This window comes from Adiantum capillus-veneris, chromosome 13 (assembly GCF_014529385.1).
Source record: "Adiantum capillus-veneris isolate H3 chromosome 13, ASM1452938v2, whole genome shotgun sequence".
Lineage (NCBI taxonomy): Eukaryota > Viridiplantae > Streptophyta > Polypodiopsida > Polypodiales > Pteridaceae > Adiantum > Adiantum capillus-veneris.
Genome location: NC_140943.1, coordinates 46,043,540 through 46,115,628, shown reverse-complemented (window position 1 = coordinate 46,115,628; position 72,089 = coordinate 46,043,540). Strand labels below are relative to the sequence as shown.

Here is a 72,089-nt window from a genome sequence, read left to right as displayed (position 1 = left end):
TTGGTCCGATCTTGAGTCCTTCAAACCAATTTGTTGGAAATAATGACTCATGTAGCCCTGCATTGGCTCTAATGTCACTTGATCTTTTTTGTGATGAGGTAGGTTCGGGTTTTTTAACATTGTTCCCAAAAGATTTCTTGTGGAGTTCCTCTCTTGGAATAGGATCAGGTCCTTGTCCCAATATTCAATCTCTTATAGAGTATCCTTGGTATCTGGTATGTTCTACCTCCTCAGGACTCATCATAACAAAGTTATTGTTATAACAATCCCTAAATAGGTAATATGGTAGATCTGTTGGACCCTTGTCCTTGATCTTGAAGATATAGATGATCTTCATATGTGTTAATTGCCCTGGTTTGGCATGAGAGGTCCATAAAAGATCCTTGGCATTCATATCCTCCCAACAATAGACTCCAATCCTAGGATTATCAGTGCTAAAATGTTTCAAAGGTTTCAGATCAACTTGATCGTATCCCTCAAATTCTAAAGTCGGTGGACCTTCCTTTGTTTCCATATCCGGAATTATTGTATTCACTTTTAACCCCATTCATCTATCACATCGGGATTTTCAACTTTTACATAGTGAGTCCCGTTTTTATCCATATACATTTTTCCTTGTTTGTTTTCCCTTATTTCCTCTTCAAACTCTATGTCATGCGAATGACATACTCTTCATTAGGATCCAGGTAAACCTAAGCTCCATGGACATTAGTCTTATAAAAGGTGAGTATGTGCTTATATTGCACTGTAGTTTTGGTTCTTGGCTGAGTCGAATAGGAAGACATTACAATTGTTGAGTCAGAATAAGTGTCCGGGACTTCTTCAAAGATAGTGCCCAATTCATCACCTTGATTCACACTCTCTTCAGTGGATACCCGACTAGCGGTCTCTTGAAGTATGTCTTGATTTGCTAGTGTACGACCAAATCTAAGGTTTATATAGACTTGTTAAGCCTTGTATAGAGTACCTATTGGTGGATTGGATTGTTACCCGTTTTTTCCACCGTTTTTTCCACTTGACTTGAACTCAGCTTCTGTCAAGCTCCCAATTCTTTGCCTATACCCTGGTTCCTGTGAGACAGTTTTAACCAAGTCAGCTGTTTTTTCTCAAAGACTGTACAATTTTTGCAAAATATTGTGATTAGTCTATGTATATCACTTCAATTTGAGCTAAGTGAGTCAGCAAATGAAATTTCCAGATTATATCCTTGTCGGGCTAAAGGACTAATCTGCAACCTAGAAACTGAGTTATCATTAATTTTGATTCGATGGAACCCAAACCTGACTCGTGACTTTTTAGACTTTTTTTGCCATATAGACATCTTGTTGTAGTCTTTGGACAAGTTTCAATGAGTTTGAACAAGATTTGTCTAAGTTACCAAATGTTTAGTGTTCATAGACTCGGTTTTCAAGAATCTGACTTAGGTCTCACCTTTGTGATCCAAATTTCACCAAATTTGATGTGAGTGTCTACTTGATGTGCTTAACCCTTTGGTATACTCAATTGTGCAAAAAATCTCAAATCTAGGGTAGATGTAAATAATCGCGATTATTTACTTTTGGGACTTTTTAGCATTTTTTTGCCAAGTTGATGATACAAACAGGTAAAGCAACTCAACTTAATCTCCCTAGCAAAGTTTCACAAAGTCTGGATAAACCCTGCTCAATTTGTCAACAATTTTGTGTCCGTAGACTGTCTTTACAAAACTGACCAATTTTCACTTTCAAGATCCAACTTTTACCAAATTTGATGTGAGTGTTTAATACAACATGCTTAAGCATGTGGTACTACTATTTGACCAAAAAAACTTTGATTTGGGGAAAATGTAAATAATCGCTAGTATTTACATCTGACCAACTTTGACATCTTTTTGGACATTTAATGCTACACACTGATAAAACACTTCAAGATAAGACTTTGAGCCAACTTTCACACAAATTGAAGAAAATTATCGAAGTCAGACACAATTTCTTGACAAACAATACAAACTTTAGTTTTTTCCAAGTTTTTGGTCTGTTTTGTGATCCAAACCCTATAAGCCTTCACAAAAGATGTTTGTAATCATGCATAGAGTCTCTGGTATCAATCTTGATCAATTTGAGCCAAATGTAAATAATCACGATTATTTACTTTTGGCCTAAAATGAACAATTTTTGCAAATTTTCAATAGTCAGTCTTTTTTTTGACATGTTTTAAGCCTCTGAGTCTAGTCAAAACTTAATTTGGCCTTAATTCTCAAGAAAACGTAAATAATTTGAGTTTTTGCCAACTCTTGAAAACTTACCTCAAATGCATCCTTATGCTTACCCACTGGTTCATACAACTTTTATGAGCATAATCTCCAGCCGGTTTCAATGCTTGACAATTGATGTTGTTTCAAGCCGTAGACCTGAAATTGTGTAACTTCACATAAACAACTCACAGATGATTCTTTTGGAGTGAGAAATGATTTGAGATCCCACCTTGGATTCTACTTACCCTACTCTTAGGTTTTGTTGCAATTGGGTTGTGGAAGGTGTCCACAACCACTTGTTTTTATGGTTTCCTAAGCATTGATCTTAAGAATTGTCTTGTCTATCACTCGTTCTCAAAATCCCAACCGAATCCTACAATCCTACAATCCTACAAGGTACTTAGCAAGTACAATCTACATCCAAGCTACCTCTACACAGCAAAAGACGACACTCTTAAGCTATGTGGTTTTAAAGAGAACGTTTAACTCTAAGTACTCCTAGAGGAAGTTAAAGGACACTTACACTAGACACTCTTGTTTTTCCTAGTTTAGGTCTACTCGTTTCCCCGGCAACGATGCCAAATTTGGGTGGGCTTCCTAGCCTCACTCTTATCTTATTGCACACATAGAGAGAACCACGAACATTATTGTCAATCCATGGGATGAAGCTGACTCAACTAGTGTATGGAGGCTACAAGAGGGTGTCAATCTCTTAGAAAACAATAGAAAACTCGCATCTAACTCAAGCTACACTCAAATGACCTAGGTCATCAAAAGCTAGTCGCTAATCGCTAAGCAAACCATGATCGTTACAGCATCAAATGACATCCGAATGCTATAGAACTTCTAGCAAAAGTATATAAGACCTAAGCACACATGCTTATGGTCTCAAATCTCACCTTCAATAAGTGGCAAAAAATGTGATTATTAACAGCAATGAGATTTTGACCTAGTCATTTTTGACCCCGAATGCATCAAAATGCTTTAGGAATGATGCCCCGATAACCTGTCTATACTTACTTTGAGATTTCCTAGCTTAAATTCCTACTTATGATGAAATCTAGGCTGCAAATCGGCGATATCAAATACCACAATTTATCATGATATGATTACGTCAATGTGTAGAGCTCTTACCTGTGGTTGCAATGCAACAGACGGCTATGCTATGTGACAACCGACAACGAAGATAGAAGCTAGAGAAGGAGAGAGGAGAGCGCTATAAGCTCACGCTGTGTATTTCATTATCTAAAACTTAGTAAAAACTTTACAAAGTTGGCTTTTATACCTTAGCCAAGGTTTCTTAGGTAAAAAACTAACCATCTGCAAGCTTAGCTGATACAATCTGGAAGCTTATAGCTTCGGCTCATAGATTACAATATCCACTTGTCAAATAGGAGTTACAATATTCCCGATTTATCATAAGAATAAGTGTTTTTACAATGAAGTTCCCGAAAAATGTTACATGGGTTAGCCTTTCTTGACGAGAGTCTGTGTGATGACACTGCCTTCACATCTGACTTGGATTCAGACTCTCCCATGTATGACGATAAGGTGTTCAAAGATTGAGGTTGACTCTCTAAAGATCGTACTGATCCATTATCCCCTCAATATGAGCAAATATCCATATCTGCTTGAGATCCTGCCTCAAACTCCTCAATAGGTGGAAAAACATCCCTCCCCTTACTGGTTTGGTTGACTCTTTGACTTAACTCTTTAGCACCATTTGCTTCTTGTATTTGTCTCCAAAGCTCATTTAAGCCATCATTCTCTTTGTAGGCCTCTGGTATCATAGGATGGAGACTATCAGATGCCTGATCTGTGGTATGCATCACTACCCATTGCTTTTCTATTTGAGTTGTGACATTCTCAATGGTCCCTTTAGTTTCATGCCTCAATGGGGTTGTCGGTGTTAGAGCTGGAACTTCTACCCAACTCTTTGGCTTGCTTGCCAGTGGCTCTAGCAAAACTTGGGCAGTTTGGATCATTTTCTAACACATCTCCAACCTTTGCTTTTTTGACTTTGTGTAAGGATGCATCATCCATTTTTGTTCCTAGTTTTGGTTAGTTTGAATCCGTGCTTCTTCGTAGGCTTTAATAAGTGCATCTAGAGGTTCATTCACCTTTTCAACTAGTACAAATCCTTCATGCACTCTTTGGTCTCTTTTTCTCATTAGGTTCTCTGGTCTCAGGGACTTCCAACTCAAGGTTAGTTTGATTCTTTGATCTATCCTTGGTTTGTTTTAACTCCTTCGCTAGGGTTGTCTATTCACACTCCTTCCTAGATTCATGCATGCCTTCCTAGCTTTCCTAGTGTTTTGTTGACTTTTTTGTTCATAACTAGGCGTATCTATTTGAGGTTCCTCAATTATCAATCCTTCCCTTGCTTTTTGAGCTTGCACTCTTGTGACGGTCTGTATAGGTATCATTGTCTCATTTTTTGAACCGCTACTTGATGGGATCGCCCTAGTATGTTTAATGTAGTTTTCACTTTTTTATTTGGGTTTTTTTGGACAATCACTAATCAAATGAGTAATGCCTCAATTTGGCAAATACACATTCACTCTAATGATATCTGTACGAGGACAATCTTTCATAAGGTGGTCACCACCACACTTGTAGCACGATTCTAAAGGTTGGCGGGGCGGGTGGAGCCGCTCTCTGTTGATAGGCATTCCTTTGTCCTGCTAGCCCACCATTGGCTATGAACAACAATGTGCATTAATCCAAACTGTATCTACCTTCTCCTGCAGCATGCACTGCTATCGGTGGTCCACCATTCCCAATCATGCTCCAAGGTTCCGTTGCTTTTGGCTCTTCGGGTGGATAGTATGTTGAACTAGCCCCGTATTCACTTGGCTCTTCGTAATACACATGCACAGGCACTAAGGCTTGTTCCTGTAATTCCTCTATAGTGGGTGTATACCTAATGCCCACTAGTCACGTTCCTGACAGAGGTGGTTGTTGCCCCAAAATTGACTGTGGTCGTTCAACCCCTCCTGGTCCTCGCAAACTTTCTACTCTATACCTAGGCATTGATTGTACTTGAGGAGGTGCTACTTGGGCTGGTGGGGCATATTGTTGCTCTCTCATATATTTTTTGTTGTAGTAACACTCTTTTGTAGTGTGATTTATCCATTTTTGCTCAATGCCACACCACTTAGGTTTCTTAGCTTGTGGCTTAGCAAACGGGCTTATCCTTTTGAGCACTTCCTCAACACGTTTCCCTTTATTTATCATTATCGCACTCTTTTGTGCTGACTTTGTAAACTTAGCTTTGCTTTGCTATGATGATGAGTTAGCATCCAAGTCTTTGTAGTCGCCTTCCTTGTAGATAGCACAATTGTCTACTAGGTATAGAGCCTCCTTGGTCAACTCGTTTAGAGTTGAGCTCTTCTTTATATGCAAATCCTTCTAAAGATTTGTATTTCTTCGTCCTTGGATAAATATCAACATGAGTCGAGACTGAGTTGATGATTCTTCCACAGGGAAGAATTTCACGTAGCGTTTCAACCTTAAGGCTGCCTTTCTAACACATTCTCTCTCTTTCTACTTGAACTTATGGATTTGCAAGAGTGTATTATGAGCTATCCATCTTTGAGATAATCTCAATAAACTCGTCAAATACCTCCTCCATTGATTCAAAATCTCTACGTTCAATAGAGTTGATCTAGGTGGTGGCAGCATCCTCCTCTAGAGTTGACCCAAATCCTACAAATTGTGTGGGAAAGTCTAGTACTTCCTCAGCCTTGATGACACATGCACACACACTGCCATGTGGTCCCTTGGAACCTTATTTACATAATATTTCTTGTTAGCCCATTTTTGGACTTGAGAAGGTATGATCCTCCACAGATCTACCATTCTAAACATAAGATCCTCTGTTCCTTATTTATGAGCCTTTCTAGCTTAGGATATGGTACATGTTCCTCCCCTATGGGGTGCTTCTAATCCATAGTTCCTGATTGTTCTAGCAAGTGTTCATTCTTCTGCTCAGCTTCATTCTTCTTGTTCTCATTGTGGTGCTTCAGTCCTGATCGGATTTAGCGTTCTTGCTCTACTCTCATCCTAGTATTGCCAATGGAGTGGTGGTTTTGGTGGTGTTTCTAGCCCTGACATGGCCCAATATCCACCACCTTTCCTGTTCATGTCTGGTGTTGCAAACTGTTTGAGCCACGCTTGAAATGATAGTGGTGATGTTTGTAAGTTCTGAGGGTTAGTAAATGGTTGTTTATTTGATTGTGATGTGGTGTCATAATCATTTGAGAAGGGATTTGTAGATTTTCTTGGGTTTCTATGGGATTTTGCTTTCCTACCAAAGCTTGTGCCATCATTTCTTGTGTTATTACTCTCCCTGCATTGTTGTATTCTCACCCGTACTTATCGACAAAAATAATATGGTTTCCCATTATTGACTCATATGAAAACAAGTACAAGACTTTGTCCATGCTTAACTCGTTCACATGGTGCTCCATGTATCAGTAGTAAGAGGTGACCCTTCCTCGTGCTTGTAAATCCCAACATTTTCATGAATCGTTGCCATTCTCTTCACTCTCTTGTCATGAATGTAGTAGCTCCAAAAAGAGAGAGTTTAGGAGGTATTTCTTGAGTCTCCATGACCATCTTCCCTTTTGCTACGTTGTCTCCATATTGATTGTAATTTTTTGGATCTTTGACAATGAGATAGTGGTTTCCCTCCTCATCGCAAATCCTATCACCATCGTCGGTTACCATGATTATTGATAATCCTCCCGCTGGTCGTTCTTCAACATACATCAGGGCCCCATGGTCATTGGTTCCCTTAAGAAAAATTGCAGTGTATTTTGACATATTTAAGGGTTTTTGAGAGGTGCTACCCCCCATGGTCCCTTGCTATTGGAAACCTCCAAGTTGTTGATTAGCCATCCACTGGTATAATCCTTTGGAAGAGGTATCAATATCACTGCCCTCTTCTATGATTGGTGCTAGGGGATCTATCCTTGCCTGATTTACACTTTCTTTTGTTGAGACTAAGCTAAATTGATCTCTTGCCACTCTCTGTTCTCTTTGAATACACCTTCCGGATCTCAAATTCATCAAATTCTTTACGCATACACTATCAACCCAAATCTCTTACCTTAGAAGTCTGCTTGAGGTTGTTCCTTTGTCCTAGTTTTCTTCCAAGCCGCCTTGGAGCCTGATTTACCTCTTTTCATTTTTTGTATTAAAAATGCACATTTGTAAGGCCCCCATTATGAGGAGAAGCCACCAAAATATTCCTTTTTGCGGGAATATTATGGCCGGACGACGGCCGGAAAGTGGTCGGAAAACGGCCGATCGTTTGGCCAGTAGTCAATGGCCGATGGTCGGTGGTCGAAAGTCAGTGACCGGTGGTGGCTGGCTACCGAATTCAATGGACGGTGGTCGACTTTAAAGGAGGATTTGTATTCTGAAGGGCGGTCACACATGGGCGGATTGGAGGGTCCGATTCGGACTTATCTACACAAGGGTGGCTACACATGGGTGCCTCTCATGAGAGAGGGCAGCCCTTGTGGCCTATAAAAGGATGCATATTTACACACATTTCACAGTTTGAAGTTGATGCAACAAAGTGGGTGTGAGGTGGTGAGAGTGAAACAAGGTGGGAGCTCTATTAAGGGTATAATCCCTTTGTAAACTACTTCTTGTTTGAAGTACTAAAGCCATTAAGTGGCTGCTTTCCCGTGGATGTAGCCCACATTGGGTGAACGTGTGTACTCTCTCTCTCTCTCTCTCTCTCTCTCTCTCTCTCTCTCTCTCTCTCTCTCTACTCTATTATCTCTTGTGTGTGAAAATTATCTCTCTCCATTAAGTAATCTACTCAATTATCTACTTAGCTACGCCATATTTCCTAACACTTTTCAAATTGGTAGAGTACTTTGCAATTTCAAATGATTATCAACTTGCAAGGTCCTTGGTTTCAGGGGGTTCACCATCCAGTACCCCCCTATATAACGTGCGTTCAGGGGGTATTTAAAAATCCCCTCTTTTGACATGTCTAAATGAATAAAATGACCCCTTATGTTAAGATGTTTTTCTAAAATTGAATATAAAAACACCTTATTTTAATGTATCTCTATTAAATTGCCTAACATTCTTGCATTTTAAAACCCCTCCTATTGAACTCACGTTATACATTAACATGATTACATAGTCCACCCCCCGAGCCTTGGTTCTGCTATCTGTACAAAACTTTGACTCTGTAATTATTTGTCAAATGAGTAATCCTCACTTATTACTGTATATAAAGACAAGACCCTTATATGAGTCCCAAGCCAAATGGAATGCTAGGATAATAGAAAAGGCTTTTCGAGCAGCCTTCTCAATTTGAGCACTAAAACTGGTCTATAGACATCATACGCGTATGATGTCTTATTTCTCAGAACTGACTCAAACTTGAGCCATGCACTCGCCTTGATGTTTTTAGTTTAAATCTAAGCTCACTTTGAAGTTCTAACTTTGTAGGTAGGTTGATCTCTCCTATGTAGGCCTTGGTCACTCCCAGCTTCTCCAAGAGGTTACCTAGGTAAAAAATGATCCAAATTGGATGAAACTTGGTCCTTAGGCTTGCTTTGAGGTGTTTAACACCCTACTAAGCTTTGTTGTTAGATATGGTCACTAAATATGTCCATGAGACATCATACGGGTATGATGTCTATTTGGCCAAAATGGAGTGAATTTCATCTAGAGGTTCTCCACCACACAAGAAACTCACTGCCACTTGTAGAATGTGATTTCAACACCTATTGTGCTAGGCATGGTCAAATCAAGACTTCACCTTGCTCAAATCTGCCTCTTGGTCTCTACAACCTTCTATTGCTTCAAATTCAATGGGACCTGGACTATTTACTCCTTAGATGCTCTTAAACACAATGATTCACAAAAATGTGCCTTTTAGCCCAAATTCTGGCCTCTCAAACATCATACGTGTATGATCTCGAAACTTGATCGAGTCTCAAAAAATAATTACAATGGAGTTAGTCAAATTAAATTATACAAAAATGGGCTTTCCAGTGTTTAGCCATCAATGTTTACTAATCTTGAGAAGATACAAGTGCTTGTCTCTCTTCCAAGACCAACCAAGGTTAGAGAGGTACAAGCTTGTATGGGCCATTATGGTGATTATCAAAGATTTATATACATGTACACGGTTGTTGCAAAACCTCTCTACGCACTTATCACTAAGTTTGAATGGAATGATGAATGGGAGAAGGCGTTTCAACAATTGAAGCATATACTTATTTCTGCTCCACTTTTGAAAGCTCTTGACTGGAACAAGATCTTCCATGTCCATGTAGATGTGTTGGCTTACGCTATTGGATGTATCTTAGCTCAACATGGAGAAAAAAAAATGGATTTTCCAATCTATTACTCTGGTAGACAGCTCAATAGTGGCAAACAAAATTACACAACCACAGAAAGAGAGGGCTTGAGAATGATCTATTTGGTGAAAAAGTTTAGACATTACCTTGCAAACAAGTTCATATTCTTTGTGGACCACCAGACACTATTGTACTTAGTGAACAAACCATGAAATACTGGCCGCATAGTTTGATGGTTCATAATAATGCTAGAACTTGATTTCACTGTAGTGGTCAAGAAAGGAGCTACACATCAGAGGGTAGACCATTTATTGTGATTGATACACGGGAAAGCACTTTTAGGGGTTGAGGATGATTTGCCCGACTCTTATCTCTTCAATATCCATATGGTACCAAGGTGGCGTGAACATGTTATACCATTGCTCACCATTGGTTCCCTATAAATTGAAAGACAACCATTGATTATTGAGCAATATTGCTTCTTAGTGTTGATAGCTTGATGGCTATATAAGCAAGGAAACGACGGCATACTTAGGTTATCCATCGAGACATTTGAGAAAGAATTGTATCTTAAGCAAGCTCGTGTATAAACTATGGGAATTCACAATGCCAAAACACAAACATACTAGAGACTGATGCGACTTGGGATATATTGGCCCCACATGCAAAAAAGCATCCATGACTATATTAGTTTGTGTGATTCTTGTGCAATCCAAAAGACAATTAAGCATGCTACATTGTTCAGGATAGCAGAAGTACACTTTTGACTCACAAAACCGCAAAAGCGCTATTCCTTGCAAAATTCTAGTGGCCTACTCTATTAATGGATGCTGAGCATTGTGTGAAACAATGTGATGCTTGCCAACAATGAACAAAAGTACAAATTTGACGTGATGAAATTCCACTAAGACTAATGATGGGAGCAAATGTTTTTTGCAAAATGGAGAATAGACTTTGTTGGGCCTATCTTGCCACATGCATATCAAACGCATGCTCAATACATTACAACCGCCAACAGATTATTTAACCAAATGGGCAAAGGCCACGGCAACACAAAATTGTGTTGCCGTGGCCTTTGCCCATTTGGTTAAATAAGAACATTTTATGAGAACATTTTCACAAGATATGACCTTTCGATTGAAATTGTGAGCGATCGAGGAACTCATTTCTTCAATGACATGATTAATTATATGTTGCATGAGTTTATGGTGCTTCATTCTATGCCGAGAGCACAAACAAAATTTTATGCACAGTGCTCACAAAAATTGTCAATGAATCCAGAACGGATTGGGATCAAAAACTGCATTTAGCTTTATGGGCGTATCGGGTAGCATACAAAACTCCACAAAACACAATACATTTCAATTTGGTGTCCAAAAGGGTGACTATGTTTTAGTCTACACCTTGAAGAAACATTCCAAGAAACTAAAAAAGAGGGGTAACGGCCTATTTGTGATGCAGATTGAAGAAGTATTATCAACCTCTGACTTCTGAAGTGTTAGAGAAGATACATTTAGCTAAGGAACGATAGTAGGAGGCTTAAGTAATTAAAGGTCAAGCACAAGAGGAAGCTCGATTGAGGATCTTAAAGCACATGAAACAACATCAACCATCACCTCCTATTACAGCAATTCAGGTAGAGCAAAGTTGTCTAGGCAGAATGGATGCTCAAATCAATGCCCAACTAGCTGACAACACAAAAAAAAGAGCACTTGTGAATATTGGAGTACATATCAATGCTATGCAGTATTCAACCTACCTGAAACTATCCGAGTCTATGATTGAAAAAACTCAGATTGAACTAAAAGCAACTAGCAGAGGAACCATGGTTAGTTTGGGACAAGCCAATGTCTCAATTAACATAGATGGTAGCCATTTCCCACATTGGCTCCACATCATGGAAGATATGGATCTCAATGAGAAAATCATTTTGTGAGTTTCATGGCTGCGTACTCACAAGGCAGTTCCAGATTGGCAAGACGACACGTTGAATTACTATCTTTGAGAAACACCTTATGTTGCACCCTTTGCACAATGTTGCAATCTCCTAAAACAATCTTGAAATGGATCCCTAAAGTCGAGACAAACTGACTATTGGACACACAAATGATAGTCACCAAACCAAGCATTCAGGAGAGGGCAATTCATCTTCAACAACTTCTACTCGAAAAACGCAACTTAAATGAAACCTCGAAAATAGAAACCACTGAACAATGGGTTCAATACCCACAACTTGCATAACAATGTGTTACCCAATGCATCTCTTCTCTAAGCATGATAGACCATATTTCACGGCCTTGCATAGACACATTGTTTTTGCCCATGCACATCACACAAATCTTTGTATGGGACGACTCGGAATGGGAAGGGGGGAGTAACAATAGCTACAATAGCAGAAGCATCATATTGCAAGATATTAGGTGGCAAGATGTTGAGAGATTATGTGTACGATGCATAAAGAGTGTTTTGTTGCTTACATTTTTGCTTTTTTGTAGACTTTTAGTAGAATTTTGATTCGATCAGGCATAGAATTGAGCCATATTAGCAAATTTTGACGAGTGAGATGACTAGAGTGAGAGTATGTACATACAAGTGTGAGTCGACCAATTTTCAATAATTTTCTTTCCTTTTTAGTCTAATAATGATAAAAAATTAATAAATAGAGCCAGGAAACACGAAATCAAGTTTTGAAAGTAAATGTTGAATCTTCAAAGCAAGAGCTTTGAGCATGTCAAATATGGAAGGATTTGGCACAAATCGAACTTTTAGCCAACTTACAACGGACCAGAATTGCAAAATCAAGGGCAATTAATGACCCAAGGAACCACATGTGGTATGACATGAGAAATGTGGGCCAGTAAGGTAAGTATGTATTTTGTACTCAAGATAGGTCGAGCACATGTAGGGAAAAATGGGCAAATTAAATCTCATTGCAGTCAGACACTTTGTGTGTGTGTGTGTGTGTGTGTGTGTATGTAGCTGTTTTATCATAATTAATAAGACATAATTGAACTTTTACATTCAAAAGACAGTTGGCTTCAGAATAAAGGAAATGATAAGTACAAAAACACCTCAGTCTTATAATTAAATTTGTACAATGTTTGTAAGAATGAAGCCTCATTCCAGTATATAGATAACCGAAGTACTTTCCTTTTAGTAGGTGTATGTGTAATCTTGTAATGCTAAAAGCCAAAAAAACTTCCCAAGATAAGATAGAGTTCTTACCTACATCCATCCAAACAAGACAACAGATATGTTAGCTTTGGATGTGTTTTACAGGTATCAATGGACTATACCAGTTGTTATCCATGTCCATCTTACAAACTTTGTTTAACTTACAAGCTTAGTCCATAGTATTTATGTAAAAAATGTTTCTTTTTTATAATTAAAAAACCCCAAAGTTTCTTTAAAAATATTTAATTTGATTAGAATGCCATCACCCCTTCTAATCCAAGTGTCTAAATCCCCCATCAACATTTTTATCAGTTTATAAGTTATCTTTCTAGATTAATGAAACTCCACCACATGAAGCTATAAAAGAAGCTTTTAGAAAGTTCCATTTATAGTTCTAAAAAGTATCAAGCTTGTTTATGTTTGTTTTAGGTCAGATACAATTTATTCCCATCATGGTACATGGAATCCAAATCATCCCCCAGTTTGTATATTACTTACCTTATACATCACTTTAGCAAATTAAGTGGCAAGAAGCCCTTGCGGTGTCAAGCCAGACCTCAAGTCAAACCATGAAGTTAAAGGAATAGATGCCATTATGTTTTTTTTGTTTCCAATTTAACTTGTCATTGTGAATGCAAAAAAGTACTATAATACCTTAACAAGACAACCAGTAACAAAATCTCCTAGTATCTGTAAGCATTCGGGCCAGAAGACCCCGAAATAAAAAACCATCCAATATCCGTATGCAGCCGAGCTAAGCCCCATTTTACCATAAGCCAAAACAGTCACACACACTGTAACCAGTACCAAGTTTAAGACCAAAAAGTCCCCTAGTGTATACCCACCCTCAATAATAGAGGCTCCTTTGAATGATTATGGTGTTTAAGCAACAAGGGCATCCACAAAAAACCCCAACTATTGTTAAAAAACTACACCCACCATGTGAATGCAACAAATGTATTGTTGTATCTCATCCAACTACCAAGTTAATGAACCAGTACAACATTTGTCTACAATTGGGGCAAACACCCCCACAATCCCTAGCAAAAACATATATCCAACAACAGTGCGCAGTAGGTCAAAAGAACTCTTTATATTCACTTAGCCAACCCATACGATAGGCCTTACCAGGCATTTATGTGAAAGTGATCCATATGCCATGCTTAAGCGATAGTACCAAGTCAATCCCAAAGCTTTAGACTCAAAAAAACAAGAAACTACACCCGCCCATGTGAATGCAAATATTGCATTATCTCTTCCAAAAAACCAAGTGATGAACCAGTACAGCATCGGTAAGCACCTGGGGCAAACATCCCTACAGACCCTATAAAAAAAACCTCCAACATCAATGTGTAGTAGGTTTTTTAAAAAAACCCTTTTTTTTATATAATCACATAGCCAACCAAAACGGTGGGCCTTACCAGGCATATGTGACAATGGTCAATGTATCATGCTTAGGCGGAAGTACCAAGTCAATCCCAAAGTTATTTTATGAATAGTAAGCACCATCAGTCTATCAGGTCTTTAATGACAGATTACTGCCTTGCCAAGCCAAGCAGCAACAACCCCAAATTTTCCCAAAAACCAATGAATAATTAACGTAGAGCAACAAAGACTCTAAGTTTAAGCGGTAATAACTAAGATGCCATACCCCAAATTGCTAGATAACACCTATAATCAAAACCATACGAGTGTGTTATGCCGAGCTTAATGAAAAATTGGAACCCAGTGGTGGGGTCAAAGCATTGCCAAAAAAAACCATCAACCATAAGCTATGTACTTATCGACCAACCAACTTTGAACAAGTATTGTTATGCTGAGTAAAAAAACCTCACAGTGTGCCATATCATCAAACTGATAGAGCAACACCATACTAGTTCTACTGCCATAAACAATAGGTTTGCAACAAAAAAATATGATAATCAGGCAGAGTAGCCAACCTGTGTAGTTTGTGTTGCAAGCTCCATAATTTGGTATAGAAAAACACAGTCCCTTATGATTTATGCAAGCAAAAACACATACAAAGCTAAGTGAGGGGCAGAGATGCACCCTCACCTCTTAAATAGAAGGAGGATGAAGGCCGCCATCCCTGTGTAGCGTTCAGAGTAATGAGTGGAGCGATCCCGTCTTGGGGATCTGAGACAACGAGGCCGCCTGTGATGCGAAATGCCAAGGTAAAAAAAACCACAACACCTTCACGGCCGGTTTACAAAAGGCAGTAAACCACTTTATTAGGCTTTTTAGTACCACTTATGATGTATAAGGGCCATAACCCATGGTGGATATATAGTAAAATTAGGAAGCGTGTTTAGTAGAATCCAAGAACTCAATGATGCTAGAAAGTCTTATATGCAAGTAATACAGTGTGTGTGTGTGTGTGTGTGTGTGTGTGTGTGTGTGTGTGTGTGTGAGAGAGAGAGAGAGAGAGAGAGAGAGAGAGAGAGAGAGCTTTTTGACCTAGAGCTCCCTGTGAGACTTTTGCTTGCTACTACAGCTACTCAGGACACTTATACAACACCAAATTTCACAGGTATGCTCCTTATAAGTGCATAAATAGTCATGTATGAACAAAAAAATAACAGAAATTGAATCGAGAACTCCCTAAACTGTCAATACACTTTTGGGAGGGCAATGAAGTCTAATTTCAATAATTTTTTCACCAAAAGACTCTATTTACTGGGTAGAATCATGCTAAGCAATCACAACTACCAAATTGGGTGGAACATGGATCACAATCCATGACCCCCCACCTCAGTTTGCAAAGATAATTTGTGCCAGAGACTGCTATTGAAAGCACCTATACATTGCAGTGATCGCATATCAAAAATGTTGTTAGACATGGCTCATGATCCATGTTCCCCAACATGTGATAACAAGGAAGTTTCAATACAGTCAATTTAATCTTGCCTTGGGAAATGTGCCCTACAAATTTGAGGTAAAATGGAAATTGGGATTTCAGTCTCCAAATGGTCATCTTCACCCATAGTTGGAAAAATTTGACCCAAATTCAGTAAAAAAGTGGATCAATAGCTTAGGAAACATGCCTACAAGCTATCCCATAAGTTTTGTGCAAAATGGTGTCAGAACATGGATCGCAATCCATGAACTCTTGAAGCAGATTGGTCAAGAAATAGATGCAGATTATGTGCAGTGGACATTCATTGGAAAACGTGTCAAATGTTTAGTGTATAATCATTTCAAGTGCTTCAATTGTCGAGTTTAGCAAAGTCAGAGTGTCAAATGTAGAACTTGTGATCTTGGGATGTTAAAGAAGACCTAATCTTAAAATTCCAAATTGTTTGAAATTCAAAAGCCTTGTCAAAATGCCCAAAAAATTAAGTCTGAGAAAATTTCCAAAAAAATGGCATGAATTTCAAACCAATAATCCAAATTCCAAAAGAAATGAACCATAGCTTCCCCAAAGCATACTTTACGAGATCATTGACATGCAACTACATGACCTAGTGCATGTACTTGTCGTAGATGCACTGGTGAAGTTTGGTCAAGTTTGGACTTGTTTGATCAAGTTATGATCATTTTTCAATTTATGGTCAAGTTTGCATTTCATCGACTTATCTTGACAACTTTTTGGCCAGCTTTTGGATCTAACTGCCTCACAAGCGACCAAGGAAGCAATGGGAAGTCCCCCCCCTCCCCCACCACCACCACCACCAAGTAGTGGATATCTCACCAAATGAGAAAGCCCACATATCTCAGAAGGAGCTAACTAGGATACATGCCAAATATCTTTATTGGGAGATTTGAAGTCATGGATGGAACAAAAGTAAAGACTACTATATTTCTAGGGAGCTTTGGACGTTGCATCAGCAGTAAGAAGTCATTGAAAGATCCATGTGTCTATAGATGAATACTTTCTTCTAACTACAACCATGGGGGGGGGTGAATTTTAGAGAGCACATGAGCTCATTTCCTCAATTCAATACAATGGAGAGGCTACTTTGACAGACAAAGATGGAAAAACAATGAAGGTTTGGATCACCTCCGACATGATCAACCAAGCACTGCATTTACCACATGGAAATCATAACTTGATGCTCAAGATTAAAGCCATGGATAATGACAAAGTGTTCGTCAAGTAGCAAGGGCTTGCACAAGTTCACTTACAAGGACTTTGTATACTCAGAGACAGAGTTGCGACTGAAATTCATATCCCAACATCTTAAGGTCCAAAAGTGACCATTGTACACTGAGCCAAACCTGCACATTGGAGTAGTGATGGCCATAGGGTTTTCAAAGCGAAGAATGATTTGCCGTGGCCTAGGAACTTACATACTTGAAAATCTAGTCGACGCCAACCTCAAAAGCAATGAAAAGAACAAAACTTACATGAACAAAGGGTCGATGCTGACCAGAATTGCCTACCAAGCACTTCGGATGATAGATCAATTGCCACAAACTGAGTTGTAGCTTGACCTTCTGCATAAATCAAAGCATGCAGCTAGACCAGTGGCAAGACCCTCAATGGCTCAAGGAGCAAAGAAATCAAGAGGACAAAGTTCTTGAAGAAAAACATCTGATAGTGAAGAAACAGAGTCAGATATGTCCACCTCAATGGAGAAGTCAAACCAAGAAATAGAGACACGCCTTCAAAATTTCAAATCTTAAAGGATGAAGAAGATGAAAAAGAGGAGAAAGAGTTTACTCTCCATCAAGTGTGGGCCAAACAGAAGTCAACAGAACAAAGAGAATAAATTTCAATCTCTCACACACAAAGATCCATAGAAGAAGCTCAGATGCTAAGAGAAGAACTACGAAAGAAGGCATTCCAGGGGATGAAAATACTAGAAGCAGATACAGATGATGAAGGAGACAATGACCAAGATAGACCTTTGGAGCAACAAAAGGCAGAAAGGTTAGAAAAAATAAAGCAATACAAGAGGAGGACAACCACAACTAATGTGGATCTTGTGGCATTATGCGGCAATGCATCCACAATGAGCTTAATAAAAAAGCTACACAACGAGCACAATAGGATTCAGAGAAGCAAAAAATTGATGATCTTAAATCCTCAAATGACTCCTCTCAGTCTATGAACAAGGACATGGGTGAAGAAGAACAACCAAGGGAGGAGATGGTGTGGAAACTCTAGAAGTTCACATTGAAACTCTGCCACCCCTAGCTACCAAGCCAACCACCCCTCCTACTCCTCAAGAATCCATTGACAAAGTAGGAGATCAAAACACACAGCTTGAGAAACTGTCGCGCGGGTGCAACCCACTATCTATAAGGAAAAGGTGGAAGAATAAAAAAAGATGAAGCCGACTCCCCCAAAAAATCAAAAGCAAGAGCAAGATAAGACTAGAAAAGTATCAAAGGTCAAAGATCTAGAAGTTGGAACCTCCAACAAAGAGGATACATGAGAAATAATACCAATGTCTCCTCGCTCAAGAGAAATTATCGAGGGTGGACAACCGCTCATCCGATATTTTGACGTTGATGAACACTTAGAGCATGTTAAGCTACAATTCAAATGTCAAAAAGCTCTTAACAACCTCCGACAGTTGAATTTGGAAGAGGCCAAAGCCAAAGCTGCAAAATCAAAAGGAGCAAGTCAATGGATACAACATCAAGTTGAAGACATAGAGGCACTTGAACACCCATGATAGATTTTCTTGGAAGGCACCAAAGGCTTATGCTTGAATATGGAGATTGAGATTCCTAGCTGTAATGTACTCATGGGGTTGTATGCTTGTATTATCATGTTTCTGCCCTCCCAATACATGCAAACATTTGAGGAGGCATTCATGACCGGCATTTTTGAGATAGATTCTATAATATTCAACGCCATGACCAAAGACCTGCCTGCCCGGCACATTGCTTACCAGAGCACACTCATGAACAATCCCTTCAAGGAGTTTTAGAAATTCAGGTAGAGATAGATGCCATAGCAAAAAAGTTCATACATCTGACCAAGACATTGGAAAAGAAAACATTTGCTTACTAAAGCTTCAACATCCCAAGGGTCAAACAACATCTACCTACGAGCTAAAGACTTCCAAGAAGACAACGTTAGAGTTTGCACGAGAACGTACAAAGACAAGGAAGGGGAATGTTGGTAGTCAAGCTAGACGGGTGCCCTTCGAGTTGAACTCTTCATTTTGAGCCCCAAAATTTTGATGTCCACTATTTTTTGAAAAGCTTTGTAATTATACGAGAGTCTTTGATTTTATTCAGATCACCTTGAGTCTGTCTGTGCTACATCAGGGATGTAAAGTTTGTAAATGAGTTTGAGCCTTGTAAAGTCAGCCATTGGCCAAGAAGCCCTAGGTATAAATTTTATTTTTGTAAGTGGGAAAGGGAGACTTATTATCACAAGTTTTGAGTTTTGGAACGTACGATTGAGAGCGGCTACTCTCATGCGCTTTGTAATAATCAAAATATGTTGAGCTCTGGTAATCACATTTTGATTCCGAAACTTGAAATGTATTCCTTATCTATTGCTCTTTAATTCAAGTATAATCATTGTCGGTTTTTTAATGGTTTACAACTATGGATTAGTAGGCTAAATATGTTGTTAGAGTGCATTAGTGCTTCTTTTTTGACATTCTGACCATAGGAGAGTGTTCCTAGACCGTAGGGCAACCTTTCTGGTATGTTCAGTTGTAGTTTCCACGACCTTGATCATGGTGGATCATGATTTTGGTACCTCATCGGATTGCCACCAAACCAAACTTGATAGATTAGTGTCCCTAAGTGTCTTAGACCTCCTTCCAAAGTTTTGTAACATTTGAACTTTGTTAGAGTGCCGCGATGATTGATTGCAGTGACGTAGGATATATGCAGGTTGCTGGATTCAAGAGTGATAGATTTGTTGGTGCTAGAGATATTGTCATTCCATAGGTTCACTTCTTGAGGTTGACACCCTGTGGGACGGGTGTCTAACCTCACTCATATCTTATTGCAGACATAGCAAGAACCACGAATATAATTGTCAATCCATGGGACGAAGCTGACTCGACTAGTGCATAGAGGCTGCAAGAGGTTGTCAATATCTTGGAAAACAAAAAACAGCTCGCATCTAACTCAAGCTACACTCAAATGACAGAAATCACCAAAAGCTAGTCGCTCATCGACAAACAAATCATAACCGTTACAGCATCAAACGGCATCCAAATGTTACGAAACTTCTAGGACATGTTTATAAGACCTAAGCACACATGCTTATGGTCTCAAATCTCACTTTAGGTCAAGTGAAAAAATCACGATTATTAACAGCAGTGAGTTTTTGACCTAGTCGTTTTTGACCCAAAATGCATTTAAATGCTTAGCAATGATGCCCCAATACCCCACCTATACTTATTTTATGATTTTGAAGCTAAATTAGGTTGCGGTTCGGCAATCCCAAAAGCTACGGATTACCATGAAATGCTTACGTCAATGCGTAGAGCTCTTATCTGCAGTTGCAGCGCAATAGACGGCACTATAATGTGACAACCGGGAAGGGAGTAGGAAGCGTGAGAAGGAGAGAAGTGAGTGTCGTTAGCTCACACTGTGTTTCATTATCCAAAGCTTAATCATAAACTTTACAAAGTTGGCTTTTATACCTTAGCCAATGTCTAAAATGTGTAATGTCCGGCGCCCAAGACCTTTGAGGCTCCACACTTATTGTATCTACAACCTAGGAACACTAAGCGACCTATGCTTTACATCTTGGAACTCTTATTGAGCCCGTAACACGTTACAATTATCACAATGGCTGACTAAATCAGGAAATTACAATACATGACCATTTTGGAAAAATGTGTGACTCCAATCTTTACTGCTTCAGAAGGGGATCGGGGAGCACCACAGACGGAGAGTGAGAGAGAGAAGGAGACACACGACACACAGATATGGGTGGGGAGACTCAAAGAGTGAGCAGCCCCCTATACACTTATGCTATGTATAAGGTATACAAGTCAGTGGGCGCCCAGACTCTGGGCGGTCGGGCAAGGCACAGACGCCTATACCCCAACAACCTCCCACTTAAAGGCGACTGTGCCTTTAAGCAAGGGAACCTAGTCTAAAGACTACAAAAGGTGAGAAAAAACCGCTCTCAACCGATGCCCACTGGCTGGCTGTGATCGTGTGCATCCGGCTATCCTGCTCTCGTGTAAGTCCATACACCACCAGACGTACCGCACACGTACTGCAAGTATGTACGCAATACCTGCATATCTCCCTCGTGCACTATGCCATCATCAGTCACTGATGTCCAAGTATGAGATATGCAATCATTTCCTTTGAAGGCTTCACCTGAAACTTTACCTGCTCTTCATGATTTTGGATGCTAAGGGTAGCAACCATTTCTTCTTAACTTGTAGCCTTATCCATGATTTCTCTATTATTTGGCTTGCCTAGAGTAATCTCTAGAATGCTTTGAATGTTGTCTACAACCATAGTGCACTTTGCTTCATTATCCAATAAAGCATTACATCTGACACTTGCTCCTTTTGTATTGCTGAGAACTATAGCTATTCTCATTGGAGGTTCTATTGAAGATTTATGTCCTGCTTTTGTCATGGTCTCAACTTGATCTATGGAGGTTAGTTTGAGACTATGTTTTCCAATCTGACTTTCTTCAGCTAATTTAGCTGGCAATGTCTGTATCTTTGGACTTCCTATTGTTTCTTGGTTGTTTGCAACCTCGTTCTTCTTAACTTCTGGCTTTCGTGGCATTCTCTGCTCAATAGATTTCGTGGTTTCCCTTTGTTCTGTTTGATCTACACTTGCTATTGCCTGATTTTCTTTAAGCTCTCCTGAAGTTCTATTCAATGGAGATGAATCATCTTAAGTCTCCAATTTAACTGTGCTTGAGGACTTTGTGCTATTGTCCGCGACGGGTGACCATTGTTGGTCTTCAGTCTTTGCTTTCTTTGACGACTACATCTTCATTGAACTATGTATCTTTATGAATTTTTGGGCCAATGGCATTCCTAATATGATGTTTTCTGGTATATCTTTTGCTGTCATCACATGGAATTGGGCGATGATGATCTGTAAACTTACTTCAATGGTGGTGGAGATGATTCCCCAGCATTCTGCTCGTTTGTCTCTAGATATTCTCACAAATTCAAGAGCATCTTCCAGTTGTGGTTGGCCACATCTTTTCCAAGTGCAAAAGGACATGAGGTTCTTATCTAGCTAAAAATCTAGCTTTGCTTCACTTGACAACTTTTCTTCAAGTTCACCAGTAATGTTGCACTTGATCTTCTCAAGATTTCTTTATGTACAGATTGATTTTGTTGTGGCAGTGTCCTTTGGTTGAGCTTTTTCTACATTGGCTTTGTCTTGATCACTTGATTCCGTTGATGTTGGCTCATTTTGTTGTAATATTGCACCTTTTTCTTGCAAACTGATGAGCATTGTGTATCTACATTTGAGTAACTTTTAATCTTAGAAGATCCACTGTACTTTTTGGCAGAATCTATCTCTTCGTAGGAGATTTTGGTGGTGACCTTTGTGTAGATTTTTGGACTTTATCTTTCATTGATTTTGACTTTTTTATCACTTGTTCTAGCAGCTTGAGGCTTTGCATCATCTTCAGATAGTCCTTGACTTCAGGTTTAGCATCCGTAGGGGCTTGTACAAGGTCATGATACTGCTAAGAATCATTGCCATTTGCATCTCGATATGCATATGTGAGCTTGGTCACATATTAACTGTGTGAACACTATTGGATTTGTCTGCTTTTGGCTTTGACTTGTAGAGATCGGCTGAAACTTTTGCCCTTGATGATCTTCATAGAAGAACTTTTTTGCAAATTTTGTAGGAACCTGGGTCAATTGGAAACTTTCAACAACCATATGATCTTTCAATGGTTTCTGCCTTGAAGGAGTCTGTTGGCTAGAAGCTCTAGGGATTCTAACTGGTGTCGCATTTCATGGTACATAAGCTGAGCTTGATGGATTTGCAGCCCCCCCCTTCCTAGGGTGATCACTATAGCCTGCTTCATTGTAAGAGTTCAAAATTGTTTGGTTTTGGTTTAATCTCACCTTTTGAGACTGTGAAAACACACTTTGGGTGGCAATGTTGATGGTTGGCATCTGTAAACCTTCTGCATAGTTTCCTATGTATCTCCTTGAAACATGACAAATTATTCTTCAAGTCAAGCTGTAGATAGCATTATCTTTGCCCTGATATTGTCTATCCCATGGGTCTCCTATGATATGAGCTTCCGTGGTTTCAGGATGCAAGGCATCATAGATGTTAGACTCTCGTCTATATCTACGACTATTTTGGTCAAAGTATATGCTCGTTTGGCTACAATGTTGAAGCTTAATTTTGATGGAGGAGAGTCTGGCTCTGAACAGATTTCTGGGTTCACTCTCGGGTAATATCCTTCAACTTTAGAGAGGATGGGCTATAATAGATTCTTTCCTCTAAAATGAACCATCCTTTCTGATCTATCACTGGACGCACTTCTATGAGCTGGTATGTGGGCCGCTCAAACACTGGTTGATACTTTTTGTACAGTTGCCCTTTTTGGTCTACATAGTGTGCATATGAGTTATGTGTGCCATACAATGCTAACATCATTCTGTTTGACGTGTCCCTTAGACTCATGAATGATTGCACAGTTGTGGCATTGGATGCAAAATCATTTGCAAATCTAACAGTTTTTTCAACATTCGGTGGTATCTTGACACATTGACCAAATTCATGCAGGAATTTGTTGTTTAAAGGATCAATTTTAAGCTTTTCATGTGTCTGTTCATCTTTACGTTGAGTTTGAACTTGCAGTATTTTTACTGGTGCTTCTAATGGTAATGAAAAATCATTTGATTGCATTAAAAGTGACGAGTTAAATGCACTTACATCGAGATTCGCATTTCCAATTTTCTATGTACCTTGATTGGCGGTTGATGTGTCCTTGTTGTCTGGATTCTTGGACAATCTTCAGAAAAATGTCCACCTTTTCATCCACAATCTGAGCAATACTCCATGACTGGTGGTATTTCATTTGGTTTTGTCATGTCAAGCTCATCCTGAGAAGTTTCTGTTTCTATGCTTGCCAAATTGTCGGTATTTTCTTTTAGAACACTGAGCATCAAGCTGTAGACTACTCTGTCTTGACCTTTGTACTGTCTTTGGCTCAGTTCTCCAATTAGATTGGTTTAAAGTGGTTGATATTTTGGATCTTGCAATTCTGGCTCTCGACAATAGATCTGACCACTGTAATCCATGTACACCGACCCTGATTGCATATGTACTAAATGGATACTTTGCTAGCTTGTGCAGGTTGTTGGATAACCACTTGGATCAATCTTTTGCACTTCTATATGCACTTCATTTTTTAGCTTGCAATACCTGGCTCCACTAAAATTTGTGAACATCTGGAAGTTCTCTGAATCTGACTTTACTCTGACAAATAGGATCGTGGCTCCGGTGCTGCTTTTACCACTCATAAGATACCTATGGCCTTTTGGATCTGTATACAAAACCTTACCTCTAATGTAGCCATACATCTGTAAAATTTACTCTGTTGCAGTTGCACCTGTGTTGCCACTGCTCATGCATTTGAACTCTTGTCTTGACTTGAGTCCATGCTATGCTTAATTTGTAAAGATGTCCTTTAGCAGATTTTGATGTTGCTCGGTCAATTTTCTCTTGCTTTGGCTTGACAAAACTACTTGGGCTGAAGTAATTTTTGGAGTTCACACTCTTTAGAGTCCAAGAGTTGACTAACTCTAGCTTGAATGTGTTAGAATTGATTGCATCTTTTGAAACAATGAAAATTTAGGCCTTGAATAACCTAACTAGTGGATTAGATTGTTATCCGTTTTTCCACTTGACTTGAATTCAGCTCCTGTCAAGCTCCCAATTCTTTGCATGCAACCTGGTTCTTCAATCTAAGCTAAGTGAGTCAGCAAATGAGATTTCCAGATTCTATCCTTGCAAGGAGCTAAAGGACTAATCAGCAACTTGAAAACTGAGTTATCATGTATCAATTTTGATCTGATGGAACCCAAACTTGACCAATGGCCTTGTATTATGTTGTTCTAACATTGTACAAGCTCAAAAGTCCAAAATTCTGTCTCTGGGCCCCAATAGTAAATAATCGCAATTATTTACTTTTCTCAGTTTCTACAATTTTTAGGCTTGTTTTTCCAAGTAATCACCTTGTTGTGGTCTCTGGACAAGTTTGGTTGAGCTTGAAGAAGATTTATCCAAGCTATCAATTGTTTACTGTCCGCAGACTCCAATTCCAAGAATCTGGCTTAAGTCTCAATTTCGTCATCCAAATTTCACCAAATTTGATTTGTGTAGTCTACTTGATATGCTTGACCTTGTGGTATACTCAGTTGTGCAAAATTTCTCAATACTGGAGTAGATGTAAATAATCACAATTATTTACTTCTTGCATTTTTTTACAATTTTTTGTCAAAATGTTGATACCAACTTGTTAAGCAACTCAACTTAAGCTCCCTGGCAAACTTTCACCAAGTTTGGATAATCCATGTTCAAATGGTCAACAGTTTTGTGTCTGCAGACTAACTTTACAAATTTGGCCACAATTTTTACTCCAATGATCCAAATCTTACCAAATTTGATTTGTGGGCTTAATGTAACATGCTAAAACTTGTGGTATGCTTAGTTGGTCAAAAAAGTTAAAAAAATAGGACAAAAGTAAATAATCATGATTTTTGACTTCTGGCAAATTTTTGATATTTTTGATCATCTGAGCATATACACTTGTTTAACACTTCAATATAAGCCTCTGAGTCAAGCTTCACTAAATTTGAGCAAGATTTACCAAGTCACACTCAAGTTCTCAACAATCAGTACAGATTTCAATTTTTATCAAGTTTTTGGCATGTTTTGTGATCCAAACTCTATAAGCCTTCACAAAAGATTTTTGTAATCATGCATAGAGGCTGTGGTATCAACCTTGATCAATTTTGAGCCAAATGCAAAATATGCAATTATCTACTTTTGACCTAAAATGAACACTTTTTGCAATTTTTTCCTTTTCATGACCTGTTTTAAGCCTCTGAGTCAAGTCTCATAGAATTTGAACAAGATTCATCAAGTCAAACACAATTCCTTGACAATCATTATGGATTTTAGTTTTGACCAAGTTTTTGGTCTGTTTTGTGATTCAAACTCTATGAGCCTTCACAAAAGATGTTGTAATCATGCAAAGAGTCTGTGGTATCAACCTTGATCAATTTTGAGCCAAATGCAAAAATGCAGTTATTTACTTTTGACCTAAAATGGACACATGCTTATTGTCTCAAATCTCACTTTAGGTCAAGTGTAAGAATTGCAGTTATTAATAACAACAGTGAGTTTTTGACCTGGTCGTTTTCGGCCCAGAATGCGTCTAAATGCTTAGCAATGATGCCCCAATACCCCGTCTATACTTCTTTTATGATTTTGAAGCTCAAATCCTACTTATGATGAAATTAGGCCGCGGGTCGGCAACGCCAAATGCTACGGATTACCATGAAATGCTTACATCAATGCATAGAGCTCTTACCTGCGGTTGCAACACAACAGACGGCACTACAATGTGACAACCGGGAAGGGAGTAGGAAGCGCGAGAAGGAGAGAAATGAGTGCCATTAGCTCACGTTGTGTTTCATTATACAAAACTTAATCATAAACTTTACAAAGTTGGCTTTTATACCTTAGCCAAGGTCTAAAATGTGTAATGTCCGATGCCCAAGACCTTTGAAGCTCCACACTTATTGTATATATAATCCAGGTACATTAAGCGACCTATGCTTTACATCTTGGAACTCTTATTGAGCCCGTAACACGTTACAATTATCACAATGGCTGACTAAATCAGGAAATTACAATACATGACCATTTTGGAAAAATGTGTAGCTCCAATCTTTACTGCTTCTTCATATTGGTCTTCGATGTGCATTCGTACATCTTCGGCATTTAGCAGCTTCTATTAACTAACATTGACTCAGTTAACACACCCTCAAAGAGTCTCCGTGACCCATCCGATTTGCTTCCCTGAGTATTGAAATTATGTTAGTGCCAAATAGCTATGCTAAGTCCATGACACCATAATGAAGAAACAAGCACAAGAAGAGTTAGTTGAGCAAGCTTACCAATCCAAACTCTAATATTAACATGGAAATTGCCTCAAGGAAACAAATGGAATAGAGTTTAACGCTTTGATTCTCATCAATTATAAGCTAAAAAATCATTAGATCATTGCACGCTTGGATTCTAGAGTAGACCTTGGAATGAGCTAGGAATGCTCTGGAAGCTATTCTAGAGTTAGCCTTAGAGTACTAAATGAGTTCAGACTCTTAGATGACTAGATGAGGACTTCAAACTTCACATGACTAGATGAAAAATTTAAGACTTTAGATTACTTGACATCAAACCTGATAAACAAACGGACTGAACTAAAATGAAAGACTTAGATTACACACATGGAATCAGACAACTAGAAATATATTCAAATTCAAAATCACGTTCAGATATTAGAGCTCTGGAAAGATTAATCTGGAAGTACAATTGGCATAATTAAGAGCAGCTACCCTCTTGACACAATTAGCACAATTAAGAGCAACCACAAAAAATCTAGATGAAGTAGAAGCCAAAGAGAAAATGCCACCCCAAGAAGAGCAAGTGTTGATAGCTGAAGTGAAAGCGCTAGTAGCACAGATGCCAAGCTTGGCAGAGCTGCCCCCAACCTATGGAGATGATGAAGAGCATGTTGATTTCCCTAATATTGAATATCAAGGCTAAGAAGAGCCCATGACTTACAAGCAAGCAAATATACAACAACGGAAGCAGGATCGAGCAATATAGAAGCAAGCACCACTCTTATTGAAAAAGAAAGCTAGACTCCTCAAAGGCATCAAGATCAATATTGAAGGATTCTGGTAGAATGCCATGTGAAACAAGCTAGAAATATTCAAATCATTAGAACGAGCTAAGAAGAAACATACAGATCTACACCAAGATTTCACTACGCCTATACAACGCTATCTAATGTTGAAACATAAGGTCCACATTTACAAGCAGTCACTGGGGCAAGAGGAGCTAGTGCCCATCACTGAATGTTCCTAAGCTCACTAAGCTCTAAAAATTACAAACATCATGGTCACAAAAGTAGCGACCCCAGAATAGTATTAATGGGGCCTATTTATAGGTATTAGGACTAGGCTCTCATTGATCGGGACAATCATAAAGTATTGAGTAATTGGTGGTAACTCTATCGAGTAACTCAGAAACTTCTAGGTAAATACTCAGAGATCATCCAAGGGATCTCTAAGGATTGGTTTCCACCTTCTTCATCCTCCTCCACTTTCTTGAATTTTGTAATGTACAAAATCTCTTCAGATATAACCTTTTTTGCTTATGCTTGGGTTTTTCTAGAGCCTTCTTTACTTCAAGTTTCTACACAAGTTGACCTAGTGGTTGTGCAAGTATGGCCACCATTTTCTATTGGGGAGTGTTGGAGGTCGCATTTTCCTTATGGATAATTTGATAAAGCGTCGACTTCCATGCCACCCATAAAGTAGTACTTCGCTCATACCATTCTTTGTTCTAATCTACAATATAGATATATCTCATTTTATCTACTAGCTCATTGTAGATCGGTTATAGAACTAGATAGAACCTAGGTAGTTCATTCTCCTTCATGGGCAGGGCATACATGAGAATAGGGGAGTCTGGTGCACAACCTCCATATAGCTCAAGGAAATATGTGGACTCTAACTAGATGGAATAGACTCTTCAAAGCTTGTCCGTGCTCTCTGATTGTCATTCTCTGGTGAGCTTGCCTTTACTACTTAATGCATTTTTTCCAAGCAAAGAAGCTACTCTCTGGTCTAAGACCCTTCTAGCAATGTGTAATTTCAAAAGCATTCCTTTGACCTCAGTCTATCGCGCATACATTTGTAAGCTAGTCTATTTTCTAGCGATACTTCTTAGTTGAATCCCTAGACTTTGCACATTCATCACTGTCACCTTTTGTATCTAAGGATTCACATCAGTGTCAGCTTATGTAAGCGTATATTTAGGTATCTAGTTGAGGATGTACCATATTTGGATGAGGAGGCAATTGGCATATTTGTTTCTCATGGTAGCTGACAACCTTCCATTGCTTCATCATCCTCTTAGCACCTACAAATAACATCATGTACCTCTTCAGATTTGAATTAGCATCATCATCTTAGAGATAGGTTTAGATCTAAAGCTGCTTTTCTTTCCTTAACTTCTTACTCAGGCTGTAATATTGATTAGAAAAATCAAAATTATGATCTGATTTAGGTTTCACCTGGACTACTTTCCCCTTGTTCCTACGTGTAAAGACCAACTACTAATAACGAGTATGATCAGTCTCGTTTTGCCTGGATTCAAGATGTTTGATATGGTCGATTTTCTAGTGTTTGATCAAGTGGTTGTTGAGATTGGCCAGGTGTTTGATCAGACTGGCTCTTTCCTTGACTCTCATCAGGAGCATCTTTCCAATCATAATCCTTGTCATCATCATCATCTTTCATAGAATCTATATCTACCTCTATGGTGTCATCTCATCCTCCTCCTCCTCATCTTCATCATCCTAGCTAACTCAGAGGCGTTTCAGAAGTGCTTGATTGGCTAGATTTTGTAACCTTATTTTGTAGATCATCAAGATTCAAGGAGGATAAGTTTCCTTTAGAGTCCATCATATCTACCAAAGACTGGAAGATATACTTATCCATTATTGACCGTTTTATAACATTCTTAGCCTTTTTCAATAAACTGTTTATGGTTGCTTGCTTTTGTTCCAACATAGATCGGTGCTCTTTCAATACTTTGTTGAGATTACATTTCTTAGCATTGAGATTGGAATTGATTTATCTTCAGTTCCTTAGATTGTTGCTCCAATTATTTAATGGTTTTTCAAGCTACTCCAATTCAAATGGTCTTCAATTTGCGCACATATCACATGGGAACTCTAATTCAAGCCATGAATGACCCACTTCTTTGGCACCTCAAGGAAATAACATCCATTCTTGACATGTCACACATGATAAAGAAGCTTGAAGAATTTTTTTGTAAGTGATGTTTGTAGAGAAGTGTCCTCATGAGCTCCCAGTGTGAACTTTAGTGATAATCTGCATCCTTGCTTGCATAGGCACACATCTTCTTAATACTCCATCAAATACCCAATCTGTATAAAGATCTAGGTATAATCATAAACTTTAGACTTTTGAGAATTAGGGCCTTTTGACTAGACTGTGACCAATCATCTAATGATTCCATGAAATCATACATCTTGGCACTGTAGATCTGGCTCCTCCATACTCATTTTTTGAAACAATTTAGCATCCACTAGTTCATCTCTTAAGGATGTCGATGAGATGCCTTCTATGATTTTGGATAGGAAGTCTACACCACAATAAGTCTTGCCATTCTTATGAAAGATCTTAAGATGAAATTCTAGAAGGCATCGTCCATTTGATTAATCTTCCTAGGATAACAGTCTTATTAATATGATAAAGCAAAGCTTAATGATGCGGCCTTTGGAGACGAGGGATTTATGGAGTCCTCCAAGATTACACCATGTAGCTATGCACTTTCAAAAATCAGCTCGTCAATGGTGGGCTAGCCTTCGTGGCAACGGCGAAGCCCCAAAGACATGGAAAACTCTACGAGTTTCCATCATGAAAACAATTCCTTGCAAGCAATGCAAAGGACAAAGTGCTTACCGAATGGCCCAGCTTAAAGCTTCTCTCTCATGAGTCTATTCACAAGTATGTAGACAAGTTTTGGGATTTACATCTCAAGGCTATTGTCTTTCAAAAGATAGACTTTGCCTGAAGAGATAGCCGAATACATCAACTCTCAACGGCCTTGTACTATTAGCGAAGTAATCCATCACACCATGGTTGCTTCACGCATCAATTTTCATCAAGGGGATAGACGGAATGTCAAGCCCATGGACAACAAAGACAAAAATGATGCAAAGGGGAAAACCAATGTTCAAAATTCTTCCCAAGGCACTTCCAACAACAACAACAACAACAATCGGTCCAAGGAGAAGGGAGTTTACAAAGGCAAAAACAAACTCTCTCCTGAAGAGCTTGAAGCTTTTCGTAAGGACCATAAGTGTTTCAAGTGTGGGGAGCAAGGACATGGCTATCGCTCTTGCCCCAAGAAGAATGCTCGCAATGAGACTCCTAGGGCTTCCACCATCGAAGCTCCAAACGAGGATGTTCATTGCAAAGGATCATCACTTTCCTATGCTTGGGGAAAGGTAAGAGAGCATGATGCCTTCATCTTGTTTGACCCTGGCTCTACTCACAAGTTCATATCAACAGAGTTGGCCACCAAGTTGGGCATTCAAGCTTTTGAGATGGGAGATATGGTAACGGCTGACACAGCTTTCAAGGGACAACAAGCCTCCATTACTCCCTTGATTGGGAAGTTGAGGCTTCATGTCCAAAGCTATGTCGACAAAGAAGACTTCTTCATCTCTACTCTCCAACATGCGGATGCTATCCTAGGGGCGCCATGGTTTGATCGCATGGCTGCCAATATGAAGTTCCTTGAAAGGAGAATCTACTTCACCTACAGGGGAAAGAACATGTATACAGATGCTAGTGAGTGTGGTCGTACTATTCCACTTGTAAATCCTCTTGCTTTTGATAAGTCAATGAAAAGATCAGTTTCTACGTACATGATTTTTGTCAAAGAGTCTCAAAAGATCCTAATGTTTCATCAAATGTAAATGGTAGGAATCAAGAAGAGTTAGACTTATCTAATTTTCTAAAAGGATTCCAAGTTGTGTTCATCGATGATATCCCTATGGACTTACCTCCAAAACAATGGGATGATGACCATCGCATTGAGCTCCTTCCACGAAGCTCAACTCCTAACAAGCCTCCTTATCGAGTCTCACAAGCTCAACAAGAGGAGATCATGAGGCAAGTACAGAAATTGGTAGACAAAGGGATGGTGAGGCCTAGTTCCTCTCCCTTTTGTTCTCTAGTCCTTTTAGTGCAAAAGAAAGATGGTACATACCGTATGTGTGTGGACTATCGAGCACTAAACCATATCACTATCAAAAACAAATTTTCCGTGCCTCGGATAGAATATATATGTTTGATAAGCTACAAGGCTCTACCTACTTCAGTAGGATTGACCTTAAAAGTGGCTATCATCAAATCAGGATAGTGGATGAAGATATTCTAAAGACCGCGTTTCGCACCACGTTTGGTCTTTATGAATATCTAGTCATGCCTTTTGGCTTGACTAATGCACCAACTACGTTCAATCATCTAATGGAGAAAAATTTTAGACCTTACCACAAATTCAATGGAGTGTTCTTTCATGATATCATCATCTACTCCAAGTCTTTGGAGGAACATAAGCAACATCTCCAAGTGATTTGTCAAGCATTAAGGAAAAACAAGCTTTTTCTCAACCAAAAGAAATGTGATTTTTTCCTTCAAGAGATTCAATACCTAGGTCATATTATCTCTCAAGATGGTATCCGTATGGATCCATCAAAGTTAAGAGGTAATAAAAGCATGGCCTAATCCAAGGAATCTACATGAGCTAAGAAGCTTTATTGATATGTGTGCATACTATAGACGCTTCATAGCTAAATTCTCTCAAATAGCAGGACCACTACATGACTTAACTAAGAAGAACGTTAAGTATGTATGGACTGCTAAGGAGCAAAATGCTTTTGATAAGCTTAAGGAGAAACTTACCTCCCAACCAGTCCACATGCTTCCAGATAGCTCAAGCCATTTGAGGTCCAATGTGATGCTTGTGGTGATTGCCTTGGAGCAGTTTTGCTTCAAGAAGGGCATGCCATAGCATATGAGAGCCGAAGGCTCAATACTGATGAACGAGTCTTGGGCATTTATGAAAAAGAGCTTTTAACTGTTCTGCATGCCCTAGACACATGGAAGCACTACCTATTGGGAACTCCATTTATCCTACGAACCGACCACCAAAGTCTCAAATATTTCATGACGCAAACCAAGCTTTCTGACAAACAAATGAGGTGGGCGAATTTTCTTTCGCAATTTAATTTCCATATCGCTCACATTGCTGGTAAGCACAATCAAGTGGCCGATGCACTTTCACGACAACCAAAAGTTAATGCGGTGTCTATAGCTACTCACAATAATCTATCCTCTATGATAGATGAGTATGCTGCTAGCCTTGACTTTAGAGACATAATGTCAGCCCTTGCTTTGGGAAAGAAAGAGGAACCATTCACCTTGCATGATGGTTATCTTCTCCATGGCAATAGGCTATGTGTTACCCATTCCCTTCGTGAGAAAGTTATGTATGAATCCCATGCTCCTCCCTATGCGGGACATAAAGGTATTCAACCTACGCTTCAAGGAGTAGAGACGTATTTCTATTGGCCTACCATGAAAGTGCAAGAGTATGTTTCAAAATGTCTAGTATGCCAACAAACCAAGTATGATAGAGGGAAGCAACTTGGATTACTCCAGCCATTGCCTATCCCAAATTCACCATGGGAGAGTATATCCATGGATTTCATCTTTAGATTGCCCAAGTCTATCCATGGGAATACGGGAAGATCGACAATAGTCAACAGGTTTAGCAAGCAAGCACACTTTATTCCTATCAAAAAGACTATTAAGGCACACCAAATGGCAGCTCTCTTCATATCACAGATTTTCAAACACCATGGATTACCAACATCCATCGTGTCAGATAGAGATCCTAGAATGACCAATAATTTTTGGAAAGGTCTCTTTGAAAATCTAGGAACAAAATTGAATTTCTCTTCAGCCTATCACCCACAAACGGATGGCCAAAGTGAGATAGCCAATCTTACGATACTCGATCTACTCAAGACTTATGTTAGCGAAGTAGATCAACGCTCACAATGGGAAAAATACTTACCTCTTGTAGAGTATGCCTACAATAATATTGTACATACATCCACGGGAAAAACACCCTTTGAGATCATTGAGAAAAGACCTAAAAGTCCCTTGTTACTCAAAGTCCATGGGAAGATCTTCGCCGCTGATGAGTATAGCCGTGACCTATAAGAATCTTTTCAAAAGATTAAGGAGGCTATATCCATCGCTCAACAAAGGCAAAAAGCTGTTGCTGTCAAGCACGGAAGGGCCTTAACACTCAAAGAAAATGATTGGGTCTTGCTTAAGTTTCCTAAGGCTCAATTAAGGAAAATCACGGGCAAAAATCATACGGGCCATCAAAAGTATTATGCTAAGCTAGCAAAAAGATACTATGGCCCTTTCCAAATTTTGAAGCCCATCAATGAGACGGCTTACCAACTCAAGTTGCCCAACCATTGGCTCATACACAATGCCTTTCATGTGAGCTTACTTAAGCCCTATAAAGGAGAGCCACCAAGTGAACCAATTATTGAAGACCCTCTCGAAGTTGAAGACCAAGAAGAGGTGCTACAACCCGAAGCTATCCTTCGACATGAAGACAAGGTACTACGACATGGTAAGATTATCAAACGGTATCTTATTAAGTTCAAAAATTATCCTTTTAAAGATGCTAAATAGATGCAACGAATACAGCTTAAGGATAGTATGAACCTTGTCAATGGTTACAGTGCTACATTAGAGTAAGAAAATGTACAAATTTCTTTTCAATGACCCATGTTTTTGTCTTATAAGACTAGTTCTCTTTTTTTCTTTTTTTTAATTGTGCACAAATTTAAATAGTATGCATGCTTAGAATCATGTTTGTGATGATGACGTCTCTCAAACACCAAGTAGAATTTGTTACTCTACTTTGGGAGAATGAAATGGACTAAAGAGCATACGTACTTGCGGTAGCTATGTCTCCCAAGCACCAATTGGATTAGTCATCCATCTTGGAAAGATGTCATAGGGTAAAAAGGGATCCTTTACCCCTAAGTAAAATTGACAAATGAATAAGGATTTATCTCTTCTACCTCATAGTCGAGGACGACTATGATTTCAAGAGAGAGGTAATGTCATAAAATTTAATATCTAACCAACCCAAATGCTTTTCTCATATTAAACTGATCATTTAATGTGGGAGAATAAACGGAAACAAGGGTTAAGATATAGACATGTGCTTATAGATCTATCTCAACACGGGGCCAATGGTAAAGGGGCCCAAATGAGAGATGGTCTATCAAAGGGCAAGGCTAACCAATGGAGCATAAGACCTTAGGGCTAGCTTCATTGAAGACCTCCAATAGTTAGTGTAAAAGTCCTTTGAACTTAGGTAAGCTAGGGCTGAACTTGAGGTGGGAACCCGGCCCAAGCTTAAGGTGCTTGATGATTGAGGTGCTTGAGATGCTTGAGGTGCTTGACATGCTTGAGATGCTAGGGATGCACTTTAGAGGTGAGAACCGAACCCAAGCTTAAAGTGCTTAAGGGCCAAGCTTGTAGTGGGAACTGGGTCTAAGCTTGAGGGGCTTGAGGTGTCAAAAGTCAAATATTCAATCCCTACAAGGAGGGGGGATGAGAGAGAACACAAACACACTCACACTCACACAAGGCATGCCTAGTACAAAGAAAGCAAAGGGGACACTTGTCAAGTTCCTCCTCATGTTGCCCTCATGGTATGCGTGAAGCCTATTGGTTGGCCACCCAAGGGGTCCAATGATAATTTAGGAGATGTAATTAATTGTCTTTGCATTTATCAAGTCCTCTCTCTCAAAGGGGAAAGGGGGACACTTGTCCCAAGGCTACCCTTGTTGCTTGTAATGCCTCTTACTTGTGATTGGCTAGGCTTGGAGGAGTCCAATGAGCTTCAAGCATGAGCTACAAGGGGGGGTCGACCAAAGCAAGCTGGGGGGTTGCGTAGGGGGTATAATCTTCCACACACACTCTCATTATGCAATGTGCAAACTGCAAGAGCTCCCTCTCCTTCTTCAAGCAAGTAGAGGTTGAGAGCCTACACCAACACTCTTGGCTATGGAGTGCAAATCCAACCAAGAGCCATGCTTCAATGCTTAAGCTTGCCATCTTCATTAGTATGCTATTATGTATGCTAGCAAGAAGAGTTATGATAGGTGAGGAACTAATTCTTTCTCCTATGAAATGTTTCTTCTTCCTCTTTCCTACCCTCATTCCCTGCTAGCTCTCTCCACCTTCGAAGGTGTTTGAGGTCTTGGGACTGAAGCTTGGGATAGTTAAAGCTTTATTCAAAGTTTATGTTATGCTTGTGATGCATGAAGATTTCCATCTTCATTGCATCACCTAGGTCACAAGGAACACAAAGATTGTATTGTAACAAGTCTCTCTTAATGGGATAAATCATAATACAAATGCCTATTGGAAGATGGACCGGCTCAACATAAATCCGGTCCTCAACTGTTGTCATGTTCTCTAAATTCTCTCTGTAATGGAATTGGCCTATTTAACCTGAGAGTAGCGGAAATTATTAAAAGTACTTTTGAGAAATGACTTTGTGAGCATAGCGGGTGAACATAGTTGAAGATAGAAACATAATCATAGCCATTAGTTAACTTGGCATGAACAATACTTTTGCAAGAGAGAGAATTTAGAGAACATGACAATAGTTGAGGTCGGATTTATGTGGAGCCGGTCCCCCCTCAAATAGGCATTTGTATTTGATTTCTCCCATTAAGAGAGACTTGTTACAATACAATCTTTGTGTTCCTTGTGACCTAGGTGATGCAATGAAGATGGAAAGCTTCATGCATCACAAACATAACATAAACTTGAAGAAAGCTTTAACTATCCCAAGCCTCAGTCCCAAGACCTCAAACACCTTCGAAGGTGGAGAGAGCTAGCAGGGAATGAGGGTAGGGAAGAGGAAGAAGAAACATTTCGTAGGAGAAAGAATTAGTTCCTCACTTATCATAACTCTTGTTGCTAGCATACATAATAGCATAGTAATGAAGAAGAAGGAGATGGCAAGCTTAAGCATTGAAGCATGGGGCTCTTAGTTGGATTTGCACTCCATATCCAAGAGTGTTGGTGTAGGTTCTCAACCTCTACTTGCTTGGAGAAGGAGAGGGAGTTCTTGCACTTTGCATAGCACACAATGAGAGTGTTTGTGAGTGTGTGTGGGTGAGTATACCCCCTAAGCAACCCCCTAGCTTGCTTGGGTCGACCCCCCCTTGTAGCTCATGCTTGAAGCTCATTTGACCCCTCCAGGCCTAGCCAATCACAAGCAGGAGGCATTACAAGCAGCAAGGGTAGCCTTGAGACAAGTGTCCCCTTTTCCCCTTTGAGAGACAGAGCTAGATAAATTCTAAATTAATTAATTAAATCTCCTAAATTATTATTGGACCCCTTGGGTGGCCAACCAATAGGCTTCAGGCACACCATGAGGAGGAACTTGACAAGTGTCCCTTTTGCTTTCTTTGTACCATGCATGCCTTGTGTGAGTGTGTGGGTGTTCTCTCTCATCCCCCCTCATGTAGGGCTCGCCCCCTCCTTGTAGGGATTGAATCTTTGACTTTTTGACACGTCAAGCCCCTCGTGCATAGACCCAGTTCCCACCACAAGCTTGGCTCATAAGCACTTTAAGCTTGGGTTGGGTTCTCACCTCAAGTGCAACCCTAGCATCTCAATCATGTCAAGCATCTCAAGAATCTCAATAATTAAGCACCTTAGTCATCAAGCAGGACAAGCACCTCGAGCTGGGCCGGGTTCCCGCGCCTCAAGCTCAGCCCTAGCTTACCTAAGGTCAAAGGCCTTTTACACACATTATTGGAGGTCTTCAATGAAGCTAACCCTAAGGTATTATGCTCCATTTGTTAGCCTTGCTCTTTGATAGACCATCTCTCATTTGGGCCCCTTTACCATTGGCCCCGTGTTGAGATAGATCTATAAGCACATGTCTATATCTTAACACTTGTTCCCGTTTATTCTCCCACATTAAGTGATCAATTTAATATGAGAAAATCATTTGGGTTGGTTAGATATTAGATATTAGATTTTATGACACTCTCTCTTGCAAAAGTATTGTTTATGCCAAGTTAACTAATCGCTATGATTATGTTGTTATCTTCAACTATGTTCACCCGCTATACTCACAAAGTAATTTCTTAAAAATATTCTCATTAATTTCCGCTACTCTCATATGGCAACTCCATTACAAGTCCGCTCATCAATAATCCAAACGTGCATCAATAACTAAATAAAATAATTTCTGAATCTTGAGGTTGCAAAATGCATTCAATAGTAGACAAATTATGTACAATCCTCTTGATGCTAATATTGGTTTCGCACTCGGACAATATATTAACAATAGTATGCATAGCGCTATGGAATGTTAAGTCGCTGTTGGCGATAATTGCACTCGGCCTGTTCGGCATACGATAGGTGCTATATGGAGTTTCTACCTCGACCGCCTGCTGCACAAAAGACCTTTGAGAAGATGTGAATAAATTTTCATTGCCCACCTTGGAGTAGCTTTTCTCCAAGGGAAAATGAGGGTTTGTGTTGGCTACAATACCAAACTGAACTCTACGCCCATCTGTAGCCATCTGAACTTGATCCGATAGCTGCTACATACATGGAACTTTGCTCATAGGATCGCAAGAAAGGAGCTTCGAAGCAGTAACTATTGTGCATTCAAATCCACACCACCAACATTCCCTGCTTTGTATGCAACTGCTGAAGAGCAATACTGCAATATATTGTTGTTGCTAATCTCAACTCCGCCCGCATTGACTGCCGCCTGCATGTGATTTAGCAAGAGAAGCTCTTTACAGGTCGCAATGTTGGCCATATTGTCTGTAAAGTTTCTGCTATCTCACCTAGTTGTTGGCAAGCAGTGAACTGCTGCTGCTGGAGCCTAATAAGTGCTGACATGTTGGTATGCCTATCTCTAGAAATGCCATTACTCCATAGTCCGTGTTCTTCGGCTTCTCCAGCATCAAATCTCTTTGTGTGGAAAAAAGAATTAGCTTCCGCTTCTGCTCTTTGACTATTCTTTTTATCTTGGTTGGCAGTGTATGAACCTGCATGATTGACTACTTGATTTTCGCTACAATGCTATTGCATCTCCATGGAGCTACACATTAACCAACTCCTGCGGACACCATATTCTTCGTTGAATTGGTCACAAGAGATGTTTCTGTTTGTCTGCATATCGTTCCGAAATGCTTGCCTCATCAAATTTTTAGATAGGCCATCAACAGAGCTAGACGAGGAGTGCGACTGAAGCCAACCACTCATCAGACCATGACTTGCACTATAAGTGGCAATATTCCCCAATGCCTTTCCCTTGACATTGAGTTGTCTGCCACTAATCCCCTCACACTCTCTACTAAAAGCACAAGCATCTAGCATTGAAGCCGCTGGCTTAATTACTCGAGGATAACCATCATAAGCTTAATTCAGTGTGATCAATCATGCTAAGCTTTTCTGCCCTCATGTCCACTTTGACGTTTACTCTTTCCATTTCTTCGGCCTCTGTCGTCTACGTCGCCAATAGCCTGATAGCATCAACAAAAAAATGCATTGAACGGGTTTGTGAAGGCAATGAGTTTTGGTGATTCGACTCCAGATTAGGCCAACTGTCCATCAATTGAAATCTGATATCTTCTATTCCAGTAGCACTAGAACAGACTTTTGCCATGGATTGATCGCATGATATATCTGATCTTTGAGAGTGCTCATCACGTCGGAAAGCATCGGACGTACCCTCCAACTTGATGATCTGCAAAATATAACCAGGGTTTGAAAGGTCTCCGGTACTCCTTTTCGGTTCTGCCTGGCTTGCACGGGCAAACTGCGCAAAAAAGAATTGGTGTGAATCTTGAGAATTAGGCATGGGGACCTGTTGTATATCATTTCCATGAACATTGAAGGATGGCCAAGGGCACATGGTTGTTGAATCTGCATGAGCTATACTTGGAGCGGTATAATGCTGGCCATAAATAGTTGCGCCTGCACAAACGAGCTGAGTAAGGTAGCGCATGTTCGCAGATCCTTTTATTACTTGGAAGACAACCCTTTCAGCTTTTCATCACGTTTTTTTTTAAAACGACAGTTTTTCACGACATTATTTTATTTTGATTTTTACTTGGTTTCTTTAATTTGAACTATGTGCCACGTGGTGGCTTCTGCGAGGGGATAGAGGAAAAAGAGCCTTGGGCTCACCAAGTAAAGATGGTTATAAAGGGTAATCTGTAGCCTTTGTTCAGTTCGCACACAATATACATAAGAGCGTGTGTTCACATCGCACACACAATTTACACTTAGCTTACAACGAGTTCCTAAGTGGTGTCACCTAGGAGTTAGAGAAGGGGTGTAACCATTGGCCTCAGTTAGAAGTGAGAGAAGGGGTGTAACCATTATTGTGACTTTGGCTTTCACGTTTGATTTAGTTCTAACGCTCTACACCAAAGAGTGTTGGACAAGGCCAGTCCATTTTTGGACCTTTACCTTTCCGCCTACTAAGTACATTTGACCGATTGGCTACCAATATTTACTTGCGAGCGCAGGAGTCTGATTCTTGCCGTTTCGAGATGGGCAGGGATTACGGTGGCTATGGCGATGTGCAGGAGCCGCAGCAGCCTCAGGAGCCTCAAGAAACCTGCCGGATCAGTATGCTACTGGTCCACGGTGAGGACGGCTGCTTGCCGAAGACCTTTAGCTTTGATGTCTTCCTCAACGGGGTTCCCGCCTCTTTCTTCTTGTCCAACAACTCTTCGCACAGTTTCGTGCGAGCCCAGGCCATGGAGAGAGCCGGCCTGTGCTTCTCCTCCACCGCTCAAAAACGCTGCGAGCAGCTGCACATCGCAGCGCCCAGTGTCATGACGCTTGGCTCTGTGGTGTCCCCTTTCCGCATTTAAGAGTATGCTTCTGACGCGTTCGAGTTCCAGGTCCTGCCTTCCATCACTGTCTTTGATGTGGTGCTCGGAGGAGACTGGATGTATGCATTCGGCTCTCTCAGCTTTTTGAGGGATGCAATTTCCTTCCCGCATAATGGGCAGATGATCACGCTCCATGTCTCTCAAGCTGCTCTCAAGATCACAGATTAGTACCCAGGTTCTACTCTGTCTATTTTCAACAAGATTTGTGCAAAATCAAGTGAAGTGCCAAAGATGCATGTGGTGCTGTATGTGTGCATATCCAGTTATGGGGTTGAAGCTTCGACACTTAGCAGTAACTCAATTGCAAGATGCTTGATTGTGATATGGGTTTTACTTACATCTGAACTTTTGTTCTACCTTTTGTAGTTTCAAGAAGATTTTGGGAAAGACTAGCTCCTTCAAAGAGGTTAGTTTATTCAGGTCTTTCTCTAAGAGATGTTCAGATCATAAGTAATAGGACACCCGCTTAAAGATGTAGATAAGCATATAGGTTGCAAGTAACTAAAGAGAAACAGCCCGAGAAGGGCGGAATATCTTTGTTTAAGAAGGATTTTGTAAGTGATAATGTGTCATGAGATGGAGGGTATTTAACCTTTATCTAGTCTTATCATATAATAGTTCCATGTAACTAAGTTTGAAGGTTGGTGTTTTGTCATTTGTGCTTGATTTTTAAGAAAGTGAAAGGCTGGGGCGGGTGTTGGGGGGCGCATTAGTGTCACAGAATGATCCGAAGAGGCCTCATTGTTCTTTCTGATGTGTCTTGAACTCAAGAGATGTATGATGACCAATCTACCATAGTTGGGAGAGTTCATGGCGTAGCTGCTAATGCAAGGGAAGGGAAGGGAATCTTTATTGCTAATGTTTTAATAAAGTTCTACATGGTGGAAGTCACGATTTAGAAAAAATTGTGTTTTCACCCGAATCAATGCAGATCCTAGTAAGAAGAAGAACAAGCGGTTAGAGGTCGGTATGCAAACTGCTTGAATATCGGGGAGAGAGAGAAGAAGAAGAGAGTTTTATCGTCATAGGAAACTATCCTAAGAGACCTTAAAGATCTGGCCGACGAGGAGAGTTGAACTCAAGACTTGTTATTCAAGAGGGAAATGGCATAACCAATCTACCACACTTGAGAGAGAGAGAGACCCTTCGAGCATTCTAAGACTTGTTTGAGCCTCTAGTCTCGTAATAGCTTGTTAAAAACCCCGAAAAGTAATATTGTGGCTTTTGAATGGTACACAACCTCTTTAGCATTATTAGGTTGTGGCTTGTCCAGTCTTGCTATTAGATGCACTTCTGAGTGTTTCCTTTCTCTAGAAAATATTGCTTTGGCTTTCCTACATATTGACCTCTTAGATGATGTGAAACATAGTAAATTAAAATTTTTGGGACTTTTTTCCACAATAGATGCTGAGAGAGGCCATCTGCCACATGCATATCATTACCATCCATAGATTTCCAATCTGTATAGTGCTTGAGAGATGTAGAATATCAATAGCATGTACATTGTATGCATACCGTGCGGACAAACAAAAATAAAATGAAAAAAATAAATAAAAGTTGCATAAGTTTAATTTTTATGTTATATGACTGAATGTAAGTTCATCTTTTCCATAGAGAATCATTTAGCTTAGGAGCCACATTATTATTGCTCATTGGCTTCTTATAAGAAGGAAAATAAAGCATATGTTGTCTTCAAGGGCAATTAATCATAACAGCTTGTCCTAATTTGTCTGGTTACCATCTCTCTCTCTTTGCCTCTCTCTCTCTCTCATATATTACTCTAGATTGCATGTTGAAACTTCATGCTTATAATCTTCAACTACTGTTTTAGCAGAGCGAGTGGTCAAGCTTAAAGTTTCTGAGTAATCCTTGAAATGATGTAATCCTACATCATGTTTTCTTTTGCAATGAACAATATGCTAATTTATACAAAACGTATAATAGTATCTTGTGTATGCTTTTTGATATATTCGTGGACATGTATTTGATGCTTCCTTGGAAATGAATCCCATTGAAGGCTAGCTAGTTCTTGGACACGTGCAAAGTTTTAGCTCAATAAAGAGCAATGTTCACTTATGCTGTTGCTGTTGATGCGTATGGTAATACACTTGGTCATATACATGTGCTACTTTAATGTTCTTATGAAAACTTGATTTGTGTGTACATAGTTTATGCACTTTTGATGTAGTTTTGTGCATGGGCTGTTGCTGTAACTACCAATATGTACTAAGGTTGGGTTGAGCGGAGCCCGGAGGAAGAAAAGTGAGCTTCGCATGCCACTGCCTCGTTTGGACGACCTTGGAGGAGAAAGAGTGAAAAAGAGGAAGAGGTTGAGAGAGGCGTGCAATCTCTTTGGGGGGGGGGGGGGGGGGACTATGGCGGGCCTAGAACTTCACCTGCAGCAAACCAAGGCTAGCCACACAGTTTTGATGCCCCTATGCACATTTCCACTTTTTGTTTGAACCCAACCTAATGTCAGATATCAGTTCCCTCCAAACCAATTATAAATAATTAAAAAAAAAAAAAAAAACGCTTTGTGTGAGGTATGCTTGTGGCAGTGGAAGCAATACTTTTTTGACTTTGCTAGGCGGGTGTGTTGCGATGATTTTTACATGTAGTGTATCGGCAGAGGATTCTGGATGTTCCACTAGTTTCTCTCCAAATATAGCTTGTACATTCATAGGATATTAAAAAACCCACTCTTTTAACATGTCTGAATGAATAAAACGAACCCTTATTTTAGGATTTCGGAAAATATAAAACCCCCTTATTTTAATGTATTTCTGTTAGATTGACTCAAGTTTTTGCATTTTAAAACCCCTCCTATCGAACTCACATTTTACATTAACATGATTACATAGTGCACTCCCCGAGAATATACCTAGAGGACCCCTAATTATCCACACACACACACACACACACGCACACACACACACACACCTCTCTGGTGGATGCTATTCAAGAGAAAAGTATGTTACCATATACATGTGGTAGTGATGTGTGTGAACACACTTAGGACCGTTGGGGCATTTTATCCCTCACTAGGAGGTTTTTCCCCATGCATTGTATATACTCCCATCACACTCTCTATTGTGTATCTTGAGCTTCCTTCGTCTTATCCAACCTGTGTGTGTTTTCCTGCAACCCTAATACCAACAATTGGTATCAGAGCAGGATACGTCCTCCCGGGCTTAGTCGCCAGTAGCTCCAGCACACGCCTGCTCACTTTCTCTGATTTTTGTGAGATTTGGAGAGCATTCGTAGGTCGACAAAAATTTCGGGCAAGCTCAAAGATCTTAATCTACTCAGATTTCTCATTTGGGCTCAATTCGGCCTCCGTTTCCACTACGGGAAGTATTGCACATGCTATTTTGTCATTTTGTGTAGAAATTATGTCAGTGTCGTTTTTTGCATAACAGGTCCCTTACAGTCCTCTACAGTTTGTGCTATATAGCACGTGTTGTTCCCGCTTCGTTTCTCCTTTTTTCAAGAAGTTTTCACATCAAGTGTATGCATTCGTCATGGCCGACAACAACACAAATGTGTTGAAGATGTTTGCTGCTGAGGACAGATTGGATGGGGACAATTACCCTATGAGGGCTGACATGATGTAGCATGTTCTTGTGTAAAAGGGTGTCTGGAATATTGTGCAGGGCATTGATGTACGTCCTAGTATCTGAGGATACATGCGATGTTGACGATGTTGCAGGTCTGCTGCTGTTAGAGTTGTTTTGCCTACGATAAACCAAGCTCGTAGGGATGTAAAGATGCACAGGCTCATGCATTGGTTGAGTTTTCTATGAAGCGCACTATTACTCCTCACATTCGTTCAGCCAAATTTGCAAAACTGGCTTGGGATATTTTGGATGGTCTTTATGCAAGTCGCAATGAGGCTAAAATTGCATTGCTACATAAAGAGATGGAATCAAAGATTATGCATGAGGAAGATGACATGGACACTTTCCTTGCTGGTGTAAAGGATATCAATGAGCAACTTATTTCTGCAAGTGAAGTCATTTCAGACAGTTCCCTTATGGAGACTATTCTTGATGCCTTGCCAGACTTTTGCTAGTACTTGGAGACTTATCACCCAAGGAAATCATGAGGTTGTCAAGTCTGATGCATTGTGCACATTGATGTTGCAAGAGTCACTTTCCAGAAAAAACAGTACTAGATAGCGTGCAATTGAACAAGCTTTTATTGCTGCTCAACAAAAGGGTGGTAACAACAATGCAACCACTTCTTATGGTTCTTCTGCGAGTGGAAAATCACATGTTTCCAATGCTTCTGTGGCAGAAATTCGTCTGGAAATTATGGTGATAAGGGCAAAAAGAAGATGCGTTGCCATTATTGTAAAGCTAATGATCACTTGATCAAGCAGTGTCCTAAGTCGAAGGCCAAAGAGGCTAGGAAGAAAGAGGGTCGTTCCACTGCAAATGCTGGATCCACTACAAATGCAGCTATTGTTGAGTCTTCTGTGAAAGGAGATTGTGATGTTGATGTTGATGTTGATGTTGATGTTGAGTTGAATGGGCTTTTAGTGCAGAGTATACCTATAATCCTATTGTCCATGATGCATGCATGTCAATTGCTGCAGATTCACATGTGTGATATTTTGACATTGGTGCTACAAAGCACATTACCTCACATCGTGATTTGTTCACCTCTCGAGTCTGTCCCTTGCGGGAATTCAATTACTTGTGCCAACAATGCCTCTTTCCGGTTCACGGAGTTGGAAAGATTGTGCTTACTGTTGCAAATGGCAATTCTTTCACACTTGTTGATGCACTTTATGTACCTGGGATCAAGAAGAATTTTTTGTCTATATCTGCACTTGCTAGCCTTGGTCTTGTAGTAAAATTTGTGGATGATAGATGTACAATACTGATCTCAGTTTCGGTGATGAAATTGTTGCATCTGGCATTTTATGTCGTGGGCTGTATAAGCTCACTTTGTATGATAAGTGTGGGCAAAATTTTGCAAATGCAGTTGTGGATTTGAAGGCTATTTCAGCTGCAAAACTTTGGCATGCACGTTTTGGTCATCTGAATTTTGTCAATTTGCTAGGTTTGCAAAAATCTGAAATGGTTTCTTACTTGCCACCTCTTGAAGCACCTGTCAAACATGTTTGTGAAGGCTGTATTTTGGGTAAGATGCCGTGTTCGAAGTTTCCAAAGGATGGTTCAATTAGGGACACATGTATGTTGCAACTTGTGCATATCCGTCCTTGGACAATTACCTTTACTTTGTGACTTTCATTAATGATTACTCCAGGCATGCATGGGTATTTCCGCTTAAAGCGAAGTCCAAAGTATTTATGTGCTTCAAACAATTTTTGGTTATGGCTAAAACTGTCTCAAAATGTACTATGGGCAGCCTCTGTTTTGATCGAAGGGGGGAGTACATGTCTCATGAATTTAATGCATTTCTGGCTAGTCATGGGATAAAACACCAATGTACAATGCCTTATCGCCTTAACAAAATGGTGTTGCTGAGAGGAAAAATAGGTCACTTACGAAAATGGCACGATGTATGGTCAAAAATCAAGCTTTGTCGTATTCTTTTTGGCTTGAGTCGATCAAGTGTGCCACTTATGTACTAAACATGTGTCCTACAAAAGCTTTGCAATCTATTACTCCATATGAAGCATGGCATGATAAAAAGCCTTCTATTGAGCACATGCATGTTTTTAGTTGTTTGGCATATGCTTTGGTGCCACAAACACAGTGCAAAAAATTGGATGATAAGGCTGTCAAATGTATTTTTGTTAGTTATAGTGCTGAAAGCAAAGGTTACAGGTTGTATCATCCACAAACAAAGCGTATTCTGGTTTCACGGGATGTTGTGTTTGTGAAAGATTCTGTTCAGCCTTTGTTGTCATGTACTAGAGACAGTAATGTAAGCTCACAAGACATTTATGACACTTTGTTTCCTCTTTTTAGTGGTGGAAGTACGAATGTAAATTCCAATGAGGCAAATGTACAACCTATGGTGTTTCTAAAAATGTTACAGATTAGCCTATTACTGATGCAAATGCACATGATGTACTTGATGAGGAAAGGGCTGAGAATGAGCAGGCTACAGGTATGCCTAGATGGCTAGTGCATACTTTGTGTGATAGTAAATTGGATGCACATTTGTCTAGTTGTACTCGTTCAGGTTCTTGCCATGCATCAGATTGTTATGCTTTGGCTGTGTCTAGCTTACATGATGTTGAGGAACCTCTGGCTTTTAATGAAGCACAAAATTCAAAAAATTGGATGGCTACCATGCAATCAAAATATGATGCTCTTATAGAAAATGACACATGGACTTTATGTGATTTGCCTCCTGGCAAAAATGTCATGCCAAGGGTAGGGCCGGACAGGGCCAAGGGCCAGGACGGACATGTAGTCAAGGGGGTCCCTATGTTTAGCAGGCCAAGGGCCTAAATAGGGCATGGCTGGGTGGTCATGAGCATGCTCTAGTCCCCTCTATCTCACATTGGTATCAAAGCTCAGGGGAGGAGAGCTATGGAGGAGGGGGGAAGGTTGCATGAGGCATACATGGTCTTACTCACTCTCTCTCTCTCTCTCTCTCTCTCTCTCTCTCTCTCTCTCTCTCTCTCTCCACATGAAAAGCTATGGCAACCCACTTAAGGGTTGTAGCCCACGACCACGGTGGACAACGAGGTGAATTCGTGGTCTAAGACCACCTTGGCTAATAGCAAAGACCGTGAGGAGTATCTAAACCATCGACATGAAAATCACAGCATTCAAGGCCTGTAGGGCTGCAAACAAACTCAAGGACGTTTCGAAAACATGTCGATGATAAAGCCATATCTTTTGGCATGGTGCACTTTTGATATGCAGGTATTGGCAAGGCAATGATAAGATCTTCAGTATTCAAGCAAGCCCTTGCCTCAAGATCACCAAGGGTGTTGAGGTTGGAAGGACAGTTGCATGTCTTGGCCATGTACGGTTTGTAAGAAACATTATGTCACAGTTCAAGCGCAACACTCTTTTCGAAGCTTATGGAAAGCGACAGATGTATATTTAGAAGATTGTCTGACTGTAAGCAGGGAAATGAAGGACAACAAAACCAAGGGAAAGTTGGCAGGCAGCAGGGACTCAAAATGAAAGTTGGCAAAGACAAGGCCGAAATCGACAAAGACATGGCATTCAAGTCTACCAACAAGGGTTGTGACCTAGAGCCCCTGAACTCAAATTCTATGGGTGTGACTCTCAAGGAGGGTGATAATCCTTACAATTATTCTTTTTTATTTTTATTTGGAAGTTAGTTTTGTCTACATACAAGGTATTGATACATCCGACACGTCACCAGGATAGGCAAATTTGCCTAGCATTATGGCATGAAGGTATACAGGCAAGGCCTGCGGCATGTACATTCAAGATGCTCGGCATGGCCGGCTAGTTGTTTTTGTTCAAACCAATATCAACACACTACATCCAACGTGTTTCCAAGGGTATTTGACAACGATTACAAGTACGCTTTGTTCTTAAGCTAGTTATTGCTTGTCGAAATTTTATGCTTCCAATGTGGCGTCCTACTCGCCACGGTTGGGAAATGGCAAGCACAATTTTTGTTTAAACTTTGTCTCAACTTTGAGTCTGAACAAAAGATACCATATGGGTGTATCAGCAATGACAGATCATGAGTTGGGAGCATGGCACCGTACGACCAAGATACATGAATCATGTTATGCCTATGGAGTACGACTCCCTATGAGGCTACCCCACGAGCAAGGCTTGCGTAGAAAACTGTTGTGTTTCTACAAGATGTTTGGCCTTCTTGTTTTTCTACATTCTAACTTTTCAATTGGCAAATATTTCCTATTGTACAAAGCAAAGTGCTTTGAAAGAATTTATGGGAAGCAAGGCTTCTAACCCGTGCCAAGATCCTGTCATTGACTTCAAATCAACGACATTGGCAATAGTTTTGGGCATTTCGCAACATGCAGATATAAGCTCATAACGTACATAAGACAACGGTCAATTGTGATGTATCCATGCCCGATTGTGTAAGGCACTTTTGGTATTGGCTCAATCTTCAGGGCCATCATTTTCGCCAAGGGAAACACCTTTGCATGCATGGCATGCCAGTGAGGTAGATAAAATTTTACCTCAGTATTGTTTACGCTTCCGCTACAATGCCAACTACCCCTGTCAAGGACACAGTAAGTTAATGATGTCTACAAACAATTTTTATTTATGTTTATTCACAGGCAAAGTGCCATACTTAAATTACTCTGGTACAGTCATGACCACATACAAGATAGGTGGATCAAGATGTGACTTATCGTACCTCTCTCTACGAGAGTGTGGTACAAGTACACTGTTGTACGCTTATAGGATACGCTACAACTAGCCACTGTTTGCATAGAGGCATATACAAGGGGCATTTAATACAATAGAATACGGGATTTTCCTCAACCCAACATTCTCTCTCTCTCCCTCCTAATTCTCTACGGGAAGGTGAAATTATGCATGATTTTACTAAAATCTTTCTATGTTGATATGGTAACACAAAGGGCTAAGAGCCATCCATTTTTGCAGGGCTAAGAGTCCCCTATTTTGGAATGGCTAAGAGCCATCTATTTATAATCCATCAGTGACTGCTTACAAGATCGAACGATTCTATCCAGTTGAGTACCCATCGATTCTAATGGACAAGCCACCGTCTTGCCATTGCTGATTTTTTAGGCATTATTTTAGCATATTGTAAGTGTGACGATCAATTTGACTTTTTGAACGTCTTAAACTCGTAAGGGCTTATCTCTAGCAAGGTGTATAGATGAAGCCAGCATGGAGGGCAAGGTGGGAGACTGAGAGAAAAGAAATGAGCTAAGGTCTCCAGCCAAAAACAGACCCTGCGCCTCTCCTTACGAAATCAACGAATCATTTTTTGCAAATGAGAGACATGAGCCTGGGCTTCAGCACAATCCTCTGTAGCTTGTGCCCAATCAGCAACATTAAAACCCTCTGGAACAACACTCTTACCTCTGTCAGTGTTGGATGACTCGGGTTGGTGCACCACAACCTGCTAAGCGGGTGGCTGTGCTCCCACCTCAGCAGCCAAGCGTGTGCTCCAGCTTTGTAATTGATTATCTAAAAAATTTCGGAGATCCTCTTACATCTCCACTGCCAATGCATCCAAATCAGTCATGTTGATCATTACATCGCCAGGGTGCGAGGTTAAGTAAGAAGCTAGGCTATGCTGTGTTCTCAACTGAAGAAGTTCTTGTTGAATAGACCTTACAAACTCAGCATTAGCCCCTCTTAATCTTTGTATTTCTGCCCCTTGTTGGCGAGTAGTGGCAGTCAGCTGTTCATTCTGAGTGTTTAACTCGTCAATCCGAGTCTGCGAAGTCGCTACCTGCGCTTCCAGCTCATTGACTCGTCCCTCTGTGGCTGGGGCTGGCCAGGCCGCACGAATAGACTCTGCAAGTCTGCTAAAAAATGTGCCGCATGCCTCTAATTGGTCAGCAGGGGTCACTGCTGCCGTAGCCTCCCAGGGTAGCGCTGCGGGGAGAATACCTCCCGTCGAGGCAACCGCATTCGTAATACCCGACGTTTTCGGTTGAGCGGGGACGTCCGCAATCGCAGAGCTCATCCTCAAGGGAGTCGTACTGCTAACTCTTTCCTGCATTCGGTGGCGCCAGCGAGCCACCGCAGAATCTTCCGCAACAGAAGATGCAGTTGCTGGAGGTGGTGTTGAAAATTGCTGCTCCTCACGGCCGCGCTTGCGGCTTACTGATCCTACACCTGCAGTGGCCATCTCCTGGGCTCCAGAGGATACCACCGCTGTCGATGAACCAAGCAATTCCACAGTACCCACCTGTTGCTGCCGTGTTTCCCTCTCCGCCGGCACTGCCAAGCTTTGTGTTTGCGACAGAGGAGGATTAGTGCTTTGGACCACCAAGCGATCATCTTCAAAGTGGCAAAGAGGGCGTAGGGCGAGAGGAAACACTTCTCTCAAAGGAAAGATCAATGTGAGCAGTTGGCCCACCTTTGTATTGGTTTGGGTACCCCTCCCCAACTGTGCCATCACTCGTTGGCGCTCCGCCAGCAGTCGCTCTCTGACCACTGCTGCCCAAGCTACTGGCCCAAAGTTGGCCGAATGCAACACATTTCTAGCTCAGGTCGAAATAGTATACGTTTTGGCCTGTAGCCAAATCGCCTCAAGGAACCACCGATATGCATCCCTGGTTGCCACATCTGACAACCCTGACAGCTTATACTCCCCTTTGACCTTCAAGCCAAATTCCTGCTCGACATCTGCAGCAGGGATCACATGGGCGGCTCGCACCACGCCATCGTTGGGTAAACAGCAATCTTGAGATTCTTTCTGCTGTCAACTGTATCTGTTGATTGTTGAGGACCACCATATCACCAGTCGCGAGTTGCTCGATCAAACGTGCTGCGTGCGGGTGCACTGGGATTCCTTGCCAGTCCAGGTTGGCGAACACACGCAGCCGCAAGTCTTGCAGCCATGCGTCCCCTCGTCCAAGCGCGAGCTGCTGCACGGGAGTGAAAGGGACACATTGCAGAAGAGAAGCTGTCATGGTGGCGATGAGATGCATGAGCAGAGAATAAAACACTAAGAGCGCGCGACACACGAAACTAGAGAACCACAATAAAAAACGTCTGCATGCAATAGTAACCCTTCCACAATGAGTTCCCAAAATAGGGCGATCCTGGGTGTCGCAACCATCATAGATCTTTTCCCGCTTCCCAAGATTGCATGCAAAAGAATCCCCAATCATGATTAAGGCGGCTTTCGGCTCTTGTACCGCAGCAAAGGGGCACTGAATTGTGGTAGGTGAAACATAATGGCACAATCTGAAACCATTGCCGGCACAGAAATAACCTCCCCCCGCAAATCCGCCAAATAAAAAGAAATAGGCCCGCATGCTTGAAAAATCCAAAATGGTCATGACCACCTTAATTTAAGCTTCCCCGGCATCTTCCCGAGACGGGAATTGAAGACAAGGACCAGCTGTCCTCGAACAAATTGCCGTGCTTTCGGGCGATCCAGCCATTTTTTCCGCCTAGACTGTAGATCCTGCAGCACCGCAAAGCTCTGCAGCCGCTCTTCGTCCAGTTCCTGCAAAACATCCAATCGATAAATCACGAAATCCTCCGGAAGAAGCCGATCCGCAATCAACATCCGCAAACTCGGAATCAAATGCTCCACCGGAGTGATTGCCTCCATGCCAAATGCTAACTTACAAGGAGTCAATCATGTTGCCACTTTATAAGCTGTCCGATAGGCCCATAAGGCAGAAGGAAGTTTCACATCCCAATCCGTTCTATTCATATTCACTAACTTTGTCAAAATTCGAATCAATTGTTTATTGGTTGATTCTGCTTGCCCATTCGCCTGAGGATAATATGGAGAAGATTTCCTTTGCAATACAAAGTAAAACCGCAGCATTCTGTCCATCACCTTATTCAAAAAATGACTTCCCCGGTCACTAACCAGCTCAATAGGGCAGCCATATCTAGAAAAGATATCCTTATATAAGCATCCCGCCATAGAAATTGCAGTGTTATCCCTCAAAGGCCATGCCTCCACCCATTTGATAGCGTAATCCGTGGCTGTCAAGATATACTTATTCCCTGTGTGAGATGCCACTTGTTTAAAAGGACCAACAAAATCCAAACCCCACTTTTGAAAAGGCTCCAAGGGCAAGACTGGCTGAAAAGGCATTCTCGACCGTTTGGTAGGTTGCCCCAAACGTTGACACACATCACAATGTTGCATATAGTTTCTCGCATCTTGAAACAATGTGGGCCACCATAATCCTGATTGGAGAACCCTTCTAGCTGTAATTAGTGCTGCAAAGGGACCTCCGGCAATACCCGTATGTACTTCCTCTAGGACTGCTTCCTTCTCCTGTGGTAGCACACATTGGAGTAACACCTCTGTCACCGTGCGGTAATAGAGCTTCCCCATAATGATCTCGAAATTTCTGCTTCTAATAGCCATACGTTTCCTCCGATGGCTGGTCAAGAAGGAAGGCATGTCGCCGTTGTCGAGAAAATGAAACATCTCCTCATACCATGTCCATGGAATGCTCGGAATGACCCTTACGTGACTCGGGACGGTAATATCTTCTGCATCGACTCCTGTTAGAAATAGAGATGCATCCGGAAATTCATCAGCGACCCCCGTCGGCGGCTCTCCAGAGTCTAGCCGGGATAGGTAGTCAGCCACCGCATGCTGAGCCCCTGGAGTGTTTATGACCTCAAAGTCAAATTCCTGCAACAGAAGCACCCATTGGGCCAATCTTCCCGTCAAATTCTGTTGCCTTACCAGGTATAACAGAGCCGAATGGTCCACATGGAAGAAAAACCGTCGGCCCAACAGATAGTGCCGGAATTTCTTCACTGAATAAATCATCCCTAAACATTCCCTTTCTGTTACTGAATAATTTCTTTCTGCAGATGATAATCGTCTACTGGCATAATAGACCGGTCGGAACCATCCTTGACTTTGTTCCTACATCAACACATTGCCGATAGCGCGATCCGAAGCATCCACGAACACATGAAAATCCTGCCCCCAATTCGGTGCCAGCATAATCGGAGCTTTGGAGAGCTGCAGTTTTAATCTTCGAAAAGCCAAATCACATTCCTGTGTCCATTCGAAATCTATAGCATGAGCTGCCTGAGTAATCGGGATTGCCAAATGTGCGACAAACCGCAAATGCCTCCCATGCCATTGGGCTTGACCTAGGAAAATCTGGCACTGTTTCTGATTCTGCGGTGCAGACGCTTCCATAATTGCGACAATTTTATCCGTATCCACAGAAATGCCATCTTCAGAGATGATATGCCCCAGGAGCCTGCCACTACGAACAGCAAATGCACACTTTAAAGGATTCAAACTGAATTTTACCTCTCTGCATTTCGTAAAGCATAACCGTAATTGTTGCAAATGCTCCAATTGTGCTCCAAAAACACTGAGATCATCCAAAAAAATCTGCATAAAATACGTCAAGTAAGGCCCAAAGATTTGAAACATATCCCGTTGAAAAGTGGAAGGTGCATTCCGCAATCCAAACCACATTACTGTGCAGGCAAATACTCCCCATGCGGTAATAAAAGCTGTTTTTGGTTGATCCCGCAATGCCATTCTGATTTGATTATATCCACTAAAGCCATCCAGAAAAGTATACATCTCATGTCTTGCTGCATCATCCAAAATGGAATCCAAAAACGGGAGAGGAAAAGGATCTAGAACTGTAGCGGCATTCAATTTCCGGTAATCCACACAAATTCGGATTTGCTTATTTTTCTTTGGTGCTACCACAATTGGAGAAATCCATTCCGGATTATCAATAGGGGTAATAAAACCCACTTCCAACAGGCAATCAATTTCCAATTTAACTTGCTTTGCCACATTCGGATTCATCCTGTACGAATGTTGCTTCACGGGCACCGCATCCGGTTTCAGATTGATCGTATGCTGATAAAACTTAGGATCCAATCCCTGCGTGTCCGCATATTCCCATGCGAAAACATCCTTAAACTCTGTCAGTAATTTGATCAAATCATCTCTAAAACTTGCTTCCAACTGCTTATTAATGTATATGGGCGGTGACTCCGCTTGCTCCCCAAGAAAAACCTTCTCTAATTCATCTTCCTTAACCCTTGTAATTTTTTCCATTTGCGCCTCAAACGCTCGTTCTTGCTGAATCACGTCCTCCAGTGACTCAGGACTTGGAAGCACCTGTTGTTGGGGCTCCCCTATTTCTCATGGAGTTCCTGAAACCCCCACCGAATGCCCTTTCGGAATCAGAGAAATATCCGCAAGGTATAGAGAAACCAAATCCGGATTCGCTTTGAGAAATTGTTCCTCTTCATTCTCTTCTAATCCTTCCACCATATTAACTGTTTCTACTATCACCGGCCATGCTGCCTGAACTGGTTGTCGGCATGTTCCCAACATCACACGCTCTTTTCTTTTACCCTTCTTTACTGTAAGCATATTTGCTTCCCAATTATGTTTTACCCTCGCTTGTCGTAACCAGGGTCTCCCCAAGATAATGTGATAATCCTGATTATGATCTTCAATATTCAAAACTACTAAGGAAACAGCAAAGGACAAGCCCGCTACATCCAAAACAATACCCCGAAGTAAACCCACTGGTTGCACTCTTCGCTGATCTGCCATGCGGACTACAAAGGGTGCAGGCTCCCAATCACTGAGACCAAAATGCTCACACGCTGCTTGGGTGATAATGTTTACCCCCGCTCCTCCATCCAAGCGTACCTTGTCAATGTATGTGCCATGGTATCGAACTGAAAGTTTCGGAATACGGGTATTCGTGATCCTATTCGTCGGCAACGGGGTTGAATCATCATCCTCGCTTTCAACCTTCCCAATGGCGACTTCCCTTAGCTCAGTAGTCGTTTGTCGCAGCAATACATTATGGAAATTCGGGACCAATTTCAACAATGAACCCAGAGGTACTTGAATTGGTGACGTGAGAACCTCTTTCCAAATTGAATTCGACTCCTCCTGTTCTTTAATATCACCCTTAATTCCAGCTTTCCCTTCCCTTATTTCCAGGCCTACAGTGGTTAGGTCCTGCTGTCTTTATTGGTGGTGCGGATTGTGGCAACCAGGACACAGTCTTTTTCCGCACCTCTTCCTGAGCCGTCCAATCCGGAATTTTCACATCGGGAGTTGGAACCACATTTTTACCCGATCGCGTGATTAATGAAACCGCTGGGTCAGACTCCTCCAATCCTTCAATCTGAACCATAGCCACACTAGGCTGTTTCGTTGCAGCGCGTTCTTGCTTTTTCCGATCGTATTCCATAGCTTCAGTACACTCAGATCGCCAATGACCATCCCCCAAATAGAAAAGGCATGTCTTGGGGCGATTAGGATCTCGGCCACCTCTTCCGCGGCCTCGTCCTCCCCCTTGACCCCGTCCTCCTGCTTGACCTTGCAGAGGCGGCTCTGGTGTATGAGCATGAGCCATTGCCACAACAGGCTCTTGTCCCTGCCCTATCTGTGGTTGTTGCCAGGTAGAAGAGTCCCCTCGTCTCCGACGACCCCGGCCATTGAAATAGCATTCCACTGTATTATGAGTATTGGTCGTGCAAATCGCACACCACTTCTGATTCATTGCACATTCCTGAGCAGCATGGCCCGGATTCCGACATTGGGTACACCAGATTTCCTTCAGACTTTTAGCCACTGCAGCCGACTTCGTCGATCCAGAGGATACACCTTTCCCGTGACGCTGGGATTTTTTCCGTGGTGTCTCTTCCGATTCTTTTCCCGAATCGCTGTTGCCTGAGTCCGAGGAATCAGATCCTGCAGATTCCGACTCCGAACTATCAATGCCACAGTCCTGTGACTTCCGATGAGATTTCTTTCTATCTTTATTCTTTGACTTCTTTGGATGTTCCGTATCCTCTAAAGCCTCTCCTGCTACTACAACCCTTGCAATTACAGTATCCAGTGGAGTAGTTACCTTATCCACTGTCGCCATAGCCATTCTGAGATCCTTGTTGAGCCCCCGTAAAAAATAGTCATTCAGTACTTCCGCTGCCGGTCTTTGTGCTTGAGGTACTCTCTACAAAAGCATCCGAAATTTTGCAGCGTAATCCTCCATTGGCAATGACTTCTGCCGGAGCGTTCGAAGCTTCTCCAAATGTTGAGGGACTGTCTTTTCAGTTTGAAAACTTCGTAGAAACGCTATGGATCCGTCAGCATACGTCTGGAAATGATCATCAGGATATTCGAACAACCATTTCGCAGCTTTCCCTGAGAGTGTAGATTCAAATACTGACTGTTGATGGAGAGAAATCACCACCCCAGGATGATTCAATCCATAAGATTTATTGAATTGGCGTAAAAGTGCATCCGGGTCTTCACTCGAAAGACCTTGAAACCGACTATACTTAATCTGAGGATGAGCCATCACTCCTTGCCCAACTGTTCCTCCTCCCCCCGGAAAAAGCTGACGAGCACTAGGAGGTGGGGACAGTAGTGGAGATACTCCCGGACTGCTTACCGGAGACGGTGGTGGAGCAACCTGTGTGGGTGAGGGTGAACGTACGACAGAAGGACATGACTGACTGCGCGGAGTACGTCTCGCTCGTCGCAACCTCCTACCACGCACCGGGCTTGGTGATGGAGATACAGATTCCTCAATCTGCGGTGAAGAAAAAACAAATTCATCTGAATCGCCTCTCCTCTGACGTCTTCCTACAATTGGAACCACAGGGTCAGGCGGACCCTGCGACCTAGTGCGTATGCATATTCATTGCAGGCCGTTCATCACGCATCGTGGTCGCCAGATGTAATGGCTATTGCCCACACAGGTGCAATAGGCATTACGGGAATGATTACCCGCAACTACATTATATGAACATCAACGCACAGAATGACAAGAGAAGAAAGTACAAAGTACACAGACACAGAACAAACCTTGCTTCATTCATCTGTAATCCAGACACAGAGTACAATAGATGATGCCATGAATATCATAGAGATTGGTTAAGTTACATCAAAAGACAGGTATGCCCCTCCATATACAACCGCTGCTCCAGCGCAGATCGGGAACGGTGCACACACTCCTGTCCCATGATATCCTATGAAGAATTGCCGCTCCGGCCGCCGCATACCGCATGACTCCTGACTCCTGATCCGCAGTGTCCAGAGGACCGCAGGACCGCATGTGCGGCTAATGCCGTAACAACACTAAGAGTTTCTATATGAGTACAGTTTTGGGGGTAAGACCCAGCTCGTGGTTACTAAATAAAATATTTTTTTTGTTAAATGCATGCACATTAGGTGTTACGATCCTAGTGTTTAGCAAAGGCTGATTTGAAGCGGCATGCATATTTATCACATTAGTGCTATGAAGCACTTTGCATTCTATATGCAGTATCTCTATGGGATTATGTTTGGATATACCAATCACCAATAGAGGTCATGGCTCGGTTTGGGTGCTTGTGGATCTTTCAAGTTAACCAAGATGGTTAGGCATGTCATTGTTGATTCCTCATCAATATTGTACGACATTGTGATCCCCGTTTACCAGTCATTTTGGAATATTGTCTGTAAACCATGGGGAAACACACCTCAGTATTGTCAGTTATCCAAAGAGTATAGGCAGATTACAATTGTAATCTTGTGCTAAAGGATATGCAAAGAGTGTACATTAGCACCAAGCAATCCAATTAGCAAGAATGTATCGTTGTAGTTTGAGTTTTCTTACAATAAGGTAAGCATGTTTGTGACTTAGTTTAGTCCCTTCATGTTTAAGTCGGGTTCTCAACCTTGAACACTAGTTATGGTGGGGTTGTCTACTGATGAATATTGAGAACAATTCAAAGACTTATATTTTGCTGATAAGTTACGTCACACAGTTACTTTTATGAAAAGTGAAAAGAGGTACTCTTTTGGGTACATCTTTGTTGTGATAACTCGTTTAGCATGCTTGTGTACGTTCTAAATGGAGTCTACACACTGCGTTGGATAGGAGCCGGTAACACATGACGGTTGCAAATGGACAACAATGTGAAAAATCAAGATGTTAATCTTGGTTTCATTGAACCTCCTACTAAACCATGTTATGGTCAAGTAAACAGCTGGATCCATGAAGGATGTCACTGTGGAAAACATTAGTGTATCACCACTCTTGTTTTAGAGGACAAAAACGCTTCTCCAAGGGGGAGAGTAATGTCATGCCAAGGGTAGGACTGGGCAGGACCAAGGGCCAGGATGGACATGCAGTCAAGGGGGTCCCTAAGTTTAGCATGCCAAGGACCTATATAGGGCATGGATAGGTGGTGATGAGCATGCTCCAGTCCCCTCTGTCTCACAAAAAAGGCCATTGGTACAAAGTGGGTTTACAAGTTGAAACACAAGCGGGATGGTGAGATTGATCGCTATAAGGCTCGACTTGTTGCAAAGGGTTATGCAAAACAAAAAGGAATAAATTATGAAGAGACTTTTGCTCCCACTTGTTGTATGACTACTGTGCGTTTTCTATGTGCATTGGCAGCTCATTTTAGTTGGGATGTACATCAATCAGAAATTGTTACTGCTTTCTTGAATGGTGACATATTTGTGGAAGTTTATGTAACACAGCCTCGCGATTTTGTCAAGAAAGGACAAAAGGATAAGGTGTGCAAATGTAACAAAGCTTTGTATGGGTTGAAGCAATCTCCTCGTGCTTGGTATAAGAAGACTGACACTCATTTGGTCCAATGAGGCTTTCGTAATATTAAGAGTCTAGCAGAAAGCACATTATGTAAAGCGTGAGGGTGATGTACTTCTCATTGTGGTTCTTTATGTAGATGATTTGCTGATCACTGGACCAAATGAAAGACATATTGCTGAATTTAAGGCTGATTTGAATGCTACTTTCAAGATGAAAGATTTGGGGTTGTTGCAACATTACTTGGGTATACAATTTAAACAGTGTGATTGTGGTATTGCCTTGTGTCAGAAAAGTTACATAGAGACATTGCTATGTAAGTTTGGACTTGAGGATTGCAAACCTCTTTCCACTCCCATGGAAACAGATTTGAAATTGAGTATTCATGATGCTAGTGATCTTGCAGATGTCACTCTTTACCAAACTGCTGTTGGATGTCTCATTTATGTATGCAGTCTCACAGGTCATCAGAATTATGCATAACCTAGGGTCTAAGCATTGGCAGGCTGTCAAGAGGTTTTGCTGCTACTTGAATGGCACTTTACATCTTGGGTTGTTTTATCCCAAGAGGGGATCATTCCTGCCAAACTTACATGCTTTTTCAAACTCAGATTGGGCTACTTGTTTTGACACGCGAGTGTCCACAAGTGGTTTTTGTTTCATGCTTGGTAGTTCATGTATATCATGGTTGAGCAAGAAGTAACCTATTGTGGCCACTTCTAGTTGTGAGGCTAAACATGGAAATCTTCAAAGCTACGATTGAATGTGTATGGCTTACATGCCTTATGGCTGATTTGGGTGTTGGACAGGACACTACCAACATTATCTACACCGACAGCCAGAGCGCATTGGCAATTGCAAGGAACCCAATTTTTCATGCGCGCACAAAGCACATTGAGATGCATTACCACGATGTCAAGGAGAGTCTCTCAGCAGGAGAGATCAGCTTGGCTTATGTGGCAACACAAGACAACCTTGTAGATTTTTTCACAAATGCATTTTCTCGTGAGAAGTTCGAAGCTTTCTGCAAAGGTTTGGGCTTACTCCCCTTTGTGGATTGATCATGTCCTCAGGGCATGGCTCTTCCCTTTACTCATGTGCCAACTCTCGTTCACCGCATCACTCCAGGGGGCATTTGTTACCATATACATGTGATAGTGATGTGTGTGAACACACTTAGGACAACCGGGGCTTTTTTTCCCTTACTAGGAGTCTTTTCCTCCCGTGCATTGTATATACGTGCATCATTCTAGGAATGTCCATCTTTCCACTGCACACTAAGCAATACACTCGTTGTTGTGTGTCTTGAGCTTCCTTTGTCTTATCCACACTGTGTGTGTCTTCCTACAACCCTAATTCCAACAAAGTAGTGGGTAAAGAACCAAAGAAAAGGTATAGAAGTGATTGAAATGCCAAAAGAAGACCTAGCTAGATTGTTTTCAAAATATCTCATGATTGAGAGCTAATCTCTAAAATTGTCTCTACATGTAAACCAAAAACGATGGGATCTACAATTTTTGTGTTGAACACTTTTTGAATAGAGAAGTGGAAGTGGGTGAAAAATGTGAATTACTATTGCAAAGGAAGCTAATCGCAGCTTGTGGAGCAAGGGTTCTCCTATGCATCTATGGCATGCCGATATGGTGGAAATAATTCCATTGAATAACATCAGCTACTCTATTAGGAACAAGGTAAGATCTTGTTTGTTTCTAGTTTTTTTCTTGATGTTTCTTCTATTGAAGTTATTGTAAAGGTTGTCACCTTCTACTCAGTACCAGTTGAGGCTAGTATATTTGCTTGTGTTCGTTGCATATGATTGCAGCGACGACCAACACTTCATATCACGGGTTACATGCACAAGGTGCATGCACAACAAATGATACTTTTCGTGGATAGCATGTAGGTATCAAGCAAGTAATTCATGGAGAGTCTCAAAGCAGATAATCTCTTGTTTTAAACACCAAAGAAAATCTAGTATGACTACCTTCTTTTGGGTGTTGGGAACCTTTCTCTTCCTTTAATGGGGAGATACAATTGTTTTAAGATCCAATTGTGAATAAATTCCAACTTGAGAGGATCTCATCCACTCCTATAGCCACTGACTGTGGCTAAAGGAGTGGTTTTTCCAAGAGTATGACCCAGGTAATTCCAAATCACTTTATGAGTGTTGATGGTCATTGATTGACCTCTTCACACTTATACTTTAATGGAAATTAGTTTTCATCTGTAAAGGGTAAGTGGATAAGTTAAACGTTCCAAGTTTATTACATCAGCTATTGGTGACCCGATTGACTATGCTCGTCCTAGTAAGCCTATGATTGGGTTTAGTTTCATTTTTAGATATGATTTGATTGAGTTTTCCAAATGGAATGCATATGCTAGAATGATTTATCCATTTTTCTCTTCAAACACATGACAAGGTCATGTAGGAGAAAATAATTTTGAGACAGTAGTGTACCCTATACATGTTTGCATCCTACAATTATAAACCTACATGATGATAGGGTTTTGTTTGGCACATGTTGATAGTCAGAAGGTGTGCAACATGGTCTAGGAACTCAAGGAGTTTAGTTTAGCTAGTGTAGAGCAAGGTTTATGAGGGTACCTCTCACTCATGTCGTTGAATGTTTACAATTACCTCCACATACAAGTACATCTTGTACTTGATAAGTGTCATATTTTAAGACATCAATATATAAGACATATTCCACATGTGGAGAATATGAGTCTTTGGGGACTAGCACTAGTGCCTGTTATTCCAAGTATGTGTCATGATAGAGTCCCTAGGTGCTAATCAATTCCGTTTATCAGGCCATTTCAAGCACGTTGTATCAGGAATAAATTTTGTGGCCAAAAACTATCGGACACCCAGTAAGACTCGTTAAGGTTACAAGTAATATTAAACAACATTAATGGATGGTTGTTTATGCATATAGCATGCTATGTATTGTTGATGAAAATATTTCATTGTTGGTACCTGAATGTGATTAATTTTCACATTCTATTATGGTCCAAATATGTAAGCAAGGTTTTCACGTGATTAATATGAAAAATATTTAGTTCTCTCTATGTGTGCTATAAGCATAACATTCGCCATAAGCATTGGCAATTATAGTCATGAAAATGCAGGTATGGATCAGTTTTTGCTAAATGCATGCACACTAGGTGTTATGGGCCCTAGTGTTTGCCAAAGATAGATTTGGAGCGGCATGCAAATTCATGAAATTGATAGCTTATGAAGCATTTCACACCAAGCAACGTAAGAGATCATGGCTTGGTTTGGGTGCTTGTAGATAAGTTGACTAAACTTTGTAAAGTTTATTTAGTTCACTATTCAATCTCTTCAGATAACCAAGTTAGTTGTTTATGATTGTTATGGATTATATAGATTAATAAAAAATATTGGGAGTAATTGTCAACCACAATTAGCAATCATTTTTAGAGAATTGTCTGTAAATAGTTGAAGAGAAACAACTCAATATCTCGATTGCCAATTATCTAGAGAGGGTTAGGTGGTTTATAAAAGTTTTAATCTTGTGCTAAAGCTAGAGGATATGCTAAGACCGTACATTAGCACAAAGCAATCCAATTGGAAAGGTTATCTCTCTAGTTGGAGTTTGCTTATCATGAGGCAATGCATGTTGTGACTAGGTTTAGTTCTTCATGTTTAGGTCAGGTTGTCAACCTCGATTACCACTTATGGTGGGGTTGCCTATTGAGAAAGGATATCAAGTCAAGGACTTAATGTTTGTTGATGAGTTATGGCAGCATGCCACTTTAATGGAATTTATTCTTGCATGTTTTAGTACCTTCAAAAATTCTGAAACTTGGTCATTCATTTGGACACCTCTCAACTGTGGTAACTCATTTAAAATACTCAAGTGAGTTATAAATAAAGTCTACATACTATTTTGGATATAGACCAATCAATTAAATGATTGCAAAGGGATAACAATGTGAAAAATCTAGATACTTTGGTTTCATTGAACCTCCTCCTATTGAACCATGTAGTGGTAAATATGGATAGCTGAATCCATGTGAGATGCCACTATGGAAAACATTAGTGTCCTTTTGAATATATCACCACTTGTGTTTTCAAGGACAAAAGCAATTCTCTAATGGGGGAGTAATGTCAGGCCAAGATCCAGGATTTCATGCAATTAAGGGGGCTGTATGTATGTGAGTTGGTGAAGTGTGAAGTGGTGGTGAGTGTGAAGCAAGACGGGAGTTCCATTAAGGGTATAATCCCTTTATAACCTACTTCTAGTTTGAAGTGAAAAAGCCTTTGAGTGGTTGCTTTTCCTGTGGGGACGTGACCACATTGGTGAACCATGTATATCATGTGTTCTCTCTCTCTCTCTATTATCTCTCTTGTGTGTGAAAATTCTCTCTCTCTATTAAGTAAACCACTCCAATCTCTACTTAGCTACGCCTTTATTCCTAACATATAGAACTACTTCATACCTAGGGTAGAGGAGACGATATAGAGACACTCAAATTGTATGCATCGATTTAAGGAAATTCAAATCTTTTTAATTCAATCTATGATGATACTCCATGATTTTGAGTCAAAATTATGTCAAAAGATAGCTTATGTGAAACGCTTTAGGTATAAAATGTCTCCCTCATCAAGTATTCAAATAATGGTGGATTTATTCAACCACTGTTCTAGTTTTGGGACCTATACTTTTATTGGCTCCTCTACCCTAATGAGGGATTTTTAAAAGAGTTTTGAGCCTTCTTAAAAAAGGATTTTATCTACCTTTGCGAGATTTCTGTAAAAATTTGACAAACTAGTTCTTGAAAATGAACATGAACTTTCAAACATTGTTCTAGTTTTGGGACCTATACTTTATTGGCTCCTCTACCCTAATGAGGGATTTTTAAAAGAAGTTTTGAGCCTTCTTATGAAAGGATTTTATCTACCTTTGAGAGATTTCAGTAAAATCTTGACAAATTAATTGTTGAAAATGAACATGAACTGTTAAGTATGGAGCTTGATTTACCCTTGTAATTTTCTGTGGTAAAAGCGCACATTTGTAAGACCTCCATTATGAGGAGAAGCCATCGTGCGTGACGGCGGCCGGAAAGTTGTCGGAAAACAACCGGTCGGTTGGCCGGTGGCCGGTAGTCAATGGCCGATGGCCGGTGGTCGGAAGTCAATGGCCGGTGGTCGGTGGTCGGAAGTCAATGGCCGGTGGCCGATGGCCGAATTCAATGGTCGGTGGCCGAATTCAAAAGCGGACTTGTTTTCTCAAGGGTGGCCACACATGGGCGAATTGGAGGGTCCGATTTGGACTTATTCGCATAAGGGCGGCTACACATGGCTGTCTCTCATAAGAGAGGGCAGCCCTTTTGGCCTATAAAAGGAGGCCATTTCTACACACATTTCATAGTGTGAAGTTGATGCAACAAGGTGAGTGTGAGGTGGTGAGAGTGAAGCAAGGCGGGAGCTCTATCAAGGGTTTAATCCCTTTGTAAACTACTTCTTCTTCTGAAGTACTAAAGCCATTGAGTGGCTGCTTTCCCGTGGACGTAGCCCACATTGGGTGAACCACGTATATCGTGTGTACTCTCTCTCTCTCTCTCTCTACTCTATAATCTCGTGTATATAAATCTGTCTCTCTCCATTAAGTAATCTACTCAATTATCTATTTAGCTACGTCTTATTTCCTAACAACTGGTATCAGAGCAAGGTTTGCTCGTAGCTAAATTATCTCAAGGAAAGGATTCCTTGAATTGAGTGGGAGTTATGGTGGAGGAAGGGAAGCTCAAGATTGAGAAGTTCAACGGCAAAAACTACCAACATTGGAAGATGCAAATTGAAGACTATCTCTACTAGAAGGACCTCTATTTGCCACTAGGCGGTCTTGCGAAGAAGCCCGCAACAATGGCAGATGAAGCATGGATTGTCCTTGATCGAAAGGCACTGGGAACAATCCGGTTAAGCTTGGCATCAATGGTGGCCTTCAATGTTTCGGAGATGAAGACCACGGAGGACTTGATGAAGTCACTTGACGACTTCTACGAGAAACCATCGGCATCCAATAAGGTATTTCTTATGAAGCGCTTGTTCAATCTAAAGATGGCAAAGAATGGTTCAGTTGAAGAACAACTAAATGACTTTAACACAAACATAAGTCAACTTCGATCAGTGAAAATCAATTTCGATGACGAAGTGCGAGCTCTCCTTATACTATCATCTCTACCAGATAGTTGGGACAGCCTTGTGATGGCTGTAAGTAATTCTATCTCTGGCACAAATACTCTTAAGTTTGATGATGTTGTGGGTGTTCTCCTAAGCGAGGAAATACGAAGGAGAAGCACAGGAGAATCATCAAGTGCTCCACTATCAGTGGAAACAAGAGGAAGGCTTAAGGAGAGGTTCAAAAACCAAAAGGGTCGTGATCGCTCAAGGCGGAGCAAGTCACGCACAAAGTCAGTTCTTGAATGTTGGAACTGCGGCAAGAAGGGCCACGTCAAGAAGGATTGCTGGTCCAAGAAGAAGAAGGAGACAGAGTCTCAAGACAACAAGCCAACATCGGAGGCCAATGTGGCAGGTAAAGTAGAGCAAGATGCTCTAATTCTCTCATTAGACAATGTGTCTAATTCCTGGATAGTAGATTCCGGGGCTTCATTCCATGCGACACCACACAAGCAACATTTCCAAGACTACACCAAAGGTAATTTTGGGTATGTATACTTGGGAGATAATGAAGCTTGTGAGATTGTCGGCAAAGGTACAGTTTCTGTCAAAACTGCTAACGGAAATGAATGGAAGCTTAAAGATGTTAGGCATGTTCCTTCTCTTCGCAAAAAATTGATCTCTACAGGACAATTGGACGATGAAGGTCACAACATTGCATTCGGAAACAAACGGTGGAAGATCTCAAAGGGATCTTTGGTGGTTGCCAAGGGTGAAAAAGTCGGTACACTTTACTTGTGTACTGTTAGCACGCAACCTTCAGCTTGTGCAGCAACTACAGAAGTTGACAGTGCAGTGTGGCACTACCGACTTGGGCATATGAGTGCCAAAGGAATGCAAATCCTTCAAACAAAGAAGCTTCTACCAGGTTTGAAAGAAGTGGACTTAGAGTTCTGTGAAGATTGTGTTTATGGTAAACAAAAGAGGGTAAAATTTCAAAAATCAGGAAATGAAAGAAAAAATAAAAAACTTGAGTTGGTTCATTCTGATGTTTGGGGTCCTGCAAGTACACCATCACTTGGTGGCTCATTGTACTATGTAACATTCATAGACGATGCGACTAGAAAAACATGGGTTTATGTCATGAAGAATAAATCCGATGTATTTTCCATATTTCAAAGGTGGAAAGCCTTTGTGGAGAATGAAACAGGTACCAAGGTTAAATGCCTCAGATCCGACAATGGAGGCGAATATTGCAGCCAAGCTTTTGAAAGCTTTTGTGCTAGCAATGGCATTCGTAGGCAAAGGACAACCCCAAGGACACCTCAACAAACTGGGATTTCAGAAAGGATGAACAGGACAATCATGGAACGAGCACGAAGCATGCGGCTACATGCAGGCCTACCGCTTGAGCTTTGGGCGGAAGCTGTAAATACGTCTGTGTACTTAATCAATCGGTCACCCTCAACGGCATTGGATGGGGGAGTTCCAGAAGAGGCATGGACATGTAAACCGGTGAATTATGCATTTCTCAAAGTGTTTGGGTGTGAAGCTTTCATGCACATAGATAGAAGCCTAAGATCAAAGTTAGATGCAAAGTCCAAAAAGTGTTTCTTCATTGGCTATGGAGAAGGAGACTTTGGGTATCACCTATGGAATCCTGAAGATGGTAAAATCTTAAGGAGTAGGGATGTAATTTTTAAAGAACAAAATATGTACAAAGATTACTTGGAAAGAAAACAAACAAAAGAAACAGGTGATGAGTACATGGAGCTTGAGGACGGTGAAGACTCAAGGACTGCAAACGGTGACAATGTGCAACAACGTCAACCAAATGAGGAGCCTCAACCTATTCTCCGAAGATCTACAAGAGCAAGTAGACCTCCAGAAAGGTTTGTTCCTTCCTTCAACCATCTCTTGATCTCAGATTATGGAGAGCCGGAATCATATGAAGAAGCTATGCAACATGAATCCAAAGAAGAATGGACGAAGAGCATGCAAGTGGAGTTGGACTCACTACATCGCAACCAAACATGGGAGTTGGTTGAGTTGCCTAAAGGTAAGCGGGCACTTCAAAACAAATGGGTGTACAAGCTAAAGGAAGAAGAAGGTGGGAAGAAAAGGTACAAGTCTAGGCTTGTGGTAAAAGGTTTTTCTCAAAAGAAAGGTATTGACTTCAATGAAATATTTTCCCTGTTGTAAAAATGAACTCAATTAGGCTTGTCTTAAGCCTTGTGGCTGCTCATGATCTAAATCTCGAGCAAATGGATGTAAATACGGCATTCCCTCACGGTGACTTAGAGGAGGAAATCTACATGCTTCAACCAAAGGGGTATGAAGTAAAAGGTAAGGAGAAAATGGTTTGCAGATTAAAGAAGAGCTTGTATGGTTTAAAGCAAGCATCAAGACAATGGTACTTGAAGTTTGATCGATGGATGTTGGATCATGGATTCACAAGATGCAACTCGGATCACTGCGTCTACACGGAGAATTTGGGAGATGGGAAATTCATCATCCTAATGTTGTATGTTGATGACATGTTGATTGCAAGTGCTAACATGCAGGACATCAAAGACCTAAAAGAGGAACTGTCCAAATCTTTTTCAATGAAAGATTTAGGTGCTGCAAAGAGGATACTTGGTATGAAAATATCAAGGGACAGGACGAAGAAGACAATAAAGCTATCTCAAGAAGATTACATCAAGAAGGTACTAGAAAGGTTTGCAATGCAAAATGCAAAACCAGTTTCTACACCTTTGGCTGGTCATTTTAAACTAACGAAGGATATGTGTCCAAAGACACAAGAGGAGATAGTCTATATGTCTAAAGTTCCATATGCTGCAGCGGTAGGTTCTCTAATGTATGCTATGGTCTGGACAAGGCCAGCCATTGCACATGCAGTGGGAGTTGTGAGTAGGTTCATGGACAACCCAGGTAAAGAGCATTGGCAAGCTGTGAAGTGGATACTTAGGTATCTAAAAGGGACAACAACAAATGCTTTGTATTTTGGAGGAACTGATATTTTTCTAGAAGGGTATGCTGATGCAGATATGGCAGGTGACAAAGATACTCGAAGGAGCACTACTGGCTATGTGTTCACGGTTGGAGGCACAGCAGTAAGCTGGGCTTCAAAGCTGCAGAAAGTGGTTTCACTTTCTACCACGGAAGCAGAGTATGTAGCAATGACGGAGGCAAGCAAAGAAATTCTGTGGCTTCACAGATTCTTAGAAGAGCTTGGATTCAAACAAGACAATTGTGTCTTGTACAGTGATAGCCAAAGCGCTATCCATCTTACGAAGAACTCAGCCTTTCATTCAAGGACAAAGCACATTGAGGTGAGATATCACTTCATACGCACTCTTTTGGAAGAGGGACAACTAAAGCTAGGAAAGGTGCATACAAGTGAAAATCCTGCAGACATGTTTACAAAGGTGGTCAACAAGGAGAAGTTGAGCTTTTGCTCATCTTCAATCGGCATTCAAGGATAAGAAGCCAGAATGGAAAGCAGTCACAGGTTTGGTTTGGAGATCAGTCTCCAAGTGGGAGATTGTTAAGTATGGAGCTTGATTTACCCTTGTAATTTTCTGTGATAAAAGCGCACATTTGTAAGGCCCCCATTATGAGGAGAAGCCATCGTGCGTGACGGCGGCCGGAAAGTGGTCAGAAAACAACCGGTCGGTTGGCCGGTGGCCGGTAGTCAATGGCCGATGGCCGGTGGTCGGAAGTCAATGGCCGGTGGCCGGTGGCCGAATTCAATGGTTGGTGGCCGAATTCAAAAGCGGACTTGTCTTCTCAAGGGTGGCCACACATGGGCGGATTGGAGGGTCCGAGTTGGACTTATTCGCACAAGGGAGGCTACACATGGCTGTCTCTCATAAGAGAGGGCAGCCTTTTTGGCCTATAAAAGGAGGCCATTTCTACACACATTTCATAGTGTGAAGTTGATGCAACAAGGTGAGTGTGAGGTGGTGAGAGTGAAGCAAGGCGGGAGCTCTATCAAGGGTTTAATCCCTTTGTAAACTACTTCTTCTTCTGAAGTACTAAAGCCATTGAGTGGTTGCTTTCCCGTGGACGTAGCCCACATTGGGTGAACCACGTATATCGTGTGTACTCTCTCTCTCTCTCTCTACTCTATAATCTCGTGTATATAAATTTGTCTCTCTCCATTAAGTAATCTACTCAATTATCTATTTAGCTACGTTTTATTTCCTAACATGAACTTTACTTTTTTATTTTTTTTATCACCTCGATACTATGTGTTAGGCAAATTTCCGTGTAAGGGTTCTTGTTTAGAAATCTTTAGAATCATTGATTGCTTGGTAAGCCTAATGTGCTCCTATGATTTCTTGAGCCCACAAGTAGTTGATTGGCATGATCAAAGCCATTGCCCTTAACCTTAATCGAACGGCTTCAAATAAATAAGGTATCCTTTTATATTATCTAATGTAAAATCAAAGTGTCGACCTCACCTGAACATGCTTTTTGACACACAGAAGGGCGATGATGGCTTTAGAGTGCTTGCCCCCCATTTCAAAGCTGGTCAAGTCTATAGTACAAAGCTAGAAGTCAACATTGTATGTTCTGACAAAGTGTTCGACCTCACCTTGAACAGTGAGAAGCAAGAAAGGTTTTCTGGAAGCATGGCACTGAGCTTTGTGTGTACATTGTATGCGTTGATTGTTGCCATTAGTCTTATGCCACAACTGAGTGTTTTCTGATCTCCTGCATGGATTGTCAAGCTCTTGTTGGATACACTTTATAAACATCATTGTAGGTACTAACACAAGTGATTTCATTCACGGTTTCAACTTTTGAGGCATTCAACATGATCACCAATCTTAGCAAAGACGTTGATACCCCTTGTGTTGCCCAAGTCTTTCTCTACTTCACCAATTTTCAATAGGTATTTATGGCCCTTCAAGCATATGGAATTATACAAGTATCAAAGCGAGTCAGCAAGTTGCACAGGGGATTGTAGCCACCACAGGGATAGTGATCAGCTTGCATGAAGATGAAGGCGTTGGAGAGAAGCTTGAATTTGAGCTCCATCTGGATGAACCAATCTTCTTATAAGGACGAACGAGGTACTGCATTGTCGTATCACTTGTGAAAATCATATGAAAATGGTACTCCATTGCCGTAGTGGCATGCACCCAGCACCTCCTCTCACTGGCCAAAAGCCAAACTGTTCAGACACTAGAGAGGAAATCAATCGTTGAGACTAAGTGCTCATGTAAGATGCAGACCGAGGGCAAACCAAGGCATAATAACATTGCTTCCAATAGAAGCAACTTATATCATATTTTGCATACAATTGTGAGAAAAGCGACTTTTAATTCTTGCGATGTGTACCTTAGGAAGCATATTTATTCACAACAGTGGACATTTTGAATGTACAAGGACGACTCCACCTCGAAAAAAACAGCAAGGTTCGTAATTTGCATCCAATTTCCCATGCCTATGTGTTTCCTTGGACAACACATAAAAACTACGGGGCATGGCATGACTTTTGTTCCTTATAATTTTTGGGGAGACCACATTGGTGACTCTCCACCATACATTTGTATGGCACTTTTGCCTAGTGGTAAAGTTGAGGGGTTCTAAGCACACCAACTATGGTTCAACCCCTTAGACATGCAGGTGTGGACGAGTGGACGCAATCGCGTAAAACTAGTCGAAGCTAAGCTTCAAACAACTTTTTTTTAATAAAAAAAAGATGTTTTGAAAGGCGAAACCTATTCACAATTCATTATGAATAAACACTAGTATTGTTAGGTGCAACCTTCGGTCGCCTCTCTCTCTCTCTCTCTCTCTCTCTCTCTCTCTCTTCGTGCAACCTATTTCTCTCTGTGAGCGCATTGAGCGTTGTGGGCTGCAGGCTAGACTGCCCGAGGTTGGCAGGAGCGAAGAGGAAGCAACACGTGTCCGGGGAGGGCCCGGGAATCCCTTCACCTATTTATAAGGAGTACAACCGACCGCCGAAGGCGACCTCTCTCTCTCTCTCTTTCACTCCCCCTCTTTATTGCGTGCACATGAACTTCCTTCATCTCGTAGCTTGTGCGACGTGTAAAGGGCACTCCCCTCCATCATATTATGTTAAAAGTACGACCGACCGTCTCTCTCTCTCTCTCTCTCTCTCTCTCTCTCTTTTTATCGCGTGTTTCTCTCACTTTTGGCATTTAGCCTTCATTTCACAAATATAGACACGTGTAAAGGGTTACTACCTCCGCCATATTATCTACTATGTTAGTAAAGATAGTAGAAATAGAGTATAGTATAGATACAGCAACATTCTATAAAGCAAGACTAGTTTTTTTTTTTCGGCGTCGGTAATGGCGAACTCAGCATGGCTCTCTGCAAAGATAGCCTTTTGGAGCTTTTGTTTGGGGGTTCTGGTGGGCTTGAAACTCCACAAGTCCATCAGAAGGATCGCCGCCAGGCTTCTCGAGAAAATCAAGGACGAAGGATAAAGGACCATTTCTGATCGTCGCTCCTCCCTCTCCGTATGATTTTTGCAGGAGCACGCGGTGGGCTATCTTTACAGGGATCGATTGGAGTAGATACACTGCTTAAGGCTCTCCTCCCTCCCTTCCTCCGAGGTATGCGCTTTGTTTTGTAAGTTCCATGTTTTGTTTTCTTGCACGCAGCAGATATGGCCTGCGTCAAAAGAGGATGTTTCCATGGCAAGTGACCGTGGGTTCCTCTCACAAACTACCGCTGCAAGCGAAGCACCCACATCTCCAGAATTGCCCTTCAGAAAGACACCCACACCCTGTATATTTGTACATTTGATTGATGTGAGTCGCAGATTTAATTCTTAATCTTTGTTTTGTATATTTACTCAGACCCTTTGCGCTCTCTGTGATGGATTTTTACACTTCTAGGTTCTTCTCTACACTCAGTTGGTTGTATTTAGCTGTAAAGCACTACAATTTGAAGCTCATTTTGCATTTTTCTAGAGTCATGAATCACAAACAGAAAAAGGAATGAATTTCTGTCATAATTAAATAGATTGTTTATGGTCGATGTATTTGGAGTGGCAACTTGCAAGTGTCCCTTTGTTTCTTTCACAGATTACCGTTGCACGAGAAGCACCCACACGCTTGTGCATGTGATAAAGATACAAGCTTAGTCCTATCTACATTCGATGTAACTACAAGCATAGTCCCTAATTTTATGCTTCCTTTTGTCGCATCTTTCTTTAGTTTCTTTTGGCGGCCTTTGTCTATGTAATT

At 41.0% G+C, this 72,089-nt stretch overlaps 1 protein-coding gene across 2 annotated transcripts; it reads left to right on the top strand.

Moving 5' to 3' along the window:
* The first annotated feature begins 40,066 nt into the window (after positions 1-40,066).
* Positions 40,067-71,880, top strand: LOC147443914 (uncharacterized). 2 transcript variants are annotated; one of them, XM_086526712.1, is made up of 4 exons: positions 40,067-40,265; positions 40,526-40,543; positions 40,637-40,691; positions 40,883-41,111. In XM_086526712.1, exons 1-4 carry the CDS (start codon positions 40,169-40,171, stop codon positions 40,968-40,970), a joined length of 258 nt encoding a protein of 85 aa, XP_086382838.1. In that variant the 5' UTR covers positions 40,067-40,168; the 3' UTR covers positions 40,971-41,111. The 2 variants fall into 2 exon arrangements, 1 of the variants encoding a protein (XP_086382838.1); XR_015189994.1 differs by lacking the exon at positions 40,067-40,265 and adding an exon at positions 71,373-71,880 and having other exon boundaries at positions 40,511-40,691; positions 40,883-40,922.
* The last annotated feature ends 209 nt before the right edge of the window (positions 71,881-72,089 follow it).

What these genes read in the sequence shown, in the direction of transcription:
- LOC147443914 (XM_086526712.1), top strand. Translation starts at nt 40,169, where the DNA reads ATGGGCAGGGATTACGGTGGCTATGGCGATGTGCAGGAGCCGCAGCAG. An exon ending in GATCACAGATTAGTACCCAG is followed by an intron (nt 40,692 to 40,882) that starts GTTCTACTCTGT and finishes TACCTTTTGTAG; the next exon opens with TTTCAAGAAGATTTTGGGAA.